Here is a 71,107-nt window from a genome sequence, read left to right as displayed (position 1 = left end):
TTTTTTTTCCCTATTAAATTCATACTTTTACCTTTTATGTTTAGGTCTTTAACCCATTTGGAACTCACCTTTAGATACAGGGTTAAAATAGATTTCCAGCATTTTTCTCCATATAGTGAGACAATTTATCAAAAACTATCTACTAAACAATCCAATTAGCCTTTGTGCCAGTTTTCTATATATTGTCTCATATTTCCAAATCTACCCTTCCTTGCCTGCTCAGCAAAAATTATGATGCTCCCTTTAAATATTTCTCCATTCTCTACTAACATCTGGCATAATGTTAAGCTAGTCAGTAGAGGATGCCAGGGGAATACTGGATGAAAAAAGAGATTTTTCCTGCTTCCTTCTCTTACCAGGCTCTTGCAGTACCCAATCTCTGTGACACCAGGTCTGCAGCACATAACTTCTCCAGCACCTGGTTCCTGGATTGTGCAGCAGCCCGCAGTGCCCAGCGAGCAGCTTTCCCTGGCACCTTCCAAGGCAGATTTCCAGCAAAATCCACTGGTGCAACTTCATCATCCAGTGAAGAGGACACTACTTTGTCAACACATTCTGGGTTTCAGTTTGGAGGGCAAGGAATACTCTTCTGCAAGCATTGCCCTAGAAGAAGTAGCTTTTCCTGACAGTTAAGATTCTTGTATTCTTTAGGTGCTCTCTATTTCTTTTTTTTTTTCTTTTATAACTGAGATTTTATTGGTTGTTTTGAGGATCACTACACAGACATTTCAATTTGTACACAATTCTTCACATATGTACCAGAAATCTAAAATATCATGTAGTTGTGATTCTTAACAGTTATTCCAGTGACTTTCCAGCTTAAAATTTGGAGCAAACTTTCCTTAACAGGATATCAAGTACCAATATCTTCAAATATTGATATGTTGTTACATCATAAGTCCCACTGATTCACAATTTAATATCATATACACTACATACCCAAACTGTCAATTGTTCACAGCACATTAACCAAGTTACTAGGAAAACTGGACTACCGAGACCAAAGATGTTGTAGTATAGTGCACAAAATTCTGACCAGGAGAGCCAAGACCAAAAAGTGGTTTGCTGTAGGAAATAATTCTACCAAAACAATATGGGAAGAGACGTAATTTAAAGTGTTCGGTGCTCTCTATTTCTTACTACTCAACCTCCTGTAATTTCATCCCCTGCTATAGTTACTAGATCTTTATATTAAATTTTTCCTGTTCATAATAATGTATGGTTTCTGTCTTGTGGTAGGACCCTATCTGCCACAGTCATATTCTCATTTTATTTGTGCTATATTTTTATCATATATTAAATTCACGTATTTATACCTAGGCCTATCTCTGAGATCTAGTTTTAAAGGTCGGATTTAATCTTAAATGAGATAATAGATGCAAAATACCTGGCCATTATCTATCATAGAGTAGGTACTCATTAAATTATATTAATCATGGTAGAGATTACCTATCTTTGCCCTCAAAGAGTACCCACCTAAGACCAACAATCTGACTTTGGTTTAATTTTGTGGGCTGGAAATGGGGAGTGAGGTCTAGTAGAGGACAGTGGCTTATTCCTCAGTTCAATCAATTTATGAATGAATGAAAATCCAGAAATCACTGGATTTTCCTGACTTTAAGCCACTGTTTTAGCCATCATCCATTATTTAAATTCATGAAGACATTTATTCCCACAAGATTACTGATAGGTCTATTCTATAATTTTAAAAATTGCTTAAACATAATAATTATAAGTCTAGATAATGTGGCCTCATATAGGGATTCAAGGGAATACAATATATTCCAAGTATACATAGTGCTTTGTTTCTTTTACATTCTCATCCCAAACAGGAAGTTTCTCTTACTAAATACAACTGAACTATAAAGCAAAATCTAAACAAACAGGAAAACATGTCCTATTCTTAGAAGGAAGGACTTAAAATGTCCAATCTATCAAAGTTTAATACAGTTATAATTATAAACAATATTTTTTGAAATGGACAAAACAATCTTTAAGTTGACTTTGCAGATAGTCTCTAGAGATGAAAGTGATCAATTCCATCTTTTGTTGATGGGAGTTATCTCTCCCCTTAAACCTGGACTGGACTTAATGACTCAATCAGTAGAATAGAAGGCTGACATACTTAATCAATAGAATGCAAAGAAAGTATCATTTGGGGATTTCCAGTGTTAGATCATAAGAAATATTCCAGCTTCCCTGTGGATCTCTTGGAATGTTTTTCTCTTCAAACACTTCTCCTTAGAACCCAGACACCATGGTGTGAGAATCCCAAGCTACATGGCTAGGTCATCTTATAGGCACTCTGGTTGACAGCCCCAAATAAGCTCCCAGTAGAGAGCCAGCATGAGTTCCCAGTTATGTGAATGAGCCGTCCTTGACTGGCCATATCTAGCTCAGTCAAGCCTTCAGGTGGCTCCGGCCCCAGTAATCACTTGAGAGAACTGCCCAACTGAGGACTGTCCAGCTGGGCCCAGACAACCCACGGGAGCATGAAAGATAGCAAATTTTTGTTTTAATTTACTGAACGTTAGTGTGGTCTGTCATGCAGTAATAGAAAACTGGAACAGAAATTGATAACAAAAGCGTCATCCTTCTATGACAAAAACCTAAGACATGTGGCAATGGCTTGGGACCACGAGGTTTTTGGTAGCTGAAAGGGCCTCAGGGAGACCATTAGTGAAGATTTGAAGGAGAGAAAGGAAACAGTGATTGGAAGTCAGAGAAATGGTAACTCCTGTTATGTAGCAGCAAAAAGTTCAGAAGTGGTAAAACACAAAATAGAAAACATAGTGAATTTGGGTGAATTTGGCTAAGGAGGTTTCTAGGTAGACTGTCCCAAGCCTGACTGGTTTATTTTAGCTGTCACTGACAAGCTACAGTGATAAGCTGTCAATGATAAGCTAAGAGAGAGATAAGTTAACAGGGAACTAATCAGCTTTTTAGAAAAATTTGGACGATATATGAAGGACACAGGACAGTTTTTCTGCCATTAAAAATTATCAAAAGGGGACTTCCCTGGTGGTCCAGTGGCTAAGACTCTGAGCTCCTAATGCAGGTGGCCTGGGTTTAATCCCTGGTCAGGGAACTAGATCCCACATGCCACAGCTAAAGAACCCGCATGCTTCACTGAAGACAGAAATCACACATGCTGCAACCAAGACCTGGCAAACCAAATTAATTAATTAATTTTTAAAAATTATCAAAGAAGAATACTCTTCAAATAAAGAGGAAGTCAAGAGTGCATCTGTAAGACTCTCTGTTAAGACTTTAGAAAGTTTAAGTACCTATTTTATAGCTTCTCTCAAGTAAATGAAATCAATTCTAAGAATGCTAGAATGCCTCTTAAACTTTTTTTTTTTAACTAGACAAGAAAGTTTTTAAGAATCTTAAGGGTGTTTCCTATAGCATACTGAAGCTCAGACCAAGGTAGAGAAGGGCAGACCAAGGTATCTTGAAGACATTTGTGGATGTGACTTTTGAGAACCAAAATAAGATTCCCAGAAAACACAAATGTTCAAGAGAACTACATTTTTAGAAATAGCATCAGCTTCAAGTAAAGAGTACAGTTCAAAATGAAAGGAGCCCTTGAAACACCCAACTTCCTGTGGGCAAGAAGCAGGATGTGAAGGCTATATATGAGCCACTTTTTAGGGAAAGGGAAGGATGACTCAATGTGAAGAACCAAGAGTCCAGAAGGCAGAGCTTAAAGCTACAGAGAATCACTCCCCAGAAGCAGGCATGCATGAGTGCTCGGTCACTCTTTGCGACCCCATGGACTGTAACCTGCCAGGATCCTCTGTCCATGGGATTTTTCAGACAAGAGTACTGGAGTGGGTTGCCATTTCCTCCTCCACACAGAAGCAGGACTGGGTCCCCATCAAGGAAATGGAAGCATGTACCTGACTGGGATTTCAGAACTATGGAACGCTCATGTGTCTCCTGTTCCTCCCTTCTGAACAGAAGTTTTTTTTTTTTTTAAACAGAAATATTTATTGCGTTTGTCTTATCCCCATAACACCACTATCTGCTGTGTTTGTGTTGCAGACAACTTGATTATTTTTTCATAGATATTCAGATGAAGAGGAACCATGCCCAAAGAGACTCATCTATAGCTAGACCTCATTTAGATGATGAGATCTTTTTTGAGCTAATGCTATAATGAGATGAAATTTTGGGAATCTTGGGAAGAGGGTTCACATTCAATGGACGTGAATTGTGTTGTCCAAAGGGTAGGTTGTGGTAAGTAGTCTTTAAATGTGTTACACCATCAATCTCTTCTGTAGTTTCTTTTTACTCCAAAATTTTTGTGTGCCTTCTCTTCATCATTTCACCAAAGATTTATCTATTCTGTTATTCTTCTCAAGGAATCAACTTTTGGCTATGTCAGTCTTTGAAAATCACATATATTTGCTTTTTGCTTAGTTTCTCCTCTTACTTTTATTAACTCATTACTTCCACTTTCTTTTGGTTAGTTCTGTTGTTCTTTGTCTAACTTTCTCTCCCTTTTTTGGCCACACCCTGTGACTTGTGGGAACTCAGTTCCCCAACCAGGGACAATGAAAGCCCAGAATTATAATCAACAGACCACCAGGGAATGAACTCTGCCTAACTTCCTGACTTAAACATTTAGCTCTTTAAGTTGTACCTTATCTTCTTTTCTAACATTAGTACTCAAGGCTTTGCATGAAATATATCCTACAAGTATCAATGTATAGTATTTTTTTGTCATTTCATTCTACAAGCATTTTCTGATTTCTTATCTGATGTCTTTGATGAGTTTAGCAGCATGTTTAAAATTTTCCAAACAGGGCATTTTTAGTTGTTGCTATTATTGTCCTCTAATTATGATTTAGACACCCAATGTGGTAAGTATAATACTGATTCTTTGGTATTTGAGATCTGTTTTTCAACAAGGCTAGAGAATGGTCTAGAGTATGGTTAATATTTACAGAAGCTCCATGGAAATGATCAATGAAAATATATACTTTCTAATATTAAATAAATTTTCTAAGTAAGATATATTAAATCACCCCTTAAAACTGTGTTCCACTATTTAAAATGATGCTCCTTTGGATGGACATGTACACGCTGCTCTATTTTAAATGGGTAATCTACTGTATAGCATAGGGAACTCTGCTCAATGTTTTGTGGTAGCCTGGATGGGAGGGGAGTTTGTGAGAAAATGGTCACATGTCACTTTGCTGTCCACCTGAAACTATACTACATTGTTAATCAGCTATATGCCAATATAAAATAAGAAGCTAAAAAAAGCACAACTATGTCTTAGTCTTGGGTCCCCCTGTCATAATCGTATGCCATTTGTGACATCTTTTGCAGGTGTCATTCCAGTTTTCCTTTTTTTGTTAATGTGACATAAAATACTCCAAACTTTTATGGTCTAGGCAGTATGTTTGCTATTAAACTATCAATTCCCGCCCCCCCCAAAAAAAACTATCAATTTATGGAGTTTTATACCTAATAGTTGATTAATATTTTAAGATACTGGTATTTTATATCCTTTTTCTTTTTTTCTTTGGATGCACCATGTAGCTTGTAGGATCTTAGTTCCCCAACTAGGGATTGAACCCGGGTCCCCTGCAGTGGAAGTCCAGAGTCCTAACTACTGAACCACCAGAGAATTCCCCTGATATCCTCTGTATATGAAACAATTGATTCCAAATTTTAAGCTGGAATGTCATTGCAAAAGTGTTCAGAAAATTATTACAACCATGTAATTTGTAGAGATTTTCAATACTTAGATTAAGAATTATGTGCAAACTGGTCACAGTCTATGTTCTGATCATCAAACAAAAATAATTTTTAAATGGTTATAAAAAAGTTTATGTTAGCATAGAAAAAGATTGAATTCAGACACACATTTCAGCATACATGAAAATTTTAATAATGAAAAAACAGTCATCCTTCCTCAGGCAGGAAAGTATAGGTGATTTAGTAAATGGCACAATTAGCCATCCTTAAGAAAAAAAAAAATAAGATTAGACTCCCAAACTCACTGCATTCGTAAATAAAGTCTGGATGCATGAAACTTCAAAGATAAGGAAAAAATTTTAATAATATTTTGGAGTCTAAACATATAATTTAAGATTTAGAAAGATCTTTCATTTATTTTTATTTTATTGAAGTATAGTTGATTTAAAATGTGTTAATTTCTCTGTAGAGCAGTGTTTCAGTTATGAATATATATATGTATACTTTTCATATTCTTTTCCATTATGGTTTATCACAAGATATTGAATATAATTTCCTGTGTTGTGCTCGACAGTAGGACCCTGTTCTTCTTTATCCATTCTTTATATTAATATAATAGTTTGCATCTGCTAATCTCAAACTCCCAAACCTCCCCTCTCCCTCCTTCTCCTGTCCCCCCAGCATGGCAATCAAAGTCTGCTTTCTATGTCTGTGAGTAGAAAGACCTTTTAAATAGGAGAAAAATTCAGAAGATCAAGAAAAAGTTAGGTTTACTATAGCTCATAAAAAATATTTTTTTTAATGTGAAAAGATAACAAAACTAAAATGTAGATTGAAAAAATGTTTGCAATGCTTGAAATTGAATAAGGATTAATACCTGCAATATACAATAAGAGTCTATAAATTACATTTTTTAAAAAGACAACTCCATGCTCTGTAGCAATGGAGGCTATATAGTTCATCCCATTAACCTCCCTCTTCTGTCTGCCCTCAGGAAGAGGGGCCTAGGAGAGCCTTGGAGGAGAAGCTGCTTTCCAAAGCTGTGTGGAAGAGTGGATCCTTGAGCTGTGCAAGGAACAGACTATGTCAGCAAGGGATGGACTGTGTCCATGACCTCTTCAGTTCAGTTCAACTCAGTCCAGTCGCTCAGTCGTGTCATGATCTCTTAGATCTATATTCAAATAAAGAATGGTTGGACTTCCCAGTGGTCCAGAGGTTGAGAATCCACCTGCCAATGCAGGGAATGTGAGTTTGATCCCTGGTCCAGAAGGATCCCGCTTGCCAGGGAGCTAAAAAAAAAAAAAAATCTCCTGCACCACAACTAATGAAGCTCGTGCTTCAAAGCCCATGCTCTGCAACAAGAGAAGCCACCACAGTGAGAAGCTCTCACACCGCAGCTAGAGAAGAGCCCCCACTCATTGCAATTAGAGAAAGCCCATGCGCAGCAACGAAGACCCAGTGCTGCGATACTGCTGTGAGGAGTGTAGGTGGCTGGCAGCTTCCAGCTGCAATACTGCTGGGGTTTGCCACCACATTCATGCCAAGGCGCAGTCTCCCTGAGTTATTCTTGGTCCATGGCTGAGCCCAGTAGGCCTAGCCCTGGGCCATGAGGGCCTCACGTAGGGTTCTGCTAATGCGAAATCAGCCTGGCCAGGGCTTTCTCAGTGCTGTCTGCATTGCCCTCTAAGGCTCTTAGCCATTCCTACTTTTATGGGTGCCAGTCCTGTATCACGATGTGAAGGTTCTCCCTGCCTACTCTGGCTTCTCATTTTTATCTTTTGTAGGCATTTACCCTTGAACTTCCACTTCCATCTTTGGCATCTGCTTGCTAGAGGATTCAGATTTAGTTTGGGGTGATTCATTGTGCAACAATACATAACAAAACAGCTAAGTGTGGGTGCTGCCATAACAAAAGCCCAAAACGTGTGGTGCTGGTTTTGAAACTGCCCGGCACGGGCCGGAAGGACCTGAAGGGCAAAGTCTTTCAAAGAGCTTCAGTGAGAGTACAAACTAAAACCTAAAGGACCTGAAGAGAATTGTTGGAGGACACAAAGGACAGAGAGGAAAGGGGGTGCTTTCCCAGAAAGTTTGGCAACACTGTCACATGAAGTAATACAGAAAATAAGAAATGTCTTTGTTGAACTCAAGGAGCCAACCAAGGAAATTTCTAGGCAGAATACTGAAGGTGTTACCTGCTTTGTACACATTGCCTGTGATGAAACATAAAAGGAGACAGATAAACTGAAAAATAAACTTAACTGTAAAGGAGACTGGGGCTTCCCGGGTGGCACAGTGGTAAAGAACCTGCCTGCCAATGCAAGATACTCGGGTTCAATACCTGGGTCAGGAAGATTCACTGGAGGAGGAAGTGACAACCCACTCCAGTATTTCTTTCCTAGAAAATTCCATGGACAGAGCCTGGTGGGCTACAATCCTTGGAGTCACAAAGAGTTGAACACGACTGAGTACATGCACAGAGCAAAGCCTAAAGGAGACCACATATGGTATGATTCCATTTATATGAAATGCCCAGAACAGGCAAATCTATAGAAACAGAAAGGAGATTAGTGGTTGCTATAGCTGGACACTGAGGACTGTGGGGAAATAAGGAATGACTGCTAATGGGTATGGGGTTATTTTGGGGGGTGATGAATGTATTCTAAAACTCATAGTGGTGATGGTTGTAAAAACTCTATGAGTGTACTAAAAACCATTGGATTGTATACTTTAAATGGATGAATTGTACGGAATGTGAACTACATCTTAATAAAGCCTCCCTGAATACTCAGGACCAGGACTTGGACTCAAATTTAAAATTGGTTTTCATTGTTGGCATCTCCAGATGGTAAATTATTCTAAAATTAAGAAGTATCTCTTGGGAATTCCCTGGTGGTCCCGTGGTTAGGACTCTGGTACTTTCACTGCCATGGCCCGGGTTCACTTCCTGATCAGGGAACTCAGCTGTTGCAAACCACGAGGTGTGAGGGTACAAAAAAGTGTCTCTTTGCAAAAATAAAATCCAAGACACTATTAGGAAAACATTATCTAAAAATGAAATTAAAGGTTAACATTTCAAAATGATCTAAGGAGGTGTCCAACAGAACCTGCCAGACAGAAAGAAGGCTCCCCAGATATCTTAAGGATATTCACTCACAGTAGTCTCTTAGTGAGCCCAAGGTAGAGAAGAGCTGATCTCAAAGAGTTATGGCTTTTGTTGAAAGGAGTGGGATAAAAATCGATGCATTAAAACCCCACAAAGCTTTAAAGGGAACTGCCCCGTTATCAGCTTAGACTAACAGGCACAAAATGAAAAGAGGCATTTTCAACCCTTTCATAGGCAAGAAGCAGGCAGAGAAGACTACTTGGTTGCAAACTCAGCTTTTCTTTTGGGAAAGGAAGGATGATTCAGAGGATGGAAACAAGAACCCAGACACTGGAGCCAGAAACCACAGTGAATAAGAATGACTCCCAGGCAGTTGGGCAAAGCTCTAATCCAACAAGCATTTCAGAATTGGCTCTGTTGTGTACCTCCTTCTTTCCCTCTTTTTGAGGTTATCTGATGCCTTTCCCAGTATGGTATGAACAACGTATGTAGGGAAGAGATAACTTGCCTCTTTAGTTTACAGATCTGCTATATAGAGAAGGGGTGTGAGGGAGAGACCAATTAGGAGATAAATTCAGAAACCCTTAAGATAGCCCAAGCAAGAGATAGTGGTGGTTTTGAGTAGGCAGCAGTGGAAAAAGTGATTAAGTGGTGAGATTCAACGTATTTTGAAATCAGAGCCAAAAGGCTTTGAGTTAGGACATGAGGAAAAAAGAAGAGTTGAATATGAAGCTCTGGAAGAACTGGGTGAATGAATATCCCACTCATACCCCTTTTGTCTGCCTCCTTTCAGAGCAGAATTGTCCAGAATGACCTACACTGTTGTCTCCATTTCCTCATCTCCCCCTTTGTCATCCCACTCCTAGTTAGTCTCTGCCTACTACCTCTGCAAAATTGCTGTTGACAATATTACCAGTGACCACTGTATTTCTAAATCCAATGGACACTTTCCCATCCTCTTTTATTTTTTTTACTTTAAAAATTTTACATTGGAGTATAGCTGATTGACAATATTGTATTAGTTTCAGTTGTACAGCAAAGTGAATCTGTTATACATATATATACACCCACTATTTTTTAGGTTCTTTTCCCATATAGACCATTACACAGTACTGAGTAGAGTTGCCCATGCTGTATAGCAGGTCCTTATTATTACCTATTTTATATGTAGTGTCCCAATTCCAATCTTCCAATTTATCCCTTCCCCCGTATCCCCTGGAAACCATAAGTTTATTTTCTACATCTGTAACTCTATTTCTATTTTGTCGATAAGTTCATTTGTACCATTTTTTTTTTCAGATTCCACATACAACTTATCCATAATTTTTATCTTTCTCTGACTTACTTCACTCAGTACGATAATCTCGATGTCCATCCATATTGCTGCAAATTGAATTATTTTGCAACTATTTTTGTGATCACACGGACCACAGCTTGTCTAACACAGTGAAACTAAGCCATGCCGTGTGGGGCCACCCAAGAAGGCCGGGTCATGGTGGAGAGGTCTGACAGAATGTGGTCGACTGGAGAAGGGAATGGCAAGCCACTTCAGTATTCTTGCCTTGAGAACCCCATGAACAATATGAAAAGGCAAAAAGATAGGGCACTGAAAGATGAACTCCCCAGGTCGGTAGGTGCCCAATATTCTACTGGAGATCAGTGGAGAAATAACTCCAGAAAGAATGAAGGGACGGAGCCAAAGCAAAAACAACACCCAGTTGCGGATGTGACTGGTGATAGAAGCAAGGTCTGATGCTGTAAAGAGCAATATTGCATAGAAACCTGGAATGTTGGGTCCATGAATCAAAGCAAATTGGAAGTGGTCAACAAGAAGATGGCAAGAGTAAACATCAACATTCTAGGAATCAGCTAACTGGAATGGATTGGGATGGGTGAATTTAACTCAGATGACCATTATATCTACTGCTGTGGGCAGGAATCCCTTAGAAGAAATGGAGTAGCCATGACAGTCAACAAAAGAGTCCAAAATGCAGTATTTAGATGCAATCTCAAAAATGACAGAATGATCTCTGTTCGTTTCCAAGGCAAACCATTCAATATCATGGTAATCCAAGTCTATGCCCTGACCAGTAACGCTGAAGAAGCTGAAGTTGAATGGTTCTATGAAGACCTATAAGACCTTTAAGAACTAACACCCAAAAAAGATGTCCTTTTCATTATAGGGGACCGGAATGCAAAAGTAGGAAGTCAAGAAACACCTGGAGTAACAGGCAAAATTTGGCCTTGGAGTACAGAATGAAGCAGGGCAAAGGCTAATAGAGTTTTGCGAAGAGAATGCACTGGTCATAGCAAACACCCTCTTCCAACAACACAAGAGAAGACTTTACACATGGACATCACCAGATGGCCAAAACTGAAATCAGATTGATTATATTCTTTGCAGCCAAAGATGGAGAAGTTCTATACAGTCAGCAAAAACAAGACGGGGAGCTGACTGTGGCTCAGATCATGAACTCATTTTTGCTAAATTCAGACTTAAATTGAAGAAAGTTGGGAAAACCAATAAGCCATTCAGGTATGACCTAAATCAAATCCCTTATGACTATACCGTGGAAGTGAGAAATAGATTCAAGGGATTAGATCTGATAGACAGAGTGCCGGATGAACTATGGACAGAAGTTTGTGACATTGTACAGGAGACAAGGATCAATACCATCCCCAAGAAAAAGAAATGCAAAAAAGTAAAATGGCTGTCTAAGGAGTCCTTACAAATAGCTGTGAAAAGAAGAGAAGTGAAAGGCAAAGGAGAAAAGGAAAGATATACCCATTTGAATGCAGAGTTCCAAAGAATAGCAAGGAGAGATAAGAAAGCCTTCCTCAGTGATCAGTGCAAAGAAATAGAGGAAGACAATAGAAAGGGAAAGACTAGATATCTCTTCAAGAAAATTAGAGATCCCAAGGGAATATTTCATGCAAAGATGGGCTCAATAAAGGACAGAAATTGTATGGACCTAACAGAAACAGAAGATATTAAGAAGAGGTGGCAAGAATACACAGAAGAACTGTACAAAAAAGATCTTCATGACCCAGATAATCATGATGATATGATGATCACTCAGAGCCAGACATCCTGGAATGGGAAGTCAAGTGGCCTTAGGAAGCATCACTACGAACAAAGCTAGTGAAGGTGATGGAATTCCAGTTGAGCTATTTCAAATCCTGAAAGATGATGCTGTGAAAGTGCTGCGCTCAATATGCCCACAAATTTGGAAAACTCAGCAGTGGCCACAGGATTGGAAAAGGTCAGTTTTCATTCTAATCCCAAAGAAAGGCAATGCCAAAGAATGCTCAAACCACCACACAATTGCCCTCATCTCACATGCTGGTAAAGTAATGCTCAAAATTCTCCAAGCCAGGCTTCAGCAATACATGAACCATGAAATTCCAGATGTTCAAGCTGGCTTTAGAAAAGGCAGAGGAACCAGAGATCAAATTGCCAACATCCGCTGGATCATCAAATAAGAGAGTTACAGAAAAACATCTATTTCTGCTTTATTGACTGTGCCAAAGCCTTTGACTATGTGGATCACAATAAACTGTGGAAAATTCTTAACGAGATGGGAATACCAGACCACTTGATCTGCCTTTTGAGAAACCTGTATGCAGGTCAGGAAGCAACAGTTAGAACTGGACATGGAACAACAGATTGGTTCCAAATAGGAAAAGGAGTACATCCAGGCTGCATACTGTCACCCTGCTTATTTAACTTCTATGCAGAGTACATCATGAGAAATACTGGGCTGGAAGTAGCACAAGCTGTAATCGAGATTGCCGGGAGACATATCAATAACCTCAGATATGCAGATGACACCAGCCTTATGGCAGAAAGTGAAGAAGAACTAAAGAGCCTCTTGATGAAAGTGAAAGAGGAGAGTGAAAAAGTTGGCTTAAAGCTCACCATTCAGAAAACTAAGATCAGAAAACTAAGATGGCATCCAGTCCCATCACTTCATGGCAAATAGACGGGAAAACAGTGGAAACAGTGCCTGACTTTATTTTGGGGGGCTCCAAAATCACTGCAGATGGTGATTGCAGCCATGAAATTAAAAGATGCTTACTCCTTGGAAAGAAAGTTATGACCAACCTAGATAGCATATTAAAAAGCAGAGACATTACTTTGTCAACAAAGGTCCATCCAGTCAAGGCTATGGTTTTTCCATATAAGTTTGGGTAAACTCTGGGAGTTGGTGATGGACAGGGAGGCCTGGTGTGTTGCGGTTCAGGAGGTCGAAAAGAGTTGGACACGACTGAGCGACTGAACTGAACTGAATTGATGGTTTTTCCAATAGTCACGTATGGATCTAAGAGTTGGACTATAAAGAAAGCTGAGTGCCAAAGAATTGATGCTTTTGAACTGTGGTGTTGGAGAAGACTCTTGAGAGTCTCTTGGACTGCAAGGAGATCCAACCAGTCCATCCTAAAGGAGATCAGTCCTGGGTGTTCATTGCAAGGACTGATGTTGAAGCTGAGACTTGAATACTTTGGCCACTTGATTCGAAGTGACTCATTGGAAAAGACCCTGATGCTGGGAAAGATTGAAGGCAGGAGGAGAAGGGGACGACAGAGAATGAGATGGTTGGATGGCATCACCAACTCCATGGACATGGGTTTGGGTGAACTCCAGGAGTTGGTGATAGACAGGGAGGCCTGGCGCGCTGCAGTTCAACAGGTCGCAAAGAGTCAGACACGACTGAGCGACTGAACTGAACTGAATTGATGACTAATATTCCATTGTGCATATGTACCACCCCTTCTGTATCCATTCCTCTGTTGATGGACATTTAGGTTGTTTGATGTTCTGGCTACTGTAAACAATGAATGTTGGAGAAGGTGTGGAGAAAAGGGAACCCTCCTACACTGTTGACAGGAATGGAAACTGGTACAGCTACGATAGAGAACAGTATGGAAATTCCTTAAAAAACTTAAAAAAGAGCTACCATGTGATCCAGCATTCCATACTCCTGAGCATATACCCTGAGACAACCAGAATTCAAAAAGACACATGCACCCCAGTACTCACTGCAGCACTAATTACAATAGCCAGAGCATGGAAGCAACCCATTTTCTTTTTATTTGGTCACTACTGCATTTAGTGCAGGTACACGGCCTTTTTGAAGTATTTTCTTCCCTTGACTTTCTTGAGCCATGCACTTCTGATTTTCTGCTACCCCTCTGGTGGCCCCTTCTCATTCTCCTCTTCTGGCTTCTTTTCTAATACACTATTAATGTAGATCAGTATCTCTGAATGATCCTTTTCCATACTTTGTCAATCCTAGCATTTCTAAACAAACTCCTCCTGCCCAGCCTTGTCTTCTGAGCTCCAGTTCTATATGTCTACTTGCATATTCAAGAGATCCCACAGATAAACTGACCGTGTGAGTGTAGGAGTCATCACTTTCCCCAACAAACTTACTCTTCCTCCAGTGTCCCCAGTCTGTATAAGGAAATACCAGCTACCCAACTGCTCAAGCCAGAAAGCTAGTAGTCTTTGGCTACTCATCCTCTCTTACACATAGACAATCAATCACTAGCTCCTGTAATTCTACATCTTGGATCACTCACTCCCACATCTGTCCATTTCTTTTTATCTACTGCTGCCAAGCAAGATGTAGGCCATGCCATCATCATCCCTTGCCTGGACTTTCGTATCAGCCCCCTGCCTCTATCTGGCAGCCTCCTTGTATTCACTTTAGCCCTCCATGCTATTTGCTTGTTTAGGCACCAACAGGATGGTGCATTCCCTCAGTTTAAAGTCTGTCCATGATCTCCTACATCCTTGGAATTTACTACAAATCTCTTAAAACAGCTCATAAGATTTTGCATAATCTGGATTGTGCTGGCTCTTTCACCTCAACTTCATATCATTTTCCTTTCTTTTCTGGAGCCTGTCACAATGATTTGCCCTCAATCCCTTGAACATGCCAAGATTTTCTCACTTTTGGACCTTCACACTTTCCTTCTGCTTAAACAGTTCTTCTCCATTCCCTTTGTCTGGCTCTCACTCATCCTTCAAGCCTCAGATTAATAACACTTCCTCAGGGCAGTTGACCCTAGCCCCCAGATTACGTCAGCTCACTCTGTTGTGTGTTTTCTTAACCTTTTGAACTTCTGCTTGGCAGCACTTTGCTTGTGATTCCTCTAATCTGTTAGTAGAGTATCTGTTTCATGTCCACTTTCCCCACCAGAGTATTAGCTCTGTTACAACAGACCCTGCTTATTTTATTCACCATCGTAGATAAGCATGTAGTTAGATACTCACGGAGTATGTCTGGACTGGCTGATAGTTGGGGGAAGGCCCAAGTAGCACTGGTCTTCGGCACAGACTAGACTTGCCTGAGGCTATAACCCCCACCCTTTCCCCTCTTAAGGGAAGTTATAAGGACCAGAGGAGATAAAAGTACTGGGTGACTTCATGCACTGTCTAGTACAATATGAAGGAGTATTCATCACAATTTTACTTATTAGAGTGAAAAATCAGAAAAAGCCAATAGCCCCTAAATGTCCAGCAATAATGGGAATGGCTTCATACATTAACCAGTGGTTTAAAATAGCTGCCTAATATATCTAAGCCTTGTTTTTCAAATAGAACTTCACATAGGACCCCAATGTAAGATGCATTAAAATTTGGCTATCCTGGTGAACAGGGGAGGGGGCAGAGCTTCATCTTTTAGGCCATCTTTCATCTACCAGTTTTCCCTTTCTCTCCCTTCCCCCACTATTCATCCTTTCTCCTACAGGTCTTGAAGGTGTTCCAGTTCCTGGCTCTATTCTCTCTTTTCAAGTCAGGACATCATTTCTGTTTGGATTTCCATGCGACACTCCCAAATACTTTGTTGCGTCGTTGTTATGCTGACTCAAGTTGGTTTTCTGTTACTTGTAATTTTCAAAAACAAAAACACCTTAAATAATACTGTTGCAGCTTGAAATTCATTTATGTAATGGAAAGAGATCTGCGTTTGGAGTCAGAAAACTGTTTTTAAACCCATGTCCTGACTTCAGGCAAATAATCATTTTCAACTCAGTTTTCTCATGTGCAAACAGAGCTGAACTTTTGCATGTATTAAAAAAACAGTATTAATATATTAAAAGGATCAATCATTGAGCAGGCTTTCAACAAATGCTGAATGAATAAGATTAAAGTCTTGTTAGAAGTCCCTCCTACCCACTATAACTTGAAGGAGCATATCTAGTGCACCCAAAGTTAGCAAGGCTGCCATCTTGTGGCAATTTACTGACACACAGAACAGTGTCACTTGACACATTTGAAGTAAAACATTCATGGTCACATCGCTCTCTCTTTTTGAAAACTTTTTTGGCGGCACCACGCGGCACGTGGATCTTAGTTCCCTGACCAGGGATGGAGCCTACAACCCCTGTGTTGGAAGCGCAGTCATAATCACTTGACCACCAGGGAAGTCCCATATCTCTTTTTCTGACTGACTCTCCTGCTTCCTTCTTTCTCTGATAAGGATCCATGTGATTGTATTTGGCCTACCCTAATAACCCATGATCACCTCCCCATCTCAAGATTCTTAATTTAATCATATCTTCAAAATCCCTTTTGCCATGTAAGGTAGCATATTCACAGGTTCCAAAGATTTGAATGTGGACATCTTTGGAGAGTCATTATCCCACATACCACAGTGCATTTTTCTTCAGTAATATAACACTGGTAGCTTAAAACTGGCCATGATAGGAGTATTTACAATACAGAAATTGGCAAATGCTACAAATCAGGTATTTCCCCTGTGGAGCGCATACTGTTAAAGTCTTACTGCATACTTCTGGTTCTGATGGTTTGTTGAGGGGAAGAGCCATTAGAATTAAGATATAATCCAGAGGACACCTAGGGTACCTCCTAGTTCTGCCATGCTTAGTGCAAAAAAATTGTGGGAATTTTATTTAGGCAGGAGCACCAAGGTCTTCAATCCCTTAAGAAAAAAGTTTTGGGTGACCTACAGAAAATCAGTTATGGCTCCATCTAGAGGCTGTATGATTAAGTTAAAGTTAACGCAGTATCCGTGGAAGTGATATCTGCCATTTTTGGATCAGGACTTTTCATTCATGCCCTATTCTTTTTCCATCACTATGATCCTGATGAACGTAGGTGTTGGTTGAAAACAAAGAGAATATGGAATGTGTAGTGGATATGCAAAGCCAAAATTATCAACCAAGGCCTTGGGATCAGTTCCAGAAAGATTCTGTGTCATGTCAGCTCAATAGGTATGTGTGTGTGCAAGCTAAGCTGCTTCCGTCGTATCTGACTCTTTGTCACCCTATGAACTGTAGCCCAGAAGGTTCCTCTGTCCATGGGATCCTTCAGGCAAGAATACGGGAGTGGGTTGCCATGCCCTCCTCCAGGGGATCTTCCTGACCCAGGGAGCAAACCTACGTCTCTCATGTCTCCTGCATTGGCAGCCAGATTCTTTACCACTTGTGCCACTTGGGAAACTCTCAGTAGCTACATACTGCAACTAATTTTCTTCTCCCCATCTTCCAATAGATATAGGGTGTGGCATGTTGTGGTGGTTGCTCTTTAAAGTTCAATCCATAGGCTGATAAACACTGATGAAAGGTCACTGTGGAACTGAAGGAAGATGAATATTCCAAAATCCTGGACTTGGAGCTGGATGAAGTAATTGATGAGACTTGGATTGATTCCTTTGCAGCGGGGGACAGGTAGGGGGATAAGTATAGTGATGACAATTTGGTTATAAAAAGGGATGGTTGTCTTAGGAGTTTTGGTTTGTTTCATTTATTAAAGTGTTAATATAGAAAGAAGAGGATATATTGCTCCTGGGCCATCCAGGGTTTATTATCATGACATCTATCACTTATTGGGCACTCAGCATCAGCATGCCCTTCATATATCTGGGCAATACCATCCCAAACAAAGAGAGTGCACCTTTTAACATCAAAGCTGACAGAGCTCACTGTCAACTTTCCTTGTATAGCTGACGCAGCCAACTCCATTCTCTTTAGTTTGAGTTCCCTGAGACAAGTGATTTGGGGAAAGGAGAAAAGCCAATAAAAGTTCATTAATGAGTGGGTTCCTACTGTGGACAGCTGAAGCTCGGTTCCTCTGGGGACCCTCAAAAACACTGTGAAACACACACCTGAAAATGTCCCTCCAAGGGACAAGGAAGCTGAAATATTTGTTGACTGTTGGTTCTGGCTTTGAGACAGAAAGCAGAGTAGGCTTTGCGGAGTTCTTTAGGAAATTCTAGCTTTCCAGTCTCGGAAGCTGCAACTTCCCTTTTCTCTTTACTTACATATGATGTCATGGCTTGGGCTACAGCAGCAAACTTGCAACTTTGAGAGTAAACTGAATCACAGAGATATCAGCTCAGACATTACGGAGTCAGTAAAAGTGCCCACCTACATTCTTCTTGTGAGCAAAACATACTTTAAAAAAAATGTTACCCTAGTCAATTTTTCTCTTATCTGCAGCCAAAAGCATTCATATTCCTGACTTATCTAGTCATTCAGCCAAGCGCACGCAGGCCCAGACTTTGAATCAAAAGTTGGTGATGTAAGGGAAATTTACTGGTGGTCCAGTGTTTAAGACTTGGCACTTTCATGGCCTGAGCTCGTTCTCTGATTGGAGAACTAAGATTGACAAGCTGCAAGGTGAGGTAAAAAAAAAAGTGATATAAAGAAGCTGATGCTTAGGACTTTCCTGGTGGTCCAGTGGTTAAGAATCCACCTGCCAATGCAGGGGACACGAGTTCAATCCCTGGTCTGGGAAGGTCCCACAAGCCTCAGAGCAACTAAGCCAGTGAGCCACAACTACTGATCCCACATGATCTAAAACCCGTGCTCTGCAACAAGAGAAGCCACCACTATGAGAAGCCTACGCACCGCAACTAGAGAAAAGTGTGTGTGCAACAACGAAGACCCAGTGCAGCCAAAAATAAAATAATAAACAAAAATTTTTAAAAAGCAGATGCTCTTTGATAATGGGCCAGTAGTGGCAGTGCTTCTAATGGCACCATCCAGAATGTTGCCCCTTCAGATCTTATTTTGCCTCCTAGTTACCTTTACCAGGGACAGAGACAATAGACTTTCAGAATCAAGTAATAATTATTACTATTCATTGAATATTTAGTGAGCCAAATGTTTTTATAAATTTTCTCTGTCATATCAACAGTTCGAGATGAATTTTAACATATATGTTAAAATTTTTTGGCTGCAGCATGTGGGCTCTTAGATTCCTAACCAGAGACCAAACCTACACCCCCTGAAGTAGAAGCACAAAGTCTTAACCACTGGACCAACAGGGAACTGCCTGGATTTTACTATCTTTTCCTGAGGTTAACTACCTTGACCAATATTACACAGTAAGTGGCAGTGTTGTGGTTCAGGTTCAGATGAGAGCGGCACCAAAACCAGATCTTAACCATTGTATTATCATATCACCAATATCTCTTTTGCCAACTCGTAATGTTTGGACCTGAGAGCTTAACTCAGGGACTCTATCCTAGGAGGAGAAGAAAGATGGGCTCACATAGATTGTTGTCTGTCAGCCCCTTCTGGCAGGGGGATACAGGATCTGCCCAAACACAGAGAGGCTCTGGGCCAGGCAGCACAGATGCAGACACTCCTCTGAGCCAGGCTGGGAAACACTCCAGATGAACCAGCAGACTTCTGTGTCTGAAACTCTGGGTGATAGGGAAGAATCTTGTGTGGCACCCTCAGAGACAAAGCAATCCTCCAGGTTTAGAATTTTGCTGAAATCTGGGCAAAATAAGTGGCAAAATACATGAAGAGGGGGCATGTGTGAGAATCAATCAACTCTCTGCTGACAATTCTTGCTTGAGAAATAACTGCACTCCTTTCTCCTTTTCTCTTCCCACGCTAGATTTTGAAGATCTGAGGCTGAAACTCCCCAAATCCAGTCTTCCACTCACTTCCTATTCACCCATCTCCAAGTCTCAGAGCCACCTTGACCATTCTCACCCTTTTCGTTTAGTCACATTCGACATAAATATCTATTGAGTATCAATTTTGTGCCAGAGAAGCAAGGACTCTAACCTCAAGGTACTTACAAGCTACTAAAGATAATTGCACAAATAATTATTTAATTAAGACTGTGCTATCTGCCAAGAAGGAAAAGTAATATTCAATGGGAGTGGACCCCTGGGGAACTAGATCTAGTCTGAAGGTTCCTAGTCCAATCATCCTCCTTCCTTCTGTCTGCCTCCTCTTCACTGACCCCTTTATATAAATGCTGTCTCCTGCACTGTCTTCTTTGCTGCATCCCCATGCTAAAGCCTTGATTCAGACCTTACTACATCTTTATAGCTGTTTTCTAACAGGTCTCCCTGCCTCTTTTTTCACTCACTCAAGCCCATGCTCTACACCATAGAGTTGTATTTATAAAATACGATCTAACCTGCTCCCTCTCACTTTCACATTAGGGTTTCACATCTCCTGCCTGGTACAACTTACTCAACCTCTTTTTTCAGGCTTATCTCCTATCCCTCTCCTCCAGGAAACTCGCACCTCATCCAGGCACAGATTCCCATCTCCCCTACTGTTTATTCATGCTTGCCCTGCAATGAATTCATCTCAGCCCAGGGAAAGATTATTCCGAATTCAAGAGGCTCACTGAACATGGGCTTGATGAGAGTTCAGCATGGATGAGGCACTGAGTACTGGGCACTGAACAAGATCAGTGAGGAGGAAAAGCTGGAACCAGTAGTCAGCACATCTTCCGATAATATCCCCCAGTGGTGATACTGGTTTCCACAATACACTGTCCATGAGGGCAGTGACAGTGTCTGACTTGTCTACTGCTGTACTCCTAGTTGTGCCTGGTACAAAGTAGTGTGGAGCTCAGCATAGAACTCAATAATTTTTTTCAGTGTATAAGTAAATGAAAAAAAAAAAAAAGTCACAGATTTTTAAAAATTCTTAAACTGTCTTCACTAGAGTCACAAGTGCCTGTGTTCAGACTCCTTAAAAGATTAGAAGTTCCTGAAAGGCAGGCATGGTGATGTACTCATGTGTACACTCTTTACAAAGAATCACTTTACCAAATGGTTTTACATGGGTTATTGGTTCTGTTTCTCATTACAACCATATGAATTACTATCCCCAATTTATAGTTGGGGAAGATTTGTTCCTTATTTTCTTCCTTTTCCTTTCTGTTTCCTCCTTTTTCTCCCCTTCCTTTAGGATGCATATATGGTTTAAGCATTTCCTGTCTCTAATTCAGAAAGAGATTTAGAAGGGCTAACTGTAGAGCTCATTACAATGAGGGCCAGGCAGGCTACTTGCCCTGGACTACCCACACAGCCTGGTTTCCCTGTTGACTCACATGGTAAACAATCTGCCTGCAATGTGGGAAACATGGGTTCCAACCCTGGGTCAGGAAGATCTCCTGGAGGAGGGCTTGGCAACACACTCCAGTATTCTTGCCTGGAAAATCCCATGGACAGAGAAGCCTGGCAGCCTAGAGTCCAGAGGGCCTCAAAGAGTCTGAAGCAACTTAGCATGCATATGTGCACATACGCACGCACACACACACACACACACACACGAAGGACTCAAATATAATCTTTTGATGTTCAGTTCAGTTCAGTCACTCAGTCATGTTTGACTCTTTGCAACCCCATGGACTGCAGCACGCCAGGCCTCCCTGTCCATTACCAACTTCCAGAGTTTACTCAAACTCATGTCCATTGAGTCGGTGATGCCATCCAACCATCTCATTCTCTGTCGTCCCCTTCTCCTCCTGCTTTCAATCATTCCCAGCACCAGGGTCTTTTCAGATGAGTCAGTTCCTTGCATCAGTTGGCCAAAGTATTGGAGTTTCAGCTTCAGCATCAGTCCTTCCAATGAATATTCAGGACTGATTTCCTTGAGGATGGACTGGTTGGATCTCCTTGCAGTCTGAGGGACTCTCAAGAGTCTCCTCCAACACCACAGTTCAAAAGCATCAATTCTTCAGTGCTCAGCTTTCTTTATGGTTCAACTCTCACATCCATACATGACTACTGGAAAAACCAAAGCTTTGGCTAGAGGGACCTTTGTTGGCAAAGTAATGTCTCTGCTTTTTAATATGCTGTTCAGTTTGGTCATAACTTTTCTTCCAAGGAGCAAGTGTATTTTAATTTCACAGCTGCAGTCATCATCTGTGGTGATTTTGGAGCCCCCAAAAATAAAGTCTGTCACTGTTTCCACTGTTTCCTCATCTATTTTTCATGAAGTGATGGGACCAGATTCCATGATCTTGGCTTTCTGAATATTGAGTTTCAAGCCTGCTTTTTCACTCTCCTCTTTCACTTTCATCAAGAGGCTCTTTAGTTCTTCTTCGATTTCTGCCATAAGGGTGGTGTCATCTCCATATCTGAGGTTACTGATATTTCTCCCAGCAATCTTTATTCCAGCTTGTGCTTCATCCAGCCTGGCATTTCGCATGATGTACTCTGCATATAAGTTAAATAAGCAGGGTGACAATATATAGCTTTGATGTACTCCTTTCCCGACTTGGAACCAGTCTGTTGTTCTATGTCCAGTTCTAACTGTTGCTTCCTGACCTGCATACAGGTTTCTCAAAAGGCAGGTCAGGTGGTCTGGTATTCCCATCTCTTTAAGAATTTTCCACAGTTTGTGGTGATCCATACAGTCAAAGGCTTTGGTGTAAATAAAGCAGAAATAGATGTTTTTCTGGAAATCTCTTGCTTTTTTAATGATCCAGCAGGCGTTGGCAATTTGATCTCTGGTTCCTCTACCTTTTCTAAATCCAGCTTGAACAACTGGAAGTTCACAGTTCATGGACTGTTGAAGCCTAGCTTGGAGACTTTTGAGCATTACTTTGCTAGCCTGTGAGATGAGTGCAACTGTGTGGTAGTTTGAGCATTCTTTGGCATTGCCATTCTTTGGAATTGGAATGAAAACTGACTTTTTTCAGTCCTGTGGCCACTGCTGAATTTTCCAACTTTTTATGTTATGTCTGAATAAACTTTGTGTGTGAGACACTGTTCTTGTTAAATGTCAGTATTTAAAATATACTCTAATTTTTGTTCCACATTTTGTCACATGATCATTTTCTTTTAAATATTCCGGGGGTCATAAAATTGAGAAGAGGCCCAGGTTTAGAGAATTTAGGTAACCTGACCAAATTCTGACCCCTGGTAAAGCACCTAAGCCATGGCTGGAACCCTGGATGTCTTCCCACCAGGGGCATCACTACCTCCAAATTGCAGCAGATGATTCCAGTATGGTCTATCACAGGCGTTACGTTCTGGGGTTTAGTCACATAGATGTGTTTCCTCTAAAATTCCGACACTTTGTGAACTTGGCAAATAATTCAGCATCCTCGCTTTAAAACTGGAGGCCATAATGGTACCTACCGCGGAGAGTTCCTATTAGAATTAAGTGAAAATGAGCTTGAAGCTTTCAGCAGAGGTCTGGCATGTACTCAGCGCGCAGTAAATGGTAGTCGTTATTATAAGAATTGTATTTGTTGAATGAGTGACTCTGGCATATAACGCTTGCATTTAACTTGAAGCTTAGAGCTGTCAGAGGCGTTCGACTGAAGGGGTGGCAACTTGCCAATTCTTTTCTGGAAATAAAATCTTTGTGGGAGGATAATCACTGGTTGGAAACCGTGAGCCTTGAGGAACAAAGCTCAGATCCCCAGGCCAAAGGAGCACGGAAGTGAAGTCTTCCTTGCGTTTAGCGGCCACCGTGCTGAACCTCCCCCGGACTGACTGGCAGCCGGCTGGGAACGCCCAGCCCGGGGCAAAGATGCCTCAGAAGCCAGGTTTTAGCAGAGCGAAGCAGGATCTCTTCTAATTCTGCTCATCTTTTTTTCCCCCTCTCGATCATCTTATTCTCGGGGACCACACCCTGAGTGCGGGGAAGAAGGACTCCTAAACCGCGGGGCGGAGGCTTCCGCGCGGCCCCAGACCTGACCATCTATGGTCACAGAGCGCACCGAACTAACAGGAAGTGGGTTGCGCTTCCACCTTCCCAGCCCCGGCCAGAGCCAGCAGGGCGGCGGCGGCGGGCACGCCCAGAAACCCTGGGCTATGCCTGAGCATCCCTGCCGACCCTTCCCCACACCTAGCCTCCGCAGGTCCTCCCGAAACACTGCCCAGACCAATGGCCTCCCCACGTCACAAACGGGGAAACCGAGGTATCCACGCCCAGAGGGAGGCGGAGCTTAGCTTGGTCTACTACCGGTGGAGGGCGTGGGCTAGCTTTAGACACGCCCCGTCGCTCACGCCTCGGGGGCGGGGCTCTTTTCCCAAGCTGGAGGGGAATTCTTTCTCCTGGGCGTGGCGGATAAGGGGCGGAGTCACCAGCCGGGCGGCCAGACTTCCTCCCGGGTCCCTCCGCTGGGCCGGCTAAAACGCCGGCCCTTCATTTCCGGTGGGGGTGCCGCGCCCAGTGAGGGCCCGGAAGTGGGTCGCGCGAAGGTTGCTGGGCGGTTCTTGCCGGAAGTGGAGAGCGGCTGGTCTCAGTCCCGAGGTGAGACTGAAGTCTGAGGTGAGTGTGCGCGGTGGGGAGTGACTGGGGTCCGCTCCTCGGCCCACTGGCCTTTGGCGTTATTAATGGCCTTTCTGGCCTAGGTGCGTGCGGTGAGCCCTCCTGAGGGGGCCGGCGCGGGGGGCCCTTACGCCGACCCCGGATCCTGGGCGCGGTCTCTTGAGGTGGGGCCGGAGTGACCAGCTCAGCCGGGCTCTCCTGTGGAGGCCCTCCCTCCGCTGGACTTAGCGGTTCTGGAGGTCAGGCTCAACGGAGGCCTGATTTCCTGAGGAGTTTTGACTGAAAGAAACCTCCGAGACCTTAGAGTCTTCACTATTCCTGTTCTCACCCCCATTGCTTGGATGGGTAAACTGATTCCCGAAGAGACGAGGCTTGTCTAAGGTCTTACTGCGAAACAATCGGAAACAATCTTTAACAGGGAATGAATCGGAATCTAGACTTCAGTTCCTTAGTTTACCAGCCCCAGATCCTTCCCCCGTTCATTTCCCAGGAACCTTTCTGTTCCTTGGGGTGGTCTTCCGGTAGGTGTCTCTCAGGCAGTTGCAGGTTTAAAGGCTACCCGCTGCTTGGAACTTTGATTTAAAAATACAGCTTGTTTGGAATGCCTGGGGAGTTTTGGGTTGTTTTTTTTTTTTTTAGAGTGGAGCAGGTCTTTGTGTTTGCAATCTGAGAGCCTCCCCTTTCTCTTAGTCTGTAGTTCTTATCTTTAAAACCCAAGTTAACTTTATTGAAGGTATCTCATACTTCTGGTCATGAAATCTGTTGGCTCAGGTTTGGTCTGACTCCACTGCAAAGCATCGGTGGCCATAGTTGCTTTATTTAATTTGTTTGAGCCTCATTTTTCTCATCTTTTAAGTGACCATCTCTGCTCACGTCACAGGATTAAATTCAGTTTAACAAATTATATTTATTCTTTTGTTAGGCACTCTGCCATGTCCAGGGGTTGCAGAAACAAAATAAGGTAGACCCTGCCCTCATGGATCTGACATTGTTCGCAGGGAATTTAACAAATACTATAAATGTGATGCGTGTTAGGAAAGAACAGGGTACTGTGGCAGTATGTAACAAGGGGCTCAGGAAAATCGCTTCTGCAGAAGCAGGGGTTAAGATGAGTTTCAGACAACGAAGAGCTCGATGAAGACAGGATGAGAAACTTAAAGCAGATATTAGTATCAGAACTGTGTCAATTGAAACTCTTTATAGGGATCCCTGTTCAAGTGAAAAACGAGGGTGATGGGGAGCCCAGCACATTAATCATTCACTGGTCATTTACTGAGCCCTTAATATGTGTGAGGCACATATGAAATGAGGCACTTGGCCCTGGTGACCAGGAATATAGTAGTTCTCTTGGAGTGGAGGAGGAAGCAGACAAGTAAATCGTGGGTAGCTTACAGTGTTGTAGTGCACCGTGTGAGCACAGGGCTCTGAGAGGAAGGCTACCTGAGCCAGGTTTCCAGGCTTTGGGGAGGAAGTGGGAGGGTAAGTCTTGCAGGATTTATTTAGCCGTATGGTGAATCTGAAAAAGGAATTTCCAGCCAAAGAGTCCAATGCAAGAAATGGAGACTGGACACTGAAAGCCCATGACTGGAATTCCAGTAAAGCTCAGAGAAGTGGAGGAAGTGGGCAGTGGTGGCATCAAATATGAAGGCCCTTGTAAACCCTGCTAAGGAATTTGGAGCTTACCCTGAAAGCTGTGGGGAGGCTTTGAACCCTCTTACCCAGGAAAAAGATGTGGTCATATTGATGTTTTATTAATAATTTGTCTGTGAGGGGGGAGGGAAAGAACTTCAATGGGGAAGTGGACGAATGTTCCGAAGGTTGAACAATGGCTTGAACTAAGTGAGAATGGAAAGAAGAGGAGGGATCAAATTTGAGCAGTGTGGAAAAGGTGGAATCCATAGATTTGGAGGCTGATTATTTATGGAAATGAAGAAATAGAAGGAGCCTAGGACAATTGTCTGATTTTCTGGTTTAGGGAAGTGGTAGTACTATTTAGGGAAGTGGTAGTACCAAGATAGGTACTCTATGAGGAAGGTTAACTGGAGAGGTGACATGGAAAGAAAATGAATTTTGGACGTATTTAGTTCGAGGTGTTTGCAGCACATCTAGGCAAAGATGTCTAATAAGGTATCCCGGCCAGAAGAAACAGCATGAACAAAGATGTGGAGGCAGGAGGGGACTTATATTGTTTAGTGAAGTACTGGGGCCTCGGGTTTGTAGAGAAAGATAAGACCGGAAAGAAAAGGTAGGTACTGCCAGATTGTCAGGGGCTTTTGATGCCTTGTTTGAATGCGTTTGGATTTATTCTATGGTTGCCATTTTGCTTATTGTTTGAGTTACTGCTGTTCAGTATAAAAAAATTGCAGTTGAATTTTCTTCCCCTTTCCCCAGAAACATTTCATCAGTCAGACATTTTGGAGGAGTTTAAATAAAATGGTAGCAGTGAAAGTACTTTGTCAAGTACAACCTGTCATGCAAATCAAAAGTGGTAGTATTGCTAAGCTTCAGTGTGTGTGTTTTTTATTTGCAGAAGTTAGCTTTTTAGTTTGTAAAATGTTTCCAGCCTGAAGGATTGAAGCCTTTTTTTCATCCCTTTTCTTCCTTATACATACCTTTGTTTAGTTGCAGTTATTTTTTCAACTAGGAACTGAGCCTTTAAAAAGTGACTTCCTTCTTTCAGTTTTCTGTGAGGCGTGGTGAGTCAAAGATGCATTTTACTTTAGCAAATGCAGTGTCATTGGAAGTTGAACCCTCTGGTTTGAAATTTAATCCTGAGATTTGAAATCTGAGGATCCTCAAGCCATATCTTAGGCAGTGCTAGTGATTATTTCTTTGCCTTACCCTCATCAGTTTCTTTATTTTCTATTAAGCTGGCTTTCATATCTATACTTAAGCTTTTCAACCAAACCAGACTGCTTTTTTGAAAAGAACCATTTTCATTTTGTTACCCCTTCACTGGCTTCATTTTCCCAGAGAATCAAGTCTAAACTCTTTTGTCCAATTTACAGAGTTCTCCAGAGTCAGATACTTAATTTAGTTTTCATTGGGTGGTACAGATTGACTTTCTGATTTAGAGAGTTCCAAACTATTAGCATTTTATTTGTACCTTTTGCACTTACCTTTTGCTCATGATTACATTAGAACAGAGTTTCTCAACCTCAGCATCATTCACATTTTGGGCCAAATAGTTCTTCATTTTGCAGGGTTGTGCTGTGCATTGTAGGATTTCAGCAGTATCCCTGGCCTCTACCTATAAGATGCTAGGAGCAAGCCTTCAACTGTGATAACTAAAAACGTCTTCAGATATTGCCAAATGTCTCCTGGATTGAGAATAGTGCATGAGAAAATATCTTATTTCTGATTGTGTGGTGTCTTATCTCCAATTCAGTTCTCTGAAGGCAGGCTCCATTGCTGTGATTAACACAGTGTATGGCACATGATAAGCGCAGGGTACTTTACAAGAAATGCATCATGGGTTTCATTGAATTGTCAAGAATTATTGTTTATTCAAGGAATTTCTGGGTGGGCTTTGAAGGACTGGCTGTTTTGTGGTTTTTTTCCCCTCAGAGAATGTGATCTTAATGAAGAAAGCCATTGTTTAGGCACTCACTAGAAATGAGATTTGTATTAGTTGACAGCACAAGTCAGCTGATTTATATTTCTCCTATTTTGGAGGTATATAAATTCCTGTTTTCTTTGTCTGCACCTAGACAGCTTTCTTTAGCAAACAGGGATTCTCATTTTATTTATTTATTTTTGGTTGTGCTGGATCTTCATTGGTGCGCACAGGCCTTCTCTAGTTGCGGCGACTGGGAGTTACTCTTGGTTGCAGTGCATGGGCTTCTCATTGAAGTGGCTTCTCTTGTTGCGGAACATGGGCTCTAGGTGCATGGGCTTCAGCATTTGCAATACTCAGACTCAGTAGTTGTGGGCTCTAGAGCTCAGAATCAGTAGTTGTGTTGAATGGGCTTAGTTGCTTTGAGGCATGTGGAATCTCTCTGGATCAGGGATCGAGCCAGTGTCCCCTGTATTAGCAGGTCGATTCTTTTTTTTTTTTTTTTTTTTTTAAGCAGGTGGATTCTTATCCTCTGTATTATCTTCTGGATTCTTATCCACCAGGAAAGTCCCTATCATTTAGTTTAAATCGCATGCAGTTTATGATATTGTTACTCAACATTTATTTTGACTGATAAAATTGTTACATAGTTGACCCTCGTACAACATGGATTTACAAGAGTTCACTTACACCAATGGATATGGAGGGCTGGCTGTAAAGTTACTCGAGGAGTTCCTGCTGCACTGAGGGCCTGTGTTCATACCTCCAAATAGTTCAAGGGTCGACTGTAGTTTCATGACCTTAGAGTTAATGCAGCTCTAGCATTCACCATGAAACTATTTGTTCTTTATATACCATCACGTAAACATAATAAAAACTATCAAAGCTCTAAAATACTCCTCGGCTACAATGCAGCTTTGTTTGCCTTATATTACCAAACCTATTGTGTCACATTTTTCCATTCCACTGCAAAATATAGTTGAAATGTTTAGCGGAAAGAGTGAGCTTTTTTGTTGTTGTTGTCTTTTTCCCTCCAGGGAAAATTCCCTCCAGGAAAATTAAAATTCCTGTACTTAAGTTAATTATAGAGGTACAGTCACAGATCTTTTCATATCTGTAGCTGAATCATGGCTAGGGACAAATGACATCCTTGAATCTATCTTTATGCATGAGAATGGGAAATGCTGTTCTGTTTAAAGCAACTACCAATTGAAATCAACCAATGTGGTTTTTCTTTATATAATATAAAAGATGCCTACTGAATGCTTTTATGTTGTTAGTCTTCATAATATAAGGATGTTCACTGAATATAAGAGAGAGGGTAACCCATGACCACACAAAGTTATCTCTTTGCCCCAAAGCATTGAAACAGTTAGTTCTTAAGTCTGATTTCAGCTTGTACACTATTACTAACTTGACTCACTCCTGGAGCTTTAGATAGAGGACATGTTTATTGAGGGAACAGGAGACAAGTGCTGATATTGGGCAGAATTCTTTCCCTGCCTAGAAGACAGACCTTTCTTTCTGTTTTAATCTAAAACTCAGGTGGCAGTGACTCGAGCACTAAGTGTCATTGGTTTCATCAGAGAAACCAAATGCTTGGGGAAGAACAGTGGCTCCTGATTTGGGTTAGATTTAGATAGCATCTTTACTGGGGCAAAGTGCTGTCTGTTCTTTGGTTTCTGGGTTACAAGCCAACTTGTAAGTATCCTGTTAGCATGTGTAGGTTTTGCTCTGTAACATGTTAGAGCCTAGTGATGAGAATTTCTATATTGTTAGGAGTAGAACTAAACTAATGCCTTATGTTTTAGTGGTAGCTTAGAAGAGATATCCAAGTGGAACTGTTTTGTTGTCTTTTATTTAAAAGAAATTATATAACTATGCTTTAAAAAAAAAAAAAAAAAAAGTTTGGAAAACAGAAGGGGAAATTGTCCAAAAATCCATCACTTTAACTTGACAAATATTGTAAATTTTGTTCTTTTCAAGTCTTTTTCCACAGTGCATGTAGCTATTTCCCTGTAATTAGAAGTCTAAGCTAACACTACAGTGAACACCTTCATGCCTATCACTTTTCCCACATTAGTATTACTTCCTTAGGATAACATCTTGGGAACAGAATTTCAAACTAAGGGCCAACAGAAGCATTTTGAAGCAGATCAGGTGGGCTACAATAATATACAGGGTGACTTGTATAGTTGCTTTATTTTCAATTCTACTTAAGGGTATGACCTACAGGAACAACTACCAGACAAAGTAGAAAACATTTTAATCATAGCTGCTTTTTGTAAGTAGAAATTCATTCCACTGCCTTAATTGCCTAGTGAAAAGAGGCAAGAACTGTAGGAGTAACCTGGTTCCATTTACTTCTGAATGACAGGTAGAAGGAATTGGGTTGTTGAATTGTTAGAATGAGAATATGAAGTAGCTTTAGCAGGAGTCACTGACCATTTCTGATTTCACTTGGTTTCAAACCACAAAAGAAGTTGCTGGAGAATCAAGCTCCTCGTTTCTTTTTGTTCTGCATAATATCCCTCCAGAAGCCTGTGCATTCTCATTACTTAATGATGTTTCCTTGTTGATGACTTGTAAACATTGATCTCCAGTCTTGATCCTTTCCCAAGCTTATTTCTAACTATTTGTTGGCTATTCCTACTTGGAAACTTCATCTTCTGTTCAGGCTGTGTATCCAAGACTGACCTCATGTTCTTGCCTTAGCTAGAACATGCCAGAAACTTGTTTTTGCCTATAGCATCATCATTCTCTTACTTCCCTGAATTTGCCATTCTGGAGTCATCTTTGACTCCCTTCTCTGAATGCTACTATACTCCACAGTACCAGACAGTTAATATTTGTTCTGTGTTTAATGCTCACTTGTTTTGTGTGACCTCAGAGGGCAGAACCAAGATCAGTGGGTGGAGGTTGCAGGGAGACTGGTTTTGCCTCCATATAAGGAAGAACTTTTAAATACTTAGAGCTGTGTGAATGGAATAGGCTGCCTCCAGAAGTCTTGGGTTCTCCACACTGAGGGCGTTTGAACAGAGGCTACCTGACTAATTGCTAAGGATGTTGAAAGATTTGTTCTTGTGTCTGATGATGCTTTCTAGACTCCTTCTCGATCCTGAGAGCCAGTGATTCAATGAAAGATAGTTTTGTCACTCCAGCTAGACTTCCTCAGAGCAGAAACACTATTTTGCTTTTAATTCAGGTGCTGGTCACTTAGTGGCCTAAAAGTGATTTTTTTTTTCCTTTGCAATATCAAAACTGTTTTTTGTAGTAGCACTTTTATTTTGCAGCTAGTTGAACAGCTTTCAACCTAACCTAGATCCTAATATCGTCCTTTTTTCTCCCCAAAACTGATTCTCTCAGACAGTACTTGTAAAAATTTTGCTTTCATCGTATTATTCCTTCATTCAAAATCCTTGAAAGGCTTCACATTTGTCACAACACCAAATTCAAATACTGCCTGGCTGTCAGTGCCCTCCATAACCTAGCCCACCTTGCTTATTTCCCATAATACTATGTGGACTATCTGCTCACACTCTGTACTGAGCCTCCTTGGTCTCTATTTGTTTTTGATTGCTCTAGAATGTCTTTCCTTTTTTCTTTTACTTTTTCTGCCCCACTTCTTTCCTGAAACCAGCTCTAGTCCTCATTGATTTCTTCTGAACTCCAAGCATATAGTCATTTATACTCTGTAATTTAGGCTGTAAAAGCTCCAGTGTATTGGCTGATACTTTAACTTTTCCCAATCCAAATTAATCTCTTAACAGAACTTTTAAAAATATAGTCTTCAGTATTGATTCCATTGGCATTTGTGTTGCCCTTCTCAATAAGAATGAAAGCAGAGAATATGGCAGAGACTGTGGGTTTGCCATTTCTTCAGTAGCTGTGTCAGTGCTAAGCACTTTCATGTTGTGAGCATCTTCTATGTGCCAGGTTTTCTAGATGCTGGAAATTTGGGGGAGGGGGCAGTTAGGGGAGCAGGGGCAGGGAGAATGAAGAAATTTCTCATGCTTCTGGAGCCTGTATTCTAGTACATGATAGGCAGTGATAACATTTTACATTTGAACTGTATTTTAAGGCTCCCAAAGAGACTGAGCTTAGTCACTCAGTTGTGTCTGACTCTTTGTGACTGTAACCCGCCTGGCTCCTCTGTCCATGGGGATTCTTCAAGGCAAGGATACTAGAGTGGGTTGCCATGCCCTCCTCCCAGGGATCTTCCTAACTCAGGGATCAAACCCAGGTCTCCTGCATTGCAGGTGAATTCTTTACAGTTTGAGCCACCAGGGAATCCCATGAATACTGAAGTGGGTAGCCTATCCCTTCTCCGGGGGATCTTCCCCACCTAGGAATCAAACTGGGGTCTGCTACATTGCAGGCAGATTCTTTACTACCAGCTGAGCTACTTACCTATAAAACCAACTCTTTTGATCCTTACATCTCTGTGTGCTAGGTGCATGCATGCTAAGTCACTTCAGTCATGTCTGACTCCGTGTGACCGTATGGACTGTAGCCTGCCAGGTTCCTCTGTCCATGGGATTTTCCAGGCAAGGATACTGGAGTGGGTTGCCATTTCCTTCAACCCAGGGATTGAATCCGTATCTCTTAGGTCTCCTGCATAGGCAGGCTTGTTCTTTACCACTGATGCCACCTGGGAAGCCCCAGGTATGCTAGGTGATGATCCATTAAATGACTGTCCTGAAGTTAATACATGGCTAATACATGCTAATACATGGCAGAGTTGGGACTCAAACCTTGGTCTCCTGAATCCTAGTTTTATTAAGACTTGAGTAATTAAGACTGCCTTGCCTTCTGAGGCTTTTATGATGAACGCTTAAATAGTTGGGAATCTGTATATTTGTTTATGGACGCTTACATACAGTTCTTGGCTATTGGCAACCAAAAATGGCAGGTAACAAGATTAGGCATAGCTATAGTTCTCTGCTTTGGCAATTCTATATTGGGAAAAATCTTATTTTAAATATTTACCTTCCAAATACGTGTCATCTCTACTGAAGGTGAAAAAAATATTGGCCTCCATGGAGGAAATTGAGAGCAGAGAAGTTGAAGGCTGCTAATATTGTGACTCAGGACACCTTAAAGAGACCTTGAAGCTACAGTGCTGTGCTCAGCAAACAGCTGGGGCTGGATGCTGTGATGAACCAGTTAGTCCCTTAAGTGCTTGAAAGCCATGTGGAGTGGTGGGAAGAGCCTGAGAATTTGTCTTCTCCCCACTTTAACGTCTGTCGGTTTCTTCTAAAGATGGGGATCAGTATCTTTGTAACATACATCATAGAATTATTGGACAAAAGAAGCAGTAGTTTGATGATGTAAAGCACAACTATAAGGGAGTTTTGTTTTTTTTTTTCTTTATACATTTTTTGATTGTTTTGTTGGCTGCACCTTGAGGCGTGCAGTCTTAGTTCCCCGACCAAGGATTGGACCTGTGCCTCTTGCATTGGGAGTGTGGAGTCCTAATCACTGGACTGTCAGGGAAGTCGGGAAATTTTGTTTTTAATTGCTATTATATCATCTAATAAGGTTTTCTTCCTTAAGGTATTTGGTTTGACAGTCTCTATATCAGTGTAATTTGTGCCCAAGAAGGCTGTGTTTATTTGAAAGAGAATGTTTGTTAGGGCAGGGAGGAATTTTTTTTAAGAACAAGGGAGAAACACGACACACTTCTCCTCAGACTTAACACAGAGAGGAGACAGCCAGATTGTGTTGAGGGGAGAGAGGGTAAAAGCCCTTATTATTATCATGTTTTTCAAGGACCTATATTAACCTATTGTGTTTATAGTGCCTACCACATTTATAGTACTGGAATTAAAAAGGCAAGACGTGGTCTCTTCTGTATGGTGACTAATTGCCTGTTGACTTAAATGATTTTAAAGCAGTGTGTGAAATGTGTGGTAGAAATAAGTACACAATGAAGTATTGTGGGAGACATACTGGAAATGCTTCATGGTGAGATGATACCTTAGCTGAGATTTAATGAATGGTAGGAATTCTAGGGGCAGATTAAGAAGGGAAAGCATACCAAACTGGAAAAAACTTCCTAGAGGAGGTGAAACCATAGCTGAATCTGAGAAAGGCAGTACAAGTTATGAGATAAGGAACAGGTTGGGAAAGGAAAGCAGCCAAGCAGAGTGGATAGCACTGAAAAGTCTTAAAAGTGAGAGAAAGCATAACTCTTTCTGGAAAATGCCAGTAGTTTGGGTTGCTATGGAATGTTGAGGAAAGGTGTGACAGGAGATAAAACTGGTGGAGTGGTGGGAAATAAAACAGGGCGAGATTGTGGAAACCCTTGTTTGGACTTTACTCTGAGTCACTGTGGTAATAAGGAGAATGGATAAGAGGGTGTGTTAGTGAAGTCGCTCAGTCCGACTCTTTGCGACCCTGTGGACTGTAGCCTACCAGGCTCCTCCATCCATGGGATTCTCCAGGCAAGAGTACTGGAGTGGGTTGCCATTTCTTTCTCCAAGTGAAGAGGTTATTGCAGTAATCTAGGCAAAGTCATGATGGCTGAATTTTTATAAATCAGGATGAAGACAAGGGGCATCTATTTATGATACACAGAATAGAGCCTATAGATTTTGATGACTGATGAGATTAGTAAGAAGACAATTTAGTTAATGTTTATGGAATCCTAGCTATGTTTCAGAACTGAGCCAGTCAAGCACTTCTACATGTATTTCCTCACGTATTCTTTCTACAGCCCTTTGGATTTTATGCTGTTGTTCCTGTTTTACAAATAAGGAAGCTGAGTTCAAAAAGTTTGGTAACACTCAGACACAGAGACTCCCAATCTATCTGACTTCTCAAAAGAATAATGCTCTTAACCAGTATACTGTACTGCCCAACAGTTTCCAGGTTACTGTCTTTTTTTTTCTAACTTTGATTGGAATGTGGCTCCTTTACAGTGTTGTATTAGTTCTGTTGTACAGCAGAGTGAGTCAGCTGTATGTATACATACATCCCCTCTTTTTTAGATTGGCTTCCCATTTAGGTCACCACAGAGCATTGAATAGAGTTCCCTGTGCTATACAATAAGTTCTCATTAGTTATCTATTTTATATATCAGTTTATACATCAGCTCAGTCGTGTCCGACTCTTTGTGAGCCCGTGGACCGCAGTACACAGGGCTTCCCTGTCCATTGCCAACTCCTGGAGCTTGCTCAAACTCATGTCCATTGAGTCGGTGATGCCATCCAAACATCTCATCTTCTGTCGTCCCCTTCTCCTCCTGCCTTCAATCTTTCCCAGCATCAGGGTCTTTTCAAATGAGTCAGTTCTTCACATCAAGTGGCCAAAAGTATTGGAGTTTTCAGCTTCAGCATCAGTCCTTCCAATGAATATTTAGGACTGATTTGCTTTAGGATGGACTGGTTGGATCTCCTTGCATTCCAAGGGACTCTCAAGAGTTTCCTCCAACACCACAGTTCAGAAGCATCAGTTCTTCAGTGCTCAGCTTTCTTTATAGTCCAATTCTCACATCCATACATGACCACTGGAAAAATCAAAGCTTTGGCTAGACGGACCTTTGTTGGCAAAGTAATGTCTCTGCTTTTTAATATGCTATCTAGGTTGGTCATAACTTTTCTTCCAAGGAACAAGTGTCTTTTAATTTCATGGCTGCAATCACCATCTGCAGTGATTTTTGAGCCCCAAAAAATAAAGTCTCACTGTTTGCATTGTTTCCCCATCTATTTGCCATGAAGTGGTGGGACCAGATTCCATGATCCTAGTTTTCTGATTGTTGAGCTTTAAGCCAGCTTTTTCACTCTCCTGTTTTTCATCAAGAGGTTCTTTAGTTCTTCACTTTCTGCCGTAAATGTGGTGTCATCTGCATATCTGAGTTTATTGATACTTCTTCCAGCAATCTTGATTCCAGCTTGTGCTTCATCCAGCCCAGTATTTCTCATGATGTACTCTGCATATAAGTTAAAGAAGCAGGTTAACAATATACAGCCTATGTATTTTGTACATAGTAGTGTATGTATGTGAATCCCAATCTCCAAATTCATCCCATCCCCCCTCCTGCCCACCCCTGGTATTCATAAGTTTATTCTCTACCTCTGTGTCTCTATTTCTGCTTTGCAGATAAGTTCTTCTGTATGATTTTTCTAGATTCCACATATAAATAATATTGTATGATACTTGCTTTTCTGACTTCACTCTGTATTACAGTCTCTAGGTCTGTCCGTGTCTCTTCAAATGGCACTGTTCTGTTCCTTTTTATGGCTGAGTAATATTTCATTGTATGTATGTTATATTTTCTTTATTCATTCCTCTATTGATGGACATAGAGGTTGCGTCCATGTCCTGGCTGTTGTAAATAGTGCTCCAGTGAGTATTGGGGTGCAGGTTACTGTCTTGATTACCTCAAGTGATTGCTAACAGTGCTGTAAGTGCTATATTACTGAAACAGTGAGGGTGGGGTCTGGAGGAGCAGTGTTAGGGAAAATGATGAGTTCTGTTTTGGACATTTCCTTTGGGACATCTAGTTGATGTTTAGGTGGGAGCTTGATCTAAAATTCTGAATTCCAGAAGGATGGCCTGAGCTGGATACACTGCTCTGGGAATTGTTAGTCTGTAGGTGATTGTGGTGGTATCACTCGGCGAGTGGACTGAATAGTAATATGATAATAGTTGTTGACAGCTTTGGAGTGAACATGACCACCTAAAGAATGATATATATACATCATAGAGCATAAGACAAGGTATGTCTTTTGATCCCTTCAACTCTAAACATTCTTTCTCATGACATCTTCAGTCCACCCCTACCAAAAACAAAAAACTAGGTACTGTTTTCCTATATTTGATTAGTGGTGGAATGAGATTAGCTTTAATGATAGCTGTTTTGTCCTTTCTCGTTCTGCTTAAGTTAAACAGCAGAACGATAGCTTGTTTAGAATTAAAAACTTATAAGTACAAATGAAAAACGGAAAAGAAGAAACCAAAATCCCATGAAGCTGTATTATTAAGCTATTAAGACAGGTTCACCAACCCTGGCAGCCTTTAGAGACACTTGTACTGTATTACCATGTTAGCAGTGTCCTCAACCTGTAGCATCCATTATGTATGAAGGAACATGTTTTATATCAGAATGAGTGATATCTGTTAATGGAAGATAACTTGGGAGTTTATTGCATTCACCGCCTTTCTCTGTGGTGTTTACAAAGTGTGATGGATTATATGTTAGACTGTCCCTGGATAGTACCCAGAACAAACAGGGCAGCAATTGGGATACTCTGATCATGCTGTAACGTAAGGGAGAGTTATGGATGCTTCTAGTCTGCTCCATAGTCTGTTCATTTTCAGTAAGGATTCGGAGGCTCCTGCTGCCTCTCCAGGCCAGGGAATGGAACGGTTTATTTGGTTCACATTCTCATCTTTCTCTTTGATTAGCTTTTATTTATTTATTTATTTTTTTGAAGTAAATGATCTCAAACTTTTATTGTCTTCATAATAAAACAAAATATGAAGCTCAAAATTGGATCACTTGGCCCTTTCTCTTCTTATCGCCTCCCAACTCAAAATGCTTGCATCTCTTAATAGCCAGCATTCTCTTCGATCTACAGTTGGGCTCAACACATTCAAGCCTCAGTACAATCTTCTTTGTAGTTTTAGCCTTTTTCCGGAAAATTGGCTTAGTCTGCCCACCATAGCCACTCTGCTTCCTGTCATAACGCCGCTTTCCCTGGGCATATAAAGAATCCTTGCCCTTCTTGTACTGTGTCACTTTGTGGGGCTGGTGCTTCCCACACTTCTTACAGAAAGTCCGGCGGGTTTTTGGAACGTTCACCATGTTTGCGAGAGCGATACCAGCACAAAAAGCTGATTAGCTTTTAAACAACACGCTTTGGCAAATCATTGGCCTCTGAGAGATCAGAGCCTGTACACAGAAAAGAGTGGGCAGGGATGATCTTGTCTTTCTTAGTTTATCTTGTGAGTTGCTTCTCTCTTGCACAGGGAAGACAATGTGTTAAATTGAGGTATTCTGTCATGTTGTCATCTTTGAGGGAATTGTGATTCTGCTGTCGTTTTAGGTGGCTTCAAGGGAGTTGAGTTCATTCGTCTTCAGTTACCTGATCAGATTAATGCTTTGAAATGAAATCTTTCCAAGTCTTTGGTTCAAATTTCACCTGACTGATTTTTACAAGATCACTTACAATCTCAGCCACTTTATATTGATGTATATTGGTAACGTTAACACTTACTTATATGTGTTTGTGGGCAACTTTCAGAATCCTTGTCCCTCTGGAGTTCTGGGATTCTATACTTCAGGTTCATTGACTTCATAAATATTTATTGAACACTTGCTAACCTGCCAGGTAGTGGTCTAGATGGTAGAGGATAAACTTGTTTAGGAAACAAACCAGAAAAGGTCCCTCCTCTTTTGAGAAGAAAGGATCTTCCTTTCTTTAGAATATTAGACATTGAACGAGGCTAGTTCAGTAAATTGGTATTTGTGAAAAATCTATAACAAGCTTTTCTGGATATTTCTTGTTTTCCTTCTCTACTGCATATCTAGATCCCGCCCATCCTCCTTTGAAGCCTGCCTCAAATTGGCAGCTTCTCCTTGATAGCCTTATCTGATGACCCTTCCAGCTGATATATTCTTCTCTTCTCTGAAATCCTGTTATTTTGCCTGCAACTTATGTCACCTTAAATTTTTTTCTGTTTGTTTTTAATAGTTCTGGTGCACATGTAAAGTGTTAGACTATAAGTTACTGTGGGTAGGATAAATACTCTGTTCATCTTGGCCTTGGGCATTCCGCATGCAGGCAGCAGGATGTTGTAGGAAAAAACACTGAACTTAGAGCCAGAAGACTTGAATTTGAGTACTGGCTTCCCAACTAACTAACTTTGTGACTACAGGCAAGTCATTTAACTTCATTGAAATTGTTTCCTATCTTTAAGAATATAGTAATTATCTTTCCATTCATAAGTAGTTGTTGAGAGGCTTGATAAACTGAGAGAATATATGTGACTGTTCCTTGTAAATTCTAAATTCTTACACAAATACTTAGTTCATGACATCGTAGTAAATATTCAGTAAGTATTTGGATGAGTAAGTATTTGCTTTCAGTTAACACTGTCTCCTGGGTAGTTCTTTTGCTTAGTGAGGTCTGTATGCTTCTGCAAATAGGCTAGACTATCTTCCGTCTTATTTTACTGTAAAATGTTTCTGTTCCTCAGAATTGGCATCTTCTTCATCTCCAGGGCATTCTTTTTTCTTTTTCCTTCCTAGGTTCTGTGTCATACTAAAACAACAAATAACATTTGATCTGTTTCAGCAGGTGGTACATTATGGCTGACATGCAAAATCTGGTAGAAAGATTGGAGAGAGCGGTGGGCCGCCTGGAGGCAGTCTCCCATGCATCTGACACACACTGTGGGTATGGAGACAGTGCTGCAAAAGGTAAGCAGTGTACATGCCAGTAGAATGCGTTGAGTGAAGCTTGGTGTCCTGGCCTGAACATTTTCTGTCTTGGTATAGTCTCTCCTTTGGAGCTAACTTCCTGAAACATTGAGAAAGTTCATCGCCTTTAAGATAAGGGAGGAAGTGACTTGTATGCAGGGAGGCCTGTGGTTAAGTTATTTTAACACGAGAACTTCCTGCTTGTATGCTATTTCCTGTTCTTTCTTTAGCAGAATGACTCTAGTATAAGTCAAATGACAAGTGATATTAAAATTTCCTCTCTCCAAATTATTGGCAGATTGACCATTTTGCATATGTACCAGTTGAATTACAGAATGTTAGGCTAAAAGGAACTTCAGTGAGGGGTAATTTTGTTTATTTTCATTCTGTTGATTAAAGAAATCAAGCTCAGTTAGGAACAGGGACTTAGCTAGGATCACACAAGAAGTTAATGGTAATTCTGGAGCTAGAATGCAAGCTCCCGACTCATAATCCAGCCTTCTGTTTACTGTGTTACCTTGCCTCTCCCCTTTCATATGGAAGTGCCTTTAACAAACCCTCTTTCTCATGTGTGACCATTCTTGGTGGTGTGTCTGTCTTCAGCAGGAACAACTCCATATGTGCAAGCTTTTGACTCACTGCTGGCCGGTCCTGTGGCAGAGTACCTCAAGATCAGTAAAGAGATTGGGGGAGATGTGCAGAAACATGTAAGGAGGTTTGGCACTTTTTTCCGTCTTTTAAGAACTGGTGGCTTTCTTCAAATTCTAGTCATCCTTGGTTTAAGAGCCCCTTGAGAGGCTCCTGGCTGCTTCTGCCTGCACCGAGGAACTCAGTCTATGCTCTGAAATAGTTTTTCAGATTTTTTTCCAGGCCCTCTGCTTTTATCACATGCTCTGATGGGCTTCTTTTATATAGATAGCTTGCTTTGCTCATCTTGGTAGTGAGAATGTGCTACCCCACCATGTTATATAACCAAGCCTGGGGTGGCTTATTCAAAGGGCTCATCATCATGACTTAGCATTTATGAAACTGTGCTTGGTAGTTATGCTAAAACTATGCTAATGTGAGTTATTTTCACACTTAGCCCACAGTAAGAATATGAAGTAGGCAATGACAGGTGCCTCTCCACCCACCTCCCTTCATGTGCTGCTACCCACGTTGTTACCACCACCCCCACTCTGTCTTTCTCTTTGGGACCCAGAACCTTCCTGCTAGTCTTTGAGTGATCCTTTGTGAGCAGTAACCATGTTTAGAATCAGCCTGACCCTTCAGTAAAACTGTTTGCCTGATCCTTGGAAGATATATTTGAAGCCTCTTAGATACCATCTGTTGGCAGTGGTGTTAACTCTAGAGAGTGGGACTGGGACTTAGGAGTATGGGGCTTGCATTTTTACTTTATACAGTAGATAGCATTTGAAAAAGTTTAAAACTTATCACTTCTACATTTAAAAAATATAAACCCAGAAAAAAAATATGATTTGACTTTGAATTTTTGTATGTGGTAGTGCTTATAGCTTCATGCTTGTTAAAATTCATTTGTCCATGGCCCTCAGGAAGAAATACTTATTTGTAACCAAGATATGCATGTGTGCTAAGTCTCTTTAGTCGTGTCCAACTCTTTGCGACCCTATGGACTGTAGCCCGCCAGGCTCCTCTGTCCATGGAATTCTCTAGGCAAGAATACTGCAGTGGGTTCCCCGTGCCCGCCTCCAGGGATCTTCCCGACCCAGGGATCAAAACCGTGTCTCTTAAATCTCCTTCATTGGCAGGCAGGTTCTTTACCACTAGCGCCACTTGGGAAGACCAGTTAAGATAGATGGTGCTTATGCTACTTGTATTGCACCTTTTAAAAAAAAATAATTTCTAATTGATGTATTGCACTCATTGTTCTACTGTACTTCACTTAATAAAGTGCTCATTATGTGTCACAAAGTTGATTTAATGATCTGTGATAGGTCATGGTCCAACATTTGAAAATAGCTTTAACCTTATGGAGTAAATACCTTGAGAAATTGAGGCATGAGGTTAGGCTTTTGCTTTTACTCCTACCTCTGGTTTTTGAAAACAGATTTTTTTGGTGATGAGAGGTAGGAGAGATTTTTCAGTGCACTTCATACCACACATGTGCAGTTGCGAACTTGACTTCATTGAAAGCCCTAAGTATCTTTGTTTCCAACTTTGGATATACAACCCTGATTAGTTCCAACAGGAGCAATGGTATATGTAATTCTGCTATCAGTCCCTGAAATCTGGATTACTTAAAGAAATCAACATGAAATGCCTGGGTTGCTGCCAGAATACATGAACGTGGAGGTTTCAGGTTACTCTTATCAGGACCTGTCCAGTTGTGAAGTGTCGCTGATAGCTGATTCTTCTCCTGTCCTCTTGTTTTCAGGCGGAGATGGTCCACACAGGTCTGAAGTTAGAGCGAGCTCTCCTGGTTACAGCCTCTCAGTGCCAGCAGCCAGCAGGCGTAAGTTCACTACTAGTTGGTTTTGTTATGGTTTGATGCGCAGGACAGGTTGAGGGCTTTCTGCTGAGCTATCACAACATGTTAAGATAGACCTACCAGGCACCCAGTCCCAGGAGAGTCCGATTTTAAGCCCCACTATGGGAATGTGCCATTTGACAGTCTTTTCTAGTCTCTTGGCTTAGCCCAAATTCATTATATTGTCTCCTAAGTTCATTAGGCCCTAGAGAGTGATTCTCTTGCTCCACTGTGGATGTGCTTATTAGTAAGACTTCTGGGGAGATTGTAAAAGTATTGCTTCTCCCCTCACCCTAAGTGGTTGGACATCTCTCTTTAACTTCATTCCTACCTCAAAATTTTACACTGCCAAAGTATGAAAATAAATTAGAGAAAATTTAGATTTTTCTCAGAGCCACACATTTTAGTTTTGTTATGTTTCTTCTTTTTTTGCATTTGGCTCTCCTAAGTAGGGGGGTAGTAAAATAAGTTTTCGTGCTAGTGCTGTATTAAAACCTGTGAACCCTCAACACGCCTAAATGTAAAAGTAGCAAAAGTAATGTTAAATATGTTAGACTCTAATTTTTAGTCTTAAAAATTAAAAGACAAAAGGTTAAAGCATTTTGTATAAACCTTTTTTCCCAACCCCACACTTCTCACAACAATTCAGGCAGCTGAGACATTATTGTATTTCCCTTACTTTAGATCAAGGATTGGCAGACTGTAGTCTGCAGGCCAAATCTGGCCCACCACCTATTTTAAGTGAAGTTTTTTTGAAACACAGCCATGTCCATTCTTTTAAGTATTGTCTGTTGTTGCTCTATGCACTACAACAGCAGAGTTAAGAAATAGCAACAGAGCCCGTATGGCCTGCAAAGACTGAAATATTTACGGTCTGGCTCTTTACAGAGAGTTTACCAACTCCTGCTTTAGACTGTTCTCATACTGAGATCTGAGAATCGAGATGTTCAGGAAACCAAGCTTTGTGAGAAGGATGAAAACACAGAAACAGAAGATTTGTCCATTATGCTAAGCTTCCTGCCCAAATGCCAAGTCCTCTAATTGCATTTGATTCAGCAGATCTCTTCTGAGCAGCTGCTGTATGGCTAACACTGTGTTGAGGGCTGTGCAGATTATAAAATAGGGCTAGAACAAAGTCCCTGTCTTTGAAGAATTAATGAGAAATAAAGAAAAATATGGGTCCATTAATAAATGTTCACATGGTCCATTAATAAATGTTGCGTGGTAAGGTGCCAGAATTGGCTGTGCTGATGAGATGCTGTAGGAGGCCAGTGTGGCTGGGGTTGGAGGGTCCTCATGAAGCAGAGGAGCATGTGGATAGATGGAAAGAGAAGAACCCATCATGAATGGGGGCCCAGAAACGAACTAGTAGCCCCTGTTAGTGGGACAGAAAAGAGACAAATGACAGAAATGGTAGAATTTTGTGGTACAGCTGGGGTATGGATCCTGATCATGAAGAACCACAAAATCCTGCTTGAGGAGTTGGAACTCTCTGAGGAGAGTGAGGTGTTGAGTAGTAGTGTAGCCATATGAATCTTTGGAGATAAATACAGAGTTTATTTGCATGCTTGTTGTAGTTCATGAAGAATTCTTGCCTTATAACATCAAAGTGGAGCAATATAAAACACAGAAAGATGCTAACCTCTTGTCTTTTCCTGCCTCTTTTTTCTAGAACAAGCTTTCTGATTTGTTGGCACCCATCTCTGAGCAGATCCAAGAAGTGGTGACCTTTCGAGAGAAGAACCGAGGCAGCAAGTTGTTCAATCACCTGTCAGCTGTCAGCGAAAGTATCCAGGCCCTGGGTTGGGTGGCAGTGGTGAGCTGCGCAGCTTCTATTGGAGGGAAGGGACAGAGGTCAGGAGATGTGGCTGGAAAGGCCCTGAGTCACTGACAGCTTTTTCTTTTTCTAGGCTCCCAAGCCTGGTCCCTATGTGAAGGAAATGAATGATGCTGCCATGTTTTATACAAATCGAGTCCTCAAGGAGTACAAAGATGTGTAAGTCCAGCTTGTCCTCAAGGGGTAAAGAACAAACCCAGCTGGTTGTTTGACTTGTTAGAGCAGGGCTTTGGGCTAAGTTAAGGCTGGCCATGGCTACTGTGTTGATTCTCTTATCTCAGGGCTGCTTTTTGGAAAGTGTGATAGGTGTTGACTCATAGAAGCTGGATCTGCAAGCAGGAAGTGTTTCTTCTTCCTCTTCTGCTTTTTCTCCGGGGTTTGTAGAGGGCTTTTGAGTTTTCTCATCCTTACCCTTACAGGTTTAGGAGCTTTTGCTGGATGTGATAATGAACTAATGCCCTTTTTTTTTTTGCCTCTGTGGATAAGATTTTGTTCCTTTGTTGAAAACTTGTAACTGGCTCAATGGCAAAAGCTACAAGTAACTTTGTAATACTACCCTGACTATTCTTATGGTCAGGTAAAGAGAGAGGAAGGCTGTCTGACCACTGCAGGTATTGCCTAAGGGAGTTATTGTACGTCTAACCACATGTGTCCGATAGTGTGAACTTCTCCATCACTGGTTTTGAGCTGGTGTGACTACAGGCACCTGTTACTTAGCTGCATAACTCTCCAAACCCTTCTTTTCTTCCTTCTGTTCATCCCCAGTAACCAGCATATGTTGAGTGACTACTCTGTGAAGGAATGAGCCTTCATGTGGGTCTGAGATGTCTCCCAGAACATCGAGCAGCTCCTTGATCCTTTTAGTAATCTGGAATTAAGTATCACAATATTTTGATTATACCCCACTATTATACTCCACAATTTACAGTTGAGGAAATTGGGTTTTATGCTCAGTTCAGTTCAGTTGCTCAGTCATGTCCGACTCTTTACGACCCCATGGTCTGTAGCACGCCAGGCTTCCCTGTCTGTCACCAACTCCTGGAGCTTACTCAAACTCATCTCCATTGAGTTGGTGATGCCATCCAGCCATCTCATCCTCTGTCATCCCCTTCTCCTCCTCCTGCCTTCAGTCTTTCCCAGTGTCAAGGTCTTTTCCAGTGAGTCAGTTCTTTGCATCAGGTAGCCAAAGTATTGGGAGAAGGCAATGGCAACCCACTCCAGTACTCTCGCCTGGAAAATCCCATGGACGGAGGAGCCTGGTAGGCTGCAGGCCATGGGGTTGCTAAGAGACAGACACGACTGAGCGACTTGACTTTCACTTTCCACTTTCATGCATTGGAGAAGGAAATGGCAGCCCACTCCAGTGTTCTTGCCTGGAGAATCCCAGGGACGGGGCAGCCCGGTGGGCTGCCATCTATGGGGTCAGAGTCGGACACGACTGAAGCGACTTAGCGGCAGCAGCAGCCAGAGTATTGGAGCTTCGGCATCAGACCTTCCATTGAATACTCAGGACTGATTTCCATTAGGATGGACTAGTTTGATCTCCTTGCAATCCAAGGGATTCTCGAGAGTCTTCTCCAACACCACAGTTCAAAGCATCAATTCTTTGGCGCTCAATAATCATAAAGTCTTCCACCTAATAATATGTAAGAGAGGAGACTTAAACTATAGTGCAGTGCTATTTCTGTAATTTAATACTGATTATTTCCTCCTAAAGGGGAAGTGTTTTATTTTCTAACTTTTTGGAGGAAGGCATTATGTTACAAGACAGTTGAGTTTCTTGGGGTCCTAAAGATCCATAGTGATGCTTGAGAGCCCTCTTGACCATGGCTTCAGGCACAGAATATTTGCTCTTTTCAGTTTTTTATATATATAAGATTATGCCTAACCCACTCCAGTATTCTTGCCTGGAAAAGTCCGTGGACAGAGGAGTCTGGCGGGCTGAAGTCCATGGGATTACATGACTGAGCATGTGTGCACGAGGGTGGAGGGAGATGGGTTGGTAGCTATAAAGTGGTAGAACTAAAAAAAAAAAAAAAAAAAAAGATGCCTAAGGTCAATATGCAGATGACACCACCCTTATGACAGAGAGTGAAGAGGAACTAAATAGCCTCTTGATGAAAGTGAAAGAGGAGAGTGAAAAAGTTGGCTTAAAGCTTAACATTCAGAAAACTAAGATCATGGCATCTGGTCCCATCACCTCGTGGGATATAGATGGGGAGACAGTGGAAACAGTGTCAGACTTCATTTTTTTGGGCTCCAAAATCACTGTGGATGGTCACTGCAGCCATGAAATTAAAAGACGCTTACTCCTTAGAAGGAAAGTTATGACCAACCTAGATAGCATATTAAAAAGCAGAGACAAAAAGAAAAAAAAAAAAATCAGAGACATTACTTTGCCAACAAAGGTCCGTCTGGTCAAGGTTATGGTTTTTTCAGTGGTCATGTATGGATGTGAGAGTTGGACTGTGAAGAAAGCTGAGCACCGAAAAATTGATGCTTTTGAACTGTGCTGTTGGAGAAGACTCTTGAGAGTCCCTTGGACTGCAAGGATATCCAACCAGTCCATCCTAAAGGAGATGAGTCCTGGGTGTTTATTGGAAGGACTGATGCTGAAGCTGAAACTCCAGTACTTTGGCCACCTCATGCGAAGAGTTGACTCATTGGAAAAGACCCTGGATGCTGGGAGGGATTGGGGGCAGGAGGAGAAGGGGACGACAGAGGATGAGATGGCTGGATGGCATCACCGACTCGATGGGCATGAGTTTGAGTAAACTCCGGGAGTGTGATGGACAGGGAGGCCTGGCATGCTGCAATTCATGGGGTCGCAAAGAGTCGGACACGACGGACTGACTGAACTGAACTGAACTGATGTCTAAGGTCTTACTATACTTTGAAAAAACAGTTTGTTACTTTTTTAAAAAAATTTAAGGCATATTGCTATAAGAGGTAGAGATATAGAGTCCCTTTTGGTATGGACTTTGGTCTAATTAGGATAAGAGAATAGGTTTAGAAAAGAAGAAAAGAGAAGCTTAGTTATGATAGAAAAACTGCCATTGAGCAGAGCCTAAGGAGCATCACAGGCAGGAAAATGTGAGCTCACACTGGAATCACTGTTGGAATGTACCCTGACTGCCTGCAGTGAATTGTTCTTTAATTCTCCCAGGGATAAAAAGCATGTGGACTGGGTCAAAGCTTACTTGAGTATATGGACAGAACTGCAGGCTTACATTAAGGAGTTCCATACCACCGGACTGGCCTGGAGCAGAACGGTGAGTTCTCCTCCTCTCCTGTCATTCCTCCAGGATTGGGTCTGCAGGTTTCTTAGACTCTAGTCCTACCAAAGTTCAAGAAGACATGCTGGTCTTTCCAGTGGGGGTTAGAAAGAAATCAAAGAGAAGGAAAAGGGGTAAGAGTAAGGAAAGCAAGAGTAAGAGAAAGAATAGTTCTATTCAATGTCAGTAAACGTGGGTCAGGGACATGGTTGGGCTGGAGGGGAGATAGATGAATGAATAACATCATCCCAACCCTCAGGAAGCTTAAAAATAGAGATACAAAACCCCAGTACCAATTACCAAGTCAAGTGCTGTTATAAAGGCACACACTACAGAGTATGAGAAAGAGTGATTCTCAACTGGGAGATACTGTACTTTCAGGAGTCATATTCTCATCTGAGACTTTTCAGGTGTAGGATGGAAGTGGGAGAGATGGGTGACAGCAAAGCTTAAAGTAAATGCAGAATAAATGTAGAGATTGGTCATCTGCCTTCAGTAAGAAGAGAAATTTTTATGAGGAAAGGCTGAAAAGGCAGTAGTTGAGACTTTTAGACTTTGTAATAAGTGATAAGGGGACTTCCTTGGTTTTCCAGTGGCTAAGACTCTGCGCTCCTAATGCAGGGGACCTGGGTTCAATCCCTGGGCAGGGAACTAGATCCCACGTGCCACAACAAAGACCTGGCGCAGCCAAATAAATACATTTTTTAAAATGCATGAGACAAGTGCTCGGGCCTGGTGCACTGGGAAGACCCAGAGGAATCGGGTGGAGAGGGAGGTGGGAGGGGGGATCGGGATGGGGAATACGTGTAAATCTATGGCTGATTCATATCAATGTATGACAAAACCCACTGAAAAATAAATAAATAAAGGGGAAAAAAAAAGGAAGTGGGAAAAAAAATAAAAAATAAAATTGACTCTATGAAAAAAAAATTGATGATAAGAAACTATAATAGGTATTTGAGCAAAATAGTGATAATGATCAGATTTGTCCTTTAAAAAGTCTTAGTATATAGGTTAGGGGCAAGGGCTTATGCTCAGACTATGTAAGTACTCGTGGTGCAAGGGGCTGATACAAACAAACTTACGGAGATACAACCAAGATAATAGAATGAGTTAGTGAGAAGATGATTGAACAGTCAAGCTTGGACGGTAATGCCTTTCACTAAAGAAGAGGGGGGTGGTTGCACAGGAAGAGCAGGCAGGGGGTGAAGTCAGTCTTGGGTTTTGTAAGTCTGAGGTGTTGCTGACACGCTAAGATTTTTAGAACTCTAGGTTTAGAGCTGGAAAAATGGAGCTGAGTTGGGTGTGGCTCGGGAGCATTAATCATTGCATCACGGGCTGCAGTGAAAACCCATGTATCTTCGATACATGTAAGGCCCTGTTGGGGTCGGTACTGAGGGGAAGAAAAGTTGACTGTGTTCCCTGCACTTACTGTTCCAGGGGCCTGTGGCAAAAGAACTGAGTGGCCTGCCGTCTGGACCCTCTGCTGGATCTGGTCCTCCTCCTCCCCCTCCAGGCCCACCTCCCCCCCCAGCCCCCACCGGTTCAGGCTCAGATGACTCTGCCTCACGCTCAGCACTGTTTGCGCAGATTAATCAGGGGGAGAGCATCACACATGGTAAGTGAATGCTTTGGCAAGAGGAGTCAGTAAACAACTTGTTTTGGCAAGAACTTACCAGCTAGAAACCTGGCAGTCTGTAAACCATAATCATGGTTTGTTTATGGGAGATGCTTTTGGGGTGTTACATTCTTTCAGGTTGCCTAAAGGGACAGCAGAGCTGGCTTAAATGGAAATTGAAAATGGGTCATTATAGTTGTGGGAATCTCTCTTCCCATTGGAAAGTGATTTAAGGGGCACATACAGAGTACCTGCTGTATTGTGCCAAGACATGATGCCAGTGGTTTTCCCTAGAGCTTTTTCCATGTTACCACATGGTCTCTTTGGGAAGTCATCATGGAAGGGTGGTTAACTTCCTCCAAGGATGTATATTAGTCATACAGAAAACTTGCATAAGAATGACCTAATGTTGGCATAGAGAAGGTAGACACTCTTATATACAGTAGATTGAAGTCTAAATTATACAACAGCCTCCTAGGAATCTACCTATAAAAATATTGAAAGGACAAGTTTTAGACATTATTATATATAGTAGCTAAGAATGGTATGACAATCTATATATCCAACTTTAAGAGAAATGGTTAACTGTGGTATGTTCTTCATGATGGAATATTATGCAACCATTAAGTCTTTTTTCTGCCATGAACCATGCAGTGTTTAAAGAAAAAAAAACTAACCACACGGAGTGGTGATGCTAGAAAGCTAGTGTTGCTTATGTAGATTGGGCTCTATTCATAAGCAAGGCATATGTCAGCCTATTGAGGGAGATTATGGAATTTTTTTTCCCTTAAAAAATATAAAGATATTTTTACAAACTATAGGCTAACTTGAGAAAAATTTTACTGTGTTAATTGGTTAAATCAAATTTTTTTGTTCTAAGTGTGTATGCTTATATCTAAATAAAAAACAACTATGAATAGAAAAATTATTGGAAGGGAAGTTTTAAGTGCCAGCACTGATTTCGGGGTGGGTGGTAAGTTAGCTGTGAATGAGGTTATTTTTCCTTTTACCAAATTTTCTTTATTATCACATATTACTTTTTATTCCTCTGTTGCTTTAAAAACTATGTACATATTTTGTGATTATATACTTAATGTCTTTATAGATCTTTTTCTTGTGTTTTTATAGCCATCCCCCCCATATATACACATTCTGCATTTTATTCATTTTTTGGTGGAATTTTATAATTTAACCTTGAGGTAGAAGAGAATTATAAAAGTGCTTTTCCAAAGGTGTTTGAGAGAACATCTTAGAGGCTCTGGGTTTTGGCTTTGAATTTTTGGTTAAGGATCAGTGTAGCTTCTGGTAACAGAAGTTGGTTATTGCCTCAGCTCAAAGCCCTGGTATGAAGGACAGTAACAAAGCAGCTATTGTTCTTACAGCCCTGAAACACGTATCCGATGACATGAAGACTCACAAGAACCCTGCCTTGAAGTCTCAGAGTGGTCCAATACGAAGTGGCCCCAAACCCTTCTCTGCACCTAAACCAGATCCCCCCAAACCAGTCACAAAGAAGGAGCCAGCTCTACTTGAACTGGAGGGCAAGAAGTGGAGAGTGGTGAGTTAAAAATGCCCAGAGTGGGGGAACAAGAAGTGGGGGCAAGGAGACTAAATGGGGCGCAGCCAAACGAGTGCAGGCTTTTGATTACAAGAAAGAAAGTTTGGCATAGTCTGGTTTTTGGGGTGTGCTTAGTGATGAGGTTCCTAAAAGGGGATCTCTTTAACAGGAAAACCAGGAGAATGTTTCCAACCTGGTGATAGAGGATACAGAACTGAAACAGGTGGCTTACATATTCAAGTGTGTGAACTCGACATTGCAAATCAAGGGCAAAATTAACTCCATTACAGTAGGTAAGTTCTTCTTGGCCCAGGCAGGCTCTGTCCTAAAGCTGAAGAGGGCTGGCACCCTACATCCCCTATTTCTAGAGATTCTTAATAGAATGCTTTCCTTTAAAGTTACACTGTTAACCTGCTCCCTTTCTTCTCCTAGATAACTGTAAGAAACTCGGTCTGGTGTTTGATGACGTGGTGGGCATTGTGGAGATAATCAATAGTAAGGATGTCAAAGTTCAGGTAACTTGATACCTTGGCTCCTTCCTTTGGTGTCTGGGGAATTGAAAGAGACACAGCTGACCCACAGATGTTGCCTTGGTAGAAATCTGACTCTGTGGGGTCTGTAAGCTGAGCTGCTCTGGATGTTGCAGGAAAGGAGTTGGCCCTTACCGTAAGCTGTTTCCAGCACCATCCCCACCCACCCCTAGTATCCAGTATCTGTTGTACACCTGTGAGTTGTTCATGTGCTCTGGTGAAACAGGGAAAGCTTTTCCCACAGTTAACTGTTGTTCTTCCGGAGGACAGAACTCAGTGCTCTTGGTTTCCTCTGCAGGTAATGGGTAAAGTGCCAACCATTTCTATCAACAAAACAGATGGCTGCCATGTATACCTGAGCAAGAGCTCCCTGGATTGTGAGATAGTCAGTGCCAAATCTTCTGAGATGAATGTCCTCATTCCTACAGAAGGCGGTGACTTCGTAAGTTTCTTGATCCCTCTAGTAGTATGATGTGAAAACAGGAGGACTGAAGGCTAGTGTTAGAGAAAGCTAGTTGATGGACATTCTGCACCAAGTGGGTCCAACCCAGCTATGCACAGCTCAGGCACATGGAAGCCTGAGATGGTCCCACAAAGTAGACCCCCTAAGGAGAGTGGTTTCTGGCTTTCTTAGGCTGAGCAGATGCTCAGGGTCTAGAATGGACTGGGGTTGAGTCACAGCACCCTGCTGAGCTGATGCCACGAAGCCGTTCACCTTCCTATCTGTACCTCATAGGCTTAACAGCTGTCCAAGGTCACTGGTCAGTAGGAAATAGACTCAGCCCTCCCTCTGTCTAGCTTTGGAAGCCCTGTTCTCCTTCCTACACTGCACTGCTTCTTCACTGTGTCAGGGTGGGGGGGGTGGCCTCTAAGATGCGGTGTGCTAGTTCCGTAGCCCCCGTAGCCATGCTTTCACAAGCAGATTCCATTTCTCTCATTACATCCTACTTGCTCTCACAGTTTAGTGCAAACACGCATTGGGCGAAAAGTGTTAAGATTTAATTAACTCCATGTTGCCTAGCTCAGGTTTAAACTTCTTGTTTCTCTATTTGCAGAATGAGTTCCCAGTCCCTGAGCAGTTCAAGACCCTATGGAATGGGCAGAAGTTGGTCACCACAGTGACAGAAATTGCTGGATAAGCCAAGTGCCACTGGGTTCCTTGCCCTCTCCCTCACACCATGGGATAAACCTGTATCAAGATGGTTCTTTTTTAGATTTCCTCTACCTTTCTGCTCTTAAACTGCTTCTCTGCTTCGAGAAGCACAGCTACCTGCCTTCACTGAAATATACCTCAGGCTGAGATTTGGGGTGGGATAGCAGGTCAGTTGATCTTCCGCAGGAAGGTGCAGCTCTTTCACATCAGCTCAACCACACCACCAGTCCATTCTTAAGCAACTGCAGACCAGGACAGGTGTGCTTTAGCTTTCAGCCTTTGGGGTTATTTGACCAACAAAGTCTTGGGAGAAATATAGCAGTCCCAGGAATTAACAGGTCAGAATGTTCACACAAGTTAACATTTTTCTAACAAGTGTGGAGGTAACAGAAGCTGATCCTAGTTAGTTCTTCTAACTTAAACTAATTTTCACTATTGACAAGTGAGGCAGGAGAGGGACCAAAGGCTGAAGCTTGGCCATCTAGCATTCCTAGCAAAATGGTTTACTGTAAGCATTCCTTTTCTTCTGCATTCCATCCTGCACCTGCCCAAACCTGACAGTAGGTTGTCCTGTGTTAGCTGCTGTGGTGGTGCCCTGCACCCAGGCCAGCTAAAGGAGTCTTGGACCCTTTCTCTCTCAGGCCCCTGCCCAGCACCTTCCTACAGAGATGACTTAAAAAGAGTGGGAAAAAAAGGGAAAACCGCACCATTCCCAGAAATCTGGCTTCCCTTTCTCTTTCCATTCTAGGTGCCCATCATCCATCTTCACTGCTTCCATGGCCCTGTCATACTCACAACTTTTGGCTTCTTTCTGGGCACCTGAACAAAGGACTAAAATCTCCACTGCAGGCTGTTTTTAGGTCTTGTGTAAAAATCTTGCACAGCCTTGCTAATGCAAATTTCAGTTTTTCCTCTAGGACAAACACTTTACCAAAATATGCAACTTTTTTTGGTGGGAAGAGAGATTGTCCTGTGATTTCTACCCATTTCCTGAGGCCTGTGGAAATAAACCTTTATGTACTTAAAGTTATACAGAAAATAGAATAAAATTAATACCAAACTCGCTTCGTATTTATGTATGATATTTGCTAAACAGAGATGTAAGAACTTTGAAAAGAAAAATGACACCAAGGATAAGAAACTACTCTTTATTTTAGACGACTTCATAAAATTGTATTCACCTCTCCCCACTTCTTGCCTTTCATCCCCTTGTTTTAGTTGAAAAGTCTTGAAAGAGGTGAAGGAAAACCAGAAGGTAAACTTTGTAGCACTTAATAAAGTGCTTCCCTCAAACACAGCTAATCATTTCCACACACTGGCATTCTGCAGAACAGTCTTCCAAAAGTGGTGCTAGGATTTCATGGGGTAAGGGAGTTGGGGCTAAAATGTTGTCTTTAGCAGGAATTCTCAAAAGAGTCCTTAATATTCTAAGGTGGGTTTATCTCCAAGAGAAAAGGATTATGGAATGTTTCCTAAGCTTTCTTGAGCAGTCTTTTTTTTTTTTTTTTTTTCACAGAACACATCAGAAGCAGTTTGGAGTGTGCTGGTAATACACATTTTTGAGATGGAAGTTAGAAAGCCTGATCTCTTCACATTTTTTCCCCTCCCATTCTTTGCTAATGCGAGCAATAGAGTAACTCTGGAATCCAGACCACCAGTCATATTCAGAAGGGGCAGGTTTAAGCATGGAATGGAAAGAACCAGCTACCTCCTCCTTTTTTGTTTTAATTTTTACATTTTTCTTTAAACCTCTCTACCGTCTAAGCAATATGTATACTTCCTGCCTTACGCAATTGGGTGCTACTTCCCTCCTCTTGTGACACAGCAACTAATTCATCACTACCTAAGGAGACAGTGCTACCAAGGCAAGATCGTGGGCTGCCAGAATTCGTAAAATAATACCCAAGACACCACAGAAAGCAACATACTCAGAGGAGGGCAGCCTTAAAGAAATTACATGGATGCATTAGCCAAGCTATACTTTTCCGAGCACTGGTCAAATCACCAGAACAGTTAAGAAAGCATTTTATGTGAATACCTCAGGCCTGGGTCCTGGCCCCTTGGCTTGAGATGTGACTAGATTTTCCTGAGAAAGTCATTCATCTTAAGACTATCTCATTGGTTTAGTTTGTTCAGTCTCTTCCAGGCCTGGGCAAAGCTCTGCCACTGACCTGCAGCAAACTCCTGATTCCTAAAAAAGTCTGACCATATCAAAGGTTGTAAAACAGGCTCCATGGCTATTAGCTAATTAAACTGGCATTCAACACCATCTGCTGATAGGATGAGGCAATGGATAAGATTCGTATCTTGGATCTTTCCAAGTGGGGCATGTTCGATGATGACTAGAGAAAAGGATTAGTTGCTAGCTGGATCTGAGCTCAGGCTTGGGCATAGAGGGAACTGGTTTGAAAGTGGAAGGGGTTCCCTGAGCTCTGGTTCAGACTACAAGGGTTTCACTCAAGGAAGGGTATGATGTGGGCGTAAAACCATTCTTCAGACAGTTGAAGATGGTCACCTTCAAGAGCCAGGAACACCAGCTGTCCGGCCTTGTCCATTGCCTTTAGCCCCAGGCGGTCCTGCAGAGAGAAAGGCCATAATTAAGAAGCTTAATGGTTTCACAGTAAAATCATAAATAATGTTAACTTGAGATATTCTCAAAAATGCAGTATTTTCTCTTGAGTATTAAAATTTAGGTAAATAAAATGCCAACAAGGATACTTCCCTCCCATTTTTTCCCCTAAATATTAAAAACGTGTTTTTGATGGCTGTTCCTCTCATTGCTTGAAGCCTTAGGTGGGAGGATTTTAGTCCACCATATATCTAAGCTGACTTGTCTTCTCTTAGGACACCATGGGGATGGGTGGGTGGTTCATTAGTGTCTTCTGATTTTTACGGAGTCAATTGGGAAAAAAAAGTTATATGCCATTGAGGTTGTTCTATATACAGTTTTATACTCTGCTTTCTGGAAACTTTCCCAAACCTTCTGGAGGACCACCTACAAGTAGGCAAGACATGGACATAACTGCCTCAAAATGTCAAGTGGGACTGAGCCAAAAATGGGAGAACATTAGCAAGAGAACTTAGAACATAGCCAACTCTTAGATGACAAAATTCAGACACTTCCACATTCTGCAGCTGAACAAGTCATGACTCAGCTGCGGTGCTGAAGAACAAGTGTGGTTGGGAAGATGAGCAGTTAGGATGGTGCCAGAATGCTGCTACTGCTGTTCAGTTCAGTCGCTCAGTCGTGTCCGACTCTGCGACTCCATGGACTGCAGCACGCCAGGCCTCCCTGTCCATCACCAACTCCCGGAGTTTACCCAATCTCATGTCCATTCAGTCAGTGATGCCATCCAACCATCTCATCCTTTGTCCCCATCTCCTGCCCTCAATCTTTCCCAACATCAGGGTCTTTTCAAATGAGTCAGCTCTTCGCATCAGGTGGCCAAAGTATTGCAGTTTCAGCTTCAACATCAGTCCTTCCAGTGAATATTCAGGACTGATCTCCTTTAGGATGGACTGGTTGGATCTCCTTGCAGTCCAAGGGACTCTCATGAGTCTTCTCCAACACCACAGTTCAAAAGCATCAAACCACCAATTTGAGTTTCATGACAAGTTCTTAGTTGTAACTTGCAAAACTCTTAACAGACCCTAGCTTCCTTTTACCTCACCCGTGGCAGGGCACCAGAGGCATGAGAAAAGCCAAGAGAGAACAATTGGCCTCTGAAATTACTTGGGGTCTGAATAGAAGGCAAGTGGTTCAGATGCAGCATTTCTGCACTTTAGGGAGAGTATCTCCAAGATAAAAGTGCGAGAGTGTGGGAGACTCCAGAACTGGGAGTGGTGAAAAGCTGCTTGAGAAATAGGCCTACTCCTGAACAAAATTCACAGCTCTGTTCCCCCCAGTCTCCTGCAGGAGAAGCTTCCCCTGTCAGTGCCCGGTTTAAAAACAGGACTTCAGCATCTATTGACATTAGTGTTTTAAAGTAACAGCCCTCCATATTTTTGTCATGTGGGGGCTCTTTGGATTTGTGATGGACTGTGCCTCAGCAAAGGAAGCCAGTTCTAACCCTGTTACCAGAAGGAGTTAGAGATATGTCTCTTGCCCAGGCCTGAAAACATGACGAACAGGTCCTTCAACCTTCAGGATGGAGACTTCAGTAAACCAGTGCCTGATAAGCTGGTGCCACAATCAGCAGCCTAATGAGCCTTGCCCACAGTACCTGCTGTGCTGGAGTGTACAGGACCAGGTATGTCACCAAAGCACCCCGCAGCTCCCAGAATCGAGCTGACAAGGACTGCACCTCTCCTCCCCAGTTACCTGTGTGTATAGGGTGCTCTCCTGTAAGGGAATGGTCTCCTTGGCTTGGCCACTTCTGTAAAATCCAAACCACTACAGGAGAGGAGGAAGAAAGGCAGTCAGATCAGACACAAGGCGCACATTGCTGAACTATTTCAAGACTGGCTAGTAGCTAAGACTACTGACAACTCCCTGACGCTGCAGCAAGGAGGGACAACAAAGCATGTCTAAGTCATTTCTTCTTAAGGGTGGACCCTGAGGTATGAGTTAATCATTCCAAACAGCTTTCCGATTCCCTAGAATTGCTGCTTCCTACAGTTACTGAGCACCTACTCTGTGAAAATCCTTGTGCTGTATAAACATTCAAAGATGAATTTATGTATACAGTCCCTACTTTTAAGCAGCTCTGGTCCAATGCACAGACACAAATAATTGTTTAGTATGGAAGTCAGCAATCTTTTCCATAATAAACAAACACAAAATAATTTAGGCTCTAAGGGGCCACGTGGTTGCAACTACTAAATACTGCCATTGTAATGCAAAAGAAGCCACGAAACAATATTTTTTAAATGAATATGGCTACATTCTTTTTTTCCTCTGTCTTTCCCCACCAGCCCCCCAGCTGCATCCCAGCATGGCATGTAGGATCCCGACCAGGGATCAAACCCACATCCCCTACAGTGGAAGCTGAGTCTTAACCACTGAACTGCCAGGGAAGTCTCAATATGGCTGCAGTCTAATGAAACTATTTATAGATGCTGAAATTTGTAATTCATGTAATTTTCACATCATCAAAGTTTTTTTTTTACTTTTTTCTACCCTGTAAAAACAAAAACCCTTTTCCTTCGTGGGCCATACAAAAGCAGGTGCAGGGTGGATTCAGCCCACAGGCTGTGGTGTGCTAGTCCCTGGCGCTCTGACACAGAGTGACGAACACCAATATGATAGAGGCCGATGATTCTTAAGAGGGAGCAAATTCTGCCTAGAAGAGGGGTGGCTTTCTGGATGGAGGAAATAACATTTGAGCTGAACGTGAGCTTGTCAGGTGGAGAAGCCCAGGGAAGGGCATTTTAGAGACTAAATCATGAACAAAGGACCACAAAAGAGGAAACATGTGCCAGGAGCAGGGCATTTCAGGTGGCGCAATGTGACTTGGTCAGACAGGGGATGAAGTGATCAATGAAGTAAGATTAGGTTGGAAAGAAGTCAAAGCCAAGTCAAGGCTGAACGTGAGTGTGAGCCTCAGGGAGTTACAGATTTTGGACTGGTGCTGCTGAACCTTTTCTGGATCACAGATCTCTGAAAATCTGATAAAAAATTTCTAGACCCTTCCTCAGAGAATGCACCTTCAGCTTCCCCTTGAACAATGGGTGTGAACTGCTCGGGTATACTTATATGTGGATTTTTTTCAATACTGTGGATGCTGAGGGACAACTATAAGTTACATGTAGATTTTTGACTGTGCAAAGCATCAGCGTCCCTAACCCCTATGTTGTTCAAGGGTCAACTGTATATAAGTTTGCAAACAGTTTTGGGTGGTGGGGGGTTACAACCCTGAGTGTCCCATTTATAGACCTCAGAACCCCTGCTCTACACAAATGTGGGTGAAGGGACTGACAACTTTTCCCAGCAGGCAGCTGTGGGGTTTGTTTTTTGTTTTTTTTAGTTGATTTATTTATTTGGCTACATTGGGTCTTAGTTGTAGCATGTGGGATTTTAGTTCCTGACCAGGGACTGAACCTGCGTCCCCTGCATTGGGAGAACAGAGTTTTAATCACTGAACCACCAGGGGAAGTCCCCAGGCAGCTGTGTTTTAATGCCATTTTCTCTGCCCGTCTCCTGGCATGTTGTGGCCTAAGAAGTGTCTCACCTCAGAATCCACAGGGTCCACAATGGAATCATTGAGGAATTTCACCATCACAAACTTCTTGAGGGCCATCAGGTTTTTCTTGTAGGACTCGTTGACACCCTGGAGGGAAAGTCAATAGTAAGAACCTTGGGGACATTACCATCAGATTCTAGCCAGGGAATTAAAACCTTTCAGTGCTCTGGTCTCCCTGCCCCTGGGTTTCTTCTCCATGGTAATGGGCTGCTTTTCTCACTTCCTGCCCAGAATACACCAGGTACAGCCTTTTTCTCAGCATGCCATCTGATTGACAACACTCCCAGCAACCATGGCGTACAGATGGCCACCATGAATGGCCACCATGAATCTGTCACTGCACTCCACAGGTCTCCATCACATAGGTTAAAGGCTTCTAGCCAGAGAAAGCCAAGCCAAATAAGAAACTGCAAACTCTGAGTGGTTCTGCCATACTATTCTGTTCCCATCTCCCCCCCTCTTCAAATTCTGTTTTTGTTTATTTTAAACCTCCAGATAAGCCAATAAAAAGTGAGCCAGAATCTCCCAACCCATGTTCATCTCTGGGACACACTCAGTCCCCTGTGCAGTCTCGCTCCTTAAGTAAACCACTCTTCTGAAAAAATATGACCCCAAAGCGATCCACTAGAAAGGCTTCCTTCAGTAAGGCAGCAGTTGAAGTTCCTGTCAGCCAGCACCTATTGAGTTCACCTCGCTGCTTCAACACTAGGCAACAGGAAGAATCCACAGGAAGAAAACCAAATGAATTTCAGCCTCCCTAGAAGGAACTGAACCTCATAAGCACCACCTCCCACAACACAGAACTTCCGGTTTCCTGGGTTCTGCCTGGGATATTTTGGACAGTCACTGCTCATCTGTTTATAATGTCCCTAACAGGAAAGGGAATGCACAATAGCCTGGGTCGGGTGCTTACTCTCTCTTGATTAATATCTGCCAGGAAGATGCTGTGGTTGCGGTATATGTCCTCCCTGATGGGGTCGTGCCAGTATTCTGCCTGCACCAGGCTGTGGGAGAAAAGGAAATAAAGGTGACCAAGCACACTAGTCAGTGTGCCTGAAGCATGGCCCTGGGCACAGGCCACCAAGAGACTGTGAAGGGACAAAAGACCAGAGCCTTCTGTTCCTGCTGCCTGATCCCTTTTTTCTTAGCATCTCCGACGCTCCTTCCTTCTTGTCCTTGAGACCTAGCTTAAGTATCTTTTCTTCAAAGACCATTCTGGCCAAACTAGGCACCTCCTCCATCACTGTCCCTCACTGCATCTTGTTTCTTTCTGCCACAGCCTTAGCTGGTGCTAAGGGGATCTAGTTCCCTGATCAGGGATCGAACCCAGGCTCCCGTGCATTGAGAACTCAGAGTCTTAACCATTGGACCACCAGGGAAGTCTCCGGGTTATTCTGAACTTCCAGGATCTCTCTCTTACTCTCTAATAATTGGCTTTATTTGAATTCTTTTCTAGAGTCAGGGATGATCTCTTTATCTCTGAAGATAATAATATAGGCTTTTTTTTTTTTAAAGGTTTCCTTCAGCTTCTTGAATTGCCATCTGTTTCTTCCAAGTCCCTTTTTACTTTTTGTTGTTTTGATCTGTCTTCTGTTTTGGAAGCTTTCCTCAGATGTCTGACGGAGGGGTGGGGTGGCAGTCTTTGGCTCACTGTTCATATTTAAACAAGGGATAGCTCAGTTGGTAAAGAATCTGCCTGCAATGCAGGAGACCCTGGTTCAATTCCTGGGTGGGGAAGATCCGTTTGAGAAGGGATAGAATACCCACTGCAGATTTCTTGGGCTTCGCTTGTGGTTCAGCTGGTTAAGAATCCATCTGCAATGTGGGAGACCTAGGTTCAATCCCTGGGTTGGGAAGATCCCCTGAAGACAGGAAAGGCTACCCACTCCAGTATTCTGGCCTGGAGATTCCATGACTGTATTGTTCATGGGGTCACAAGAGTTGGACACAACTGAGCTGCTTTCACTTTCACTGAGCTGAATGGAAGTTCTTCACACAGTTCAGTTCAGTCGCTCAGTCGTGTCCGACTCTTTGTGACCCCATGAACCACAGCACACCAGGCCTCCCTGTCCATCACCAAGTCCCGGAGTCTACCCAAACCCATGTCCATTCAGTTGGTGATGCCATCCAACCATTTCATCCTCTTTTGTCCCCTTCTCCTGCCCTCAATCTTTCCCAGTATCAGGGTCTTTTCCAATGAGTCAGCTCTTCGCATCAGGCGGTCAAAGTATTGGAGTTTCAGCTTCAACATCAGTCCTTCCAATGAACACCCAGGACTGATCTCCTTTAGGATGGACTGGTTGGATCTCCTTGCAGTCCAAGGGACTCTCAAGAGTCTTCTCTAACACCACAGTTCAAAAGCATCAATTCTTCGGCACTCAGATTTCTTTATAGTCCAACTCTCACATCCATACATGACCACTGGAAAAACCATAGCCTTCACTAGACGGACCTTTGTTGGCAAAGTAATGTCTCTGCTTTTTAACACGCTGTCTAGGATGGTCACAACTTTCCTTCCAAGACTTAGGGCTTCCCTGGTGGCTCAGACGGTAAAGCATCTGCCTGTAGTGCAAGGAGACCCAGTTGGGAAGCTTCCCCTGGAGAAGGAAATGGCAACCCACTCCAGTACTCTTGCCTGGAAAATTCCACAGACTGAGGAGCCTGGTAGGCTATAGTCCATGGGATCGCAAAGAGTCGGACACGACCGAGTGACTTTGCTTTCCTTCCAAGGAGTAAGAGTCTTTTAATTTAGACACAGCTTATCTACTGGTGGTTTCACTACGTGGTAGTCAGGAGTCCTGCTTTGTGGAGGATTGCAAAACATCAACCTGCAGATCTTCTCTCTGGGACCAATCAGTTTTTTCAGGGAGGGATTCATCATACTGCCAAGGAGGTAATAACCTGGCTGCTATCAATCTGGGAATCAAACAGGAGGAAGTGGGTTTTCAATAAGGTGTCTTATCACCATCCTGTGCTTATCATCCCAAAGTCTGGTACTTCTTGAGTTAAACTGCTCCAGAAAATAAATTTGGCTTCTCTTGTCAGGACTGGAGACGAGCAGTCACTTGGACGTACATTTAAGGGATTTGGGGAGTCTGATCATTGTTTCTACAGATTTTCAATGAAGAGTCTCATGCACTTACTCTACCAAAGTATCTTAGATGTCAAATTCCTGAGGCCTTTTGAGATTATAAAAAGTAAACTGGTCCCTTCTTGTCAGTGCTTCCTTCAACAGACATAAAGGTTTCAGAATTTTCTGCTCTGCTAAAACAATTATCACTCATTCATCTGCTTTCTTTCAAAAAACATGCTGACATCTTTTTTATTATCTCTTCTCTCCTCTCCTGTTCTCTTTGCCCTTGTGAGTTTATCACAGTTTATTCTTTTGCTTTGTTGTTGTTTAGTTGCTAAGTCATGTCTGATTCTTTTGTGACCCCATGGACTATAGCCTGCCAGGCTCCTCTGTCCATGGGATTCTCCAGGCAAGAATACTGGAGTGGGTTGCCATGCCCTCCTCTAGGGGATTTCCAGGGATCAAACCCAGTCTCTTATGTCTCCTGCATTGGCAGGCAGGCTCTTTACCACTAGCGCCACCTGGGAAGCCCTATAACCATACTAGTTGATCCCAAATCTCAGCTATCACCCAGAATATTCCAGACCTACTAAATCCAAATTTCCAGGGATGAGGCCCTGGAATTCATTTTTAATGAATTTCCCAGGGGGTCTGACATATAATTTAGGTTTGGGAACAACTGAAGGACAACATACTCCAAAAGTAATTCTGAATATTTTTAAATACCCAAACATATGTAGTTGAGGACACTGATGTTAAGAGGTTAACCCTTTGCTGCTGACAATATAAAGAATCTGTCCTTCAAATATTAACAGTAGTTTCTTAGCCTGAGTAATTTCTATAGGCTTTTTTATTTTTTAAAGATGAAAATGTATTGTTGTAATTACATTCTTCTTATATAGAAAAATGTCCTCCCTTTCTTTAAATTACTATTAGAGCAGTTTTAGATTTACAATAAAATGAAGCAGATAGTATAAACATATTTACAATTATTTGAATATCATTTGAATATCATTAGCAACTACTCCTAGAATCACGGTTAGCATGAAAGTCTGCATGATATTATCATGCAGTGACAGTTCTGCATCCCTTTCAGCAACCATACCTACCGCTCCTGTATCGCTTTGTTGTAAGCCCCAGCATTCAGTGTTTTTCTGATGAAGTCACAGATGTGTGAGCTTTCTCCTGGGCACCGAGGGAGTCCAAAAACACCTACAGCAGTAGAAGACAAATACCCATGCCTTCAATAATCATGTCCTGAATACCGACTATGTGCGGGGCATTGAAAGAAACAAAAACCAGATATAGACACTGATTTCACTCACTCATTTCTTAAGGAAATAACGCGTTTGGAGTTAATACTTTAACCAGCTTCCTCCTGGTGTTCCCTCCCTCTGCTGCCTCAGGCCCTTTGCACCTGCTCCCCCCTGGAGGATGCACTTCTCTTGCTGCTTCAATGGGGGGCCTCATTCTCATCTCTTGGGTCTTAGCTTAGAGAAGTCATACCTGAGAACCCTAACTCAAGCAGTGCTCAACCCCTGTTCCTCCCCCCACCCAGTTATACCTGCGTCCTCATCAATTACATTTTGGGGGGTACCAGACATACCAATTCTAAGCATATATTGGCAATAATTCATTTAATCCTTACAACCACCCTGCAGAGTAGAAATCATTATTTACACCATATTACAGATAGGAAACTTTTAAATAGAGAGGTTAGATACTTTGTCCGAGGTTAGACAGTAAGTGATGGAGCCAAGATATGATGGTTCCAGTGCCCACTCCTTTCACAAATATAACCACTATTCTTCCATTATCGTATTTTTACTTTATCATAGTTACTACTATCTGTATTTATTTTGTTTGCTTACTTGTTTTGTGTCTAGTCTCCCCCTACTAGGATGGAAGTTTCATGAAGACAGAAACCTTATCTGTCTTGTTTTGAGGTTTTCAATAAATATTTGTGGAATCAATGAATGAATGATAAAGCTGTTTCCACCAATTTGCATCTGAATAAAACATACTTTTAAAAAGTATTTTCCTACCTATTATTTTATTTCATCCTCTGAAAAATTCCCGTACAATGGGCAGCGTCTTATTTTAGCTTCTCTCTGTGAAAGGGACCCTATGATACCAAATTACTTGCCCAATTAACATTTAATTGATGAATCCAATTTCCTGATTATAAGGGGAATCCTGCTCCTACACTCTACGAGCTTAACAGCTAAATCCATCAGAAGAGAAATAAAGTTCTACCCCAAGACACATCTGCCCCAAATGTTTATTCATTCTGTCACAATAGCAAACCTGTTGGTTTTTTTTTTTTTTTTGAAAGATTTAATCTCTGCTGTTAATTTTACAGACAAAAAAACCCTAGACATTATTCATTGCCTAAGTCCCAATTCAATAGGACACCACTCATGTCAGAAAACAGGAAAGGTTGTTGGACTTTCCAAATTCCTCAACCACTGCCTGCCACATGGCTGCAACCATCTCAACTGCAGGAAATCATGTCAATTATATTAGAGAAAAGTAGGTGGTAATGTAATGGCTCCTCTGTGTTCCAGGTCTCTGGAATCCTATTTTGTCATCACTGCTGGCTAGTTTTTTATAACTTAGAAAAACAGGATTTGGGGGAGGATGGCTGACTTCTTGTACAAACAGAGATGCTAGAAAATTTTAGGTAAAGAGGACAAAGTTACCTTGATGTTGTCCCCCAATTGAGATGAGATTGACCATGGGAGGTGATGGGCATCTCTGAGCCACTGCCCGCCTGGAGGAAAAAAAAAGGATTATCAGTTTACACTGGCAGATGGAAATAGATCATCAATAATCAACTTACCAGGGGAGTCTGGGGGAGAATGGGTACATATATATGTATGGCTGAGTCCCTTCTTCACTGTTCACCTGAAACTCACAATATTATCTGCTAATCAACTATACCTCAATACAAAATTAAAAGTTTAAAAAAAAAAACTTCCCAGATTAAGTTAATCTGTGGTTCCCCAAAGCCAAAGTTTCAGGATTTATTTTCCTCTGATACAGCCAAACACAAATCTTTATTCCTTCATAGAAAATAAATTAAGCTCCACAGAGCTTCTTCCAAGGGGCTATTTTAGAAGAGTTTCCCATCCAAGGTAGGTGAAGATTCCAAAAACACTAAAAAGATATATCTATCTGAATCAAAGGCAACAGTCAGTTTCAAGTGATACAATATATAAGTGGTATGATATAACAGAAAGGGACTTACAGAAATTGGCCTCCCTGGGAGAATCCCATAGCATTGTAGCCTTGCTGCAATTTAGGATCCTTAGCAAGAATCTGACATACTGTTGTTACTTGGGAATTGACATTCAAAAAGAAGCTGTTCTCCACATCCTAAAAGAGAAGCCACAGAGAAATCGAAGGATGGGGCTGAACACAAGCACTGGCACCTTCTCTAAGGGGCAAACTTGTTTAGGTTGGTACCCTCATAAGCCACTCAAGTATCATTGTATGGTCTTCTACTAAAAATGCAAGGTAAAGCATTTTAATAGTACATTCTACAAAATCAGTCAGCAAACCTTCAAAGGAACAGAACTGTGAAGCACCTCACCTCTACGAGAGTCTTCCCAATCTCTAAAGATAAGACGTGAATTCCAGGTATTTTCTTCTCAACCATTTTTTTAATAGCACCCATACTTAAGGGATTACAACAGCTGTCTCCTAGACAACAAAGATAACCATGGAAACTTATGAGTAAAAACAACATTATTTAACTTTTAAAAACTTTGTACTTCAAAGGCATTAATGAAACTATGCAAAGACAACACACAGAAGAAAATATTTGCAAGACATACTTAATAAGAGCTTAATATCTGGAATATACAAAGAACTCAAGTCAATAAGAAGATAATCTAATTAAAATGGGAAAAGGACTTGAACAGACATCTCTTCAAAGAAGATATACAAATGGCCAACAAGCACACAAAATTATGTTCAACATTACTGGGCATTAAGGAAATGCAAATCAAAATCACAATGAGGTACCAATGCAAACCTACTAAGATGCCTTTAAAGCCTTCAATTTTTTAAAAAATTAACTATTTAAAAATGGAAAATAACAGACTTACCTGGTGGTCCAGCAGTTAAGAATCCACCTGTCAATGCAGGGGACGTGGTCCTAGAAGATTCCACATGCCACAGGGCAACTAAGCCTGGGTGCCACAACCACTGAGCCCACTCGCCCTAGAGCCCGTGCACCACAACAAGAGAAGCCACCTCAACGAGAAGCCCATGCACTGCAACTAGAGAAAGCCCTCACACAGCAACGAAGACCCAGTGCAGCCAAAAATAAAAAATAAATTAAAAATTTTTTAAATAGAAAATAACAAGTGTTGGCAAAGATAGGGAGAAATAGGAATCCTTTACACTGCTGGTGGAAATGTAATATGGTGCAGCCACTGTGAAAACAATTTGATGGTTCCTCAAAAAGTTAAATACACAATGACCAGTTGACCCATTACTTTCAATTCTAAATACATAACCAAGAAAAGTGAAAACATATGTCCCTACGGAGACTTGTACAAGAATATTTGAAGCAGCATTATCTGTAATAGCTAAAAGGTTGAAAACACTCAAAAGTCCATCAATGGATGACTGGATAAACAAATTATGGTAAATAGATCTAGGAAAATATTATTCCGCCATAAAAAGGAACAAAGTATTGAAACATGCTACAACATGGATGAACCTCAAAAATGTTATTTTAAGTGAAATAAGCCAGAAATGAAAGATTACATACTGTATAGTTCCTTTTATATGACACATCCAGAATAGGCAAATCCATTGAAACAGAAAGCAGACTGAACATTTCCTGGGGTGATGGGAAGATGGGGTGAAGAGTGATTTCTTAAAATGGGGTACACATATTTTCTGCGGTGATGAAAAAGTTTTGAAACTAGAGAGAAGTGGTGGTTGCACAACATGAATACACTAGATGCCACTGAACTGTATACTTTAACATGGTTAAGTGTATGTTACATGAATTTCACCTCAACAACAACAAAAAGAACAACACTTTTTGCTCAGCTCATGTTGTTAATAAGTAGTAACTTCAAAAGCCCAATATGGTATCATGGGGACCCCAAATTCACAATTGAAAAAAAGCAGAGGTGCATGTTCTCTTATCATCTAGAACATCTGTGGTACACAGGCCCCAAAGCACCTTGAAATCTTACCTCTCTTTAGGGCCAGGACTAGAGCAAGACAAGTGAAGAAAGCTCATCTAGATGCTGACATTGAACTTTTTTTTCTTCCTGTTTCAAGGAACCAAGAACTAAAATAGGAAGCAAAGTGACTGACTGCTGAGTAGGATAAGTGGGCTACGATCATTTTCCATTTTGAACTTAATCATTCCATTTTCAACCACAGAGTTAAACTTAAAAACTTGTTTTTAAAGAAGGGAAAGAGCTCGAGCATGTTCTATTTCTTGCACTGAACTATAATCATGCGTTGCTTAGGTGGCTTCCAAATAGACTGACTGTACTCTGGGCGGACACAGAGCTCTCATGTCCGCTTTTAACTCCACTGCAGGAGCCCAAGGCCCTGGCACAGACCCTTGAAAGAACCATCTCTACCTACTGACTCTAATTCCTCTCTGAACATTTTTCTTTCACCTATTCCAATAAGGTTCGCACTCTCACCACTCCCCTAAAAGTGGTTTAATCAAGGTCATTAGTGATCTTCCCACTGCAAAATCCAATAACCAATTCTTAGCCCTCATCTTAGTTGACCTAGCACCAACATTTCACAGTTCGCTATCCCATCCTCTTGAAACATTTTCACGTAGTTTCCAGGACATTGCACTCTCCTGACTCCACCTTCTCCCTAGCTGTTGTCTCTGTCTCCTTTGCTAATTCCTCTCCAGCCCCTAGGGGGCTTCCCTGGCAGCTTAAGGGTAAAGAATCTGTGACACTGGGTTTGATCCCTGGGTTGGGAAGATCCCCTGGAGAAGGAAATGCCAACCCACTCCAGTATTCTTGCCTGGAGAATCCCATGGACAGAGGAGCACGGCGGGCTACAGTCCACAGGCTCAAAAGAGTCAGACATGACTGAAGCGGCTTAGCACACATGAATTCCATCTCTTCATTCTCCAGATGCTGGGAATGCCTCAGAGCTTGGTCTTTAGACCTCTTTCCTCTTCTGAATATCGTCACTCCCTAGGTGATCTTGTCCAGTCTCACAGCTTTAAATACTAGCCATAGGCCAAAGATTCCCAACTTAATAGTCCAGCCTGTATCTGTCTCAAGACTCCACACTCCAAATGCCTCTACATCTCCTGAATATGTAACAAACATCTCAAATTTAGTAAGTCCCAAAGCACATTCTTGATTTTCACCCTAAATTTGTTCACCCTACAGGCTCCTCCATTTTGGTAAAATGACAACCTCATCCTTCTCGTTGTCCAGGCCAAAAACCATGGACTCATCCTTGACTCCTTTCTCATCCCATATACAATCTGTTAGCAAATCCTACTGGTTCTATCTTCAAACTGTATCCAAATGTTGACTACTTCTCAACATCTCCCCTTTTACTATACTTTTTCAAGTCACCATCACCTCGTTTCAGTTCAGTTCAGTCGCTCAGTCATGTCAGACTCTTTGCGACCCCATGGACTACAGCAGGCCAGGCCTCCTTGTCCATCACCAACTCCTGGAGTTTACTCAAACTCATGTCCATTGAGTTGGTGATGCCATCCAACCATCTCATCCTCTGTCGTCCCCTTCTCCTCCCACCTTCAATCTTTCCCAACATCTTGTTTAGATTATTGCAAAAGCTTTCTAACTTTTTTCCCCGCAAAGGTCCATGACCTCCTACAATCTAGTCTCAATATAGCAACTTGTGGTTGTTCAGTCACTCAGTTGTGTCCAACTCTTTTTGACCCCATGGACTGCAGCATGCCAGGCTTCCCTATCCTTCACCACCTCCTGGAGCTTGTTCAAACTCAGCTCCATTGAGTTGGTGATGCCATCCAACCATCTCACCCTGTCGTCTCCTTCTCCTCCTGCCTTCAGTCTTTCCCGGCATCAGGGAATATAGGAACTAGAGTGCTTTTAAAATGCAAATCAGATCATGTCACTCATCTGCTAAAAACTCACAACAGTGTCCCATCTCTTCTAGCCGAAGTTCCTGCAGTAGCCTTAGTAGCCCCAACAACATATGCAGGCCATCCTCTTACCCCTATTTTCTTCTGACTCACTACCTTTCAGCTACACTGACCTGAGTGTCTCTCCTTGAACACACTAGACATACTAGATATACTTCTGCCTCATGGCTTTGCATTTGCGGATCTTTCCACCGTATACTCACATGGCATCTTCTCTCATGGACTTCAGGCCTTTGCTCAAATAATCACTTTTTCAGTAAATCCTGACTTTGCTCTATGAAACTGCAAGCCCCCACTTACACTCTCTATCCTCCCCCTCCCCTGCTTTATTTTTCTCCATTGCACGAATCACCATTTGACATATGTTTTATTTATTTATCGTTTGTCTCTTCCACTGGGAAGTTCTAAAAGAGCAAAGAATTTAGTCTGTTTAGTTTATTGTATCCTCCGGATCCAGTAGGTAGTCAATAGCTACGCGTCAAAAGTATAAACGAATTACAGGTGCCTAAGAAATCTCTGTTCAATGCATGAATGAACAAAAGGATGGAGATGCCGCGGTCATGCAGGCACAACCCTGCCTTCCAGAGCGCGAGTCGGATGCTGCACCCTGACGCCACTGCCGTGAGATTAAACCAGCACCGCGTAAAACCCTACCGCAGTGCACAGCCCTCTGTGAGCGCTCACGAAAAGACAGCTCCTTCCTTATCTCCCTTTCCAATGCAGGGTAACCCGCAAATCCTAAAACGTGGAGCCAGTCCGGTGCTGTGTGACCACGGTCCTCGCCCTCCACACTTGCACTTTGCAGACGCGAACCCAGGCTTGGAGAGGGAAAGGGTCGCCAAACCCTTTTGACTGTCTTCTCACTCCCTCCTTCACTCACCCATCCCATGCCAGATCACCAGCGGCAGGGGAGCCGGCGGGTCGAGATGCCCCAGCGCCAGGGAAGTGCAGGAACCCAGCAGGAAAGCGAGAGCCAAGAGCCACAAGCCGCTGGACGACGCCATCTTGACTCTATCACGTGACCGCGCTCCCCTGGCCCCGGCCTCTGTGCCGGCGCCGGCGCGGGCGGGTCGCATCCGCCACACCTCCGCCTGGGTGGCCCCGGGCCGGCGAGCGTCTCTCCTGGCTCGCTGCCCCAGTAGACTGCTCGCCACCAGAAGTCAAGCGCATGCCAACATATACTCAGTGCTTCCTGTCCATCAAGCACTATTCTAAGCGCTTTACATCTGGTAACTGCTTCACTCCCCATCACGCCCGAATACACTTCTCCCCATTTTATGGGTCAGGGCATGTGAAGCACCGAGAAGGTGGGTTAGCAACCAAGGTCACAGAGATGGTACGTTGGTGGATCCAAAGGCATTGCTCTTACCCTTGCATCGCCCTGCTTTGGAAGAAAAGTACTTTGTGGAAGAGAAGGAAGAAGGGAAGGAGGAAGGAAAAAGAGCTGACTCAGCTCTTTATCAGAAATTGAAGGAGAGTTATAATTTTCAGGGCTAATTATGGCAGTGTAGTATTCGCTGTCGTGAAGGAAAGAGAATTTCAAGAGGCAAAGATAAAATGCCAGAGAAGGACTGGTATAAGCTAAGACAGAGAGGGAAGGTACATGTTTTCTAGAAGTATCACAACTTCCAGACTGACAAAAGCATCTGATGGATGTAATAAGCATGGTGGGAAAAGCCACTGCCACTTTCTGGTATAATCTCAAAGCTGAATTATGGTAGGAACCTCTCATCCACCATTTCCCGCTTTTCATTTGTGTCCATATTCATAATCTGAATCCTTGCCTGCAAAAGAAAAAAATAGTTTTTTTCAGCAAAACATTGAAATTGTTTAAATAGAGTTTAAGTGAATTAAAGTGTATCCATCATATAATAGAAAATTGTGAAGTGGATTTATAAAGGATAGGTAAATTTGTATATGTGGTGGTGGTTGTTTAGTCTCTTAAGTCACATCTGACTTTTGCGACCCTATGGACTGCAGCCTGCCTGCCTCCTCTGTCCATGGAGTTCTCCAGGCAGGAATAGGAGAGTGGGTTGCCATGCCCTCCTCTAGCGGATCTTCCCCACCCAGTGATCGAACCTACCTCTCTTGCATTGGCCGGAGGGTTCTTTAGAACTAGCACCACCTGGGAAGCCCAAAGTTGTGTATAGTGACATGGGAAAATGTTTTTGATCTATTTTAAAGGAAAAACTACAAACTGTATTTTTACAGGAAATATATATGTTCTTTTGAGGGGCAACTACTGAGTCCCATGCTCTGCAACCAAAGAAGCCGTGGCAACACTCAGGGCAACTAGAGAAAGCCGCAAGCAGCAACAAAGACCCAGTGCAGTCAAAAATAAATAAATAATACTTTTTTTTTTTTTTAATATGTATATATATTGTGATGGAGAAGGCAATGGCAACCCACTCCAGTACTCTTGCCTGGAAAATCCTATGGATATACCACTCTATATTTACTGAGACTTATTGGGTTGTCCACATGAAATTGGTGAATTTTATGATATGTAAAACCTACCTTACTACAGCTGTTATTTAAACATCTGTATATTCACATATTTCTACTGATTTTGACTAAAAGGCTGAAGCATTGACAAAAAGAAAGAAAATAAATATATAAAAAGATCAGGAAGCTGTTAAAAGTGACATTTGGGGGACTGTGTAATTATGTCAACTGAAAAAAAGTGCACAACATAAGAGCAGTGATGTAAGTTTACTGGGGGCAAAGTGAGGACTATGGCCCAGAGACAGCCTCTCAGAGAGTTCTGAGGATCTGCTCCAAAGAGGTTAAGGGGGGGATGTCAGTGTATACTGTGATTTCGGTGAAGCAAGAGACGTGAAGTCAAGCACCTATTTTGGCAGGAGGGTTGCTGCTGTTCACTATAAGGTAGCTGCTAGTCAGGAGGAGCAGATGCTCCTGTTAACG

The 71,107-nt window shown here is 42.1% G+C and overlaps 3 protein-coding genes and 1 non-coding gene across 7 annotated transcripts; 2 read left to right on the top strand and 2 right to left on the bottom strand.

Annotated features, from left to right (window-relative positions):
• Positions 1–24,184: 24,184 nt before the first annotated feature.
• Positions 24,185–52,843, top strand: CAP1 (cyclase associated actin cytoskeleton regulatory protein 1). 4 transcript variants are annotated; one of them, XM_061122285.1, is made up of 13 exons: positions 24,185–24,337; positions 39,200–39,321; positions 39,928–40,028; positions 41,717–41,794; positions 43,482–43,625; positions 43,720–43,805; positions 46,813–46,918; positions 48,362–48,539; positions 49,922–50,097; positions 50,267–50,390; positions 50,530–50,612; positions 50,926–51,069; positions 51,683–52,843. In XM_061122285.1, the coding sequence occupies exons 2-13, from the start codon at positions 39,210–39,212 to the stop codon at positions 51,764–51,766; spliced, it is 1,416 nt and encodes a 471-aa protein (XP_060978268.1). In that variant the 5' UTR covers positions 24,185–24,337; positions 39,200–39,209; the 3' UTR covers positions 51,767–52,843. The 4 variants fall into 4 exon arrangements, with proteins under 4 accessions (XP_060978268.1, XP_060978266.1, XP_060978269.1 ...); XM_061122283.1 differs by having other exon boundaries at positions 24,186–24,337; positions 39,925–40,028; XM_061122286.1 differs by having other exon boundaries at positions 24,196–24,337; positions 39,197–39,321.
• On the bottom strand, positions 37,376–37,750 carry LOC133041532 (large ribosomal subunit protein eL42). The gene has a single exon (XM_061122288.1). The coding sequence runs from the start codon at positions 37,702–37,704 to the stop codon at positions 37,384–37,386; it is 321 nt and encodes a 106-aa protein (XP_060978271.1). The 5' UTR covers positions 37,705–37,750; the 3' UTR covers positions 37,376–37,383.
• Positions 52,844–52,914: 71 nt separating the features above from the next.
• PPT1 (palmitoyl-protein thioesterase 1) lies at positions 52,915–69,220 on the bottom strand. The gene is made up of 9 exons (XM_061122287.1): positions 69,063–69,220; positions 64,631–64,740; positions 64,286–64,413; positions 63,738–63,808; positions 62,145–62,247; positions 58,876–58,966; positions 57,951–58,049; positions 56,102–56,173; positions 52,915–54,356 (listed from the first exon to the last, which is right to left on the bottom strand). Exons 1-9 carry the CDS (start codon positions 69,184–69,186, stop codon positions 54,234–54,236), a joined length of 921 nt encoding a protein of 306 aa, XP_060978270.1. The 5' UTR covers positions 69,187–69,220; the 3' UTR covers positions 52,915–54,233.
• LOC133041870 (small nucleolar RNA SNORA79) lies at positions 54,540–54,683 on the top strand. Its single transcript, XR_009689422.1, has one exon. It is a non-coding gene; the product is annotated as a small nucleolar RNA SNORA79 (small nucleolar RNA).
• Positions 69,221–71,107: the final 1,887 nt, after the last annotated feature.

Source organism: Dama dama, chromosome 20 (assembly GCF_033118175.1).
Source record: "Dama dama isolate Ldn47 chromosome 20, ASM3311817v1, whole genome shotgun sequence".
Lineage (NCBI taxonomy): Eukaryota > Metazoa > Chordata > Mammalia > Artiodactyla > Cervidae > Dama > Dama dama.
Note: the sequence above shows the minus strand (reverse complement) of the source record. Positions and strands in the feature narration are given on the sequence as shown.

Excerpts from the sequence above, each read along its gene's own strand:
- LOC133041532 (XM_061122288.1), bottom strand. The coding sequence starts at position 37,704 with ATGGTGAACGTTCCAAAAACCCGCCGGACTTTCTGTAAGAAGTGTGGG.
- CAP1 (XM_061122283.1), top strand. The coding sequence starts at position 39,210 with ATGGCTGACATGCAAAATCTGGTAGAAAGATTGGAGAGAGCGGTGGGC. Across the intron at positions 39,322-39,924 it reads TGGAGACAGTGCTGCAAAAG|CAGGAACAACTCCATATGTG; the intron begins GTAAGCAGTGTA and ends GTCTGTCTTCAG. Across the intron at positions 48,540-49,921 it reads GGGGGAGAGCATCACACATG|CCCTGAAACACGTATCCGAT; the intron begins GTAAGTGAATGC and ends TTGTTCTTACAG.
- PPT1 (XM_061122287.1), bottom strand. The coding sequence starts at position 69,186 with ATGGCGTCGTCCAGCGGCTTGTGGCTCTTGGCTCTCGCTTTCCTGCTG. Across the intron at positions 63,809-64,285 it reads TCCCAGGGAGGCCAATTTCT|GCGGGCAGTGGCTCAGAGAT; the intron begins GTAAGTCCCTTT and ends TTTTTCCTCCAG. Across the intron at positions 58,050-58,875 it reads CAGATATTAATCAAGAGAGA|GGTGTCAACGAGTCCTACAA; the intron begins GTAAGCACCCGA and ends CTTTCCCTCCAG.